General features: G+C 36.9%; 2 protein-coding genes across 2 annotated transcripts; one reads left to right on the top strand and one right to left on the bottom strand.

The window, feature by feature from the left end:
• The first annotated feature begins 32237 nt into the window (after positions 1-32237).
• On the top strand, positions 32238-33927 carry LOC113282930 (isoaspartyl peptidase/L-asparaginase 1-like). The gene is made up of 4 exons (XM_026532039.1): positions 32238-32496; positions 32600-32833; positions 32981-33067; positions 33154-33927. The coding sequence occupies exons 1-4, from the start codon at positions 32335-32337 to the stop codon at positions 33640-33642; spliced, it is 972 nt and encodes a 323-aa protein (XP_026387824.1). The 5' UTR covers positions 32238-32334; the 3' UTR covers positions 33643-33927.
• Positions 33928-34216: 289 nt separating this feature from the next.
• Positions 34217-35392, bottom strand: LOC113279708. Its single transcript, XM_026528378.1, has 3 exons — positions 35229-35392; positions 34571-34664; positions 34217-34456 (listed from the first exon to the last, which is right to left on the bottom strand). Exons 1-3 carry the CDS (start codon positions 35390-35392, stop codon positions 34235-34237), a joined length of 480 nt encoding a protein of 159 aa, XP_026384163.1. The 3' UTR covers positions 34217-34234.
• Positions 35393-63956: the final 28564 nt, after the last annotated feature.

Here is a 63956-nt window from a genome sequence, read left to right as displayed (position 1 = left end):
ACATTCTCCAAGACGTTATCTCTTGATTTTCCTGTTAAAGCACTGGTACTAGTAATTAATTGAAATTTTCAAAATATGTATGTGATCGTGCGAAGCTAATATTATTGTGGAATATTCATTTACGTTAGCTACTGAAATAAATGATGTTGGTTGTTAACCTCTCTATAAAGAAATATTGACATATGTGATTGGTTGACATGTAATCCATATTAGATTAAATTATTATAATTTATCAATTAACACAATTTTGGATCCAAGACTTAACACCTTAAAATTGCCAAGCTTATTACTTGTTGTAATGGTTCAGACAGGGACGAGATTTTTTAATATTGCTCCCGTATGGACGTGCCATTTCATATTGCCCAACTAAAGAACTCTCTACCGTGTTGGGTTAAAAGAAATATTGTAATGACGCGTAGATCCTTTTGTTGTACAGGACTAGAGGAAAACTATCGATGGTGCCATTACGAACCATTACAACTATAGGGGCTTACAACGATAAAGGGAGCAACAAAAGGATCATCATTGATATCGATTCAGATCAGTTTAACCCATATAGCGCGGATCACCGAGATATTGGGGGTTCGTAATGGCATCAGTATCACCGATGATGTTCTGAAGGGGTCATCCGAATCACCATCATAGAATATCCCATCCTAATTATCCTCAGCACAACATAAATATCCATCAACACCATTCTTGTTATCATGTTCATCAAAACCTGAGAGTCTTCATACAACCAACTTCCGTAATTCCAAAGCTTTATAGAACCCCTCTTACACAAGCGGGACCAATTGTATGCACCCCTATAATCTCTATAAGAACAAAAAGTCTATTCTCATTGATCAAAAAGTCCGTTGGGCAATATGAAAGGGATGTTTACTGTCATTAATCAAAATGTCCGTTTGGAATAGAATACGAACAACACTAGTTATCTTGTAAACAGCTGGAGCAAGCATCAAGGTAAAACCTGTTGGGTTGGAATTCCTTGTTATCCGCTACTTCAAAGGGGATAACAACTGATATGGGTTAAACTTTTATTTATAAGTTAAGGATTGTTAATGTAAATCTGGTACATAATATCGTAATATAAGCGATAACAACTGATATCGGTTAAACTTTTCATCGCTCATATTACCGATAAGAAGTTTGTTGATCGGTTATGGACGTTGGTCACGTATTGATTTGTAATGAATTCATATCATCTAACAAAATTCGGGACAACTAGTCCAACGGCGAAAAACAAAAGAAATTTAGGACACGCGCGGTATTAAAAAAATTCCGCGGGAGCGTACTGACCGAAGTCCCTTAGTTCGGAATTTTAATATTTCCGCCCCTTATTTTTTCAATCTCAATATAAGTGTCCCCCATCCAAGTATTTACCCCTATTACTTTCAGGTTGGTGCAGTCATAATGCGTTATAAGAGAAATAACTTCGTCGCATGGTTTCATTTTTTGCTCAGATCCTAGGATTGATCCAATAATTGTTCTCCTTCTATGATACATTTGACGTGGTAGTCCTTTAAGGACTTGTATGTGATCGAATAACACATTCTAATTTGCAATCCTTAGAGGATTTAAATTACATTTAGGCGGCCACTTGATTAGACTATATCAGGTTTAACAATTCTTTATGTGTTTTTAGAATTGGTACAAAACTCCGGATTAATAGTTGATGATATCAGCTTTATAGGTCTCTTGAGGAGTCCTTAAAAACACTAAAATCCACGCTTTAGCAGTATAAAATCTATTTTTTTCTTCTTTCTTAAATTTGTAGTTAGAGTTATAGTAGCTTAAACTCGTCTTTGATACATACTAGAGTTATTATTTTGATGCTTGTTTTCTGTAATACTCATATAGTTGAATTAGCATCCATAAATCGTCAAAATTTGTACTCTTTTCCTTCGTTTTAGGTTTTGTCATATGTGGTTTTCCTGACAAGGTTTTAACGAGGTAACATCTTGCAGACGATGAATTTTTATTCAAAATGTTGATATTGTGCACTTATTTCCTTCGTCCATATATTTTTCCCATTGGGTTTTTACTAGAAAGGTTTTAGTGAGGCAATTTAATTCAACATGATGGTTATACAAGGGGCAGTTGTATCAGTTTTGGTTTATTTGGTGGATTCCCGCCATTAACTAGATCATGTTAGATCAAATCAACAATGCAAGACATTAAGAATTTGGATGTTATTCTGATCCAAATAAGGTATGACTATTGTTGAGGGGTGATTCCAGGTTTGAGGTTCTACCCATCCTTGCTAGCCAAATGACCTCACTTTACCAAGAATAGTCAAAGAGAGAGAGAGTTGTCTTTCCACTGTACCTTGTCCTTTTTATATAGATTTTCCAAAAGCCTCTTCCTTTTATGACATCATGCCATGTGTCCTAAACTTCTTTAATTACTACTAATGCCATTCCTTCTCTAATAAAACCTCCTTCTTTCCTATTAATTCCTCCCTTGTCCTTTCCATCTAATAGACACTTTCTTGGTAGACTTGGGATTTAGTCCCTGAGTCCCCATGTCTCATGTTGGGCTTGCCTCCCATTTGAGGGCACACTAGCCCGGCTAAAGGGGTAATATTTTTCATGTATCAACATCTATAAGTACAGTTGTGTTCACTTATGGTAATATATATTTCCTTTGTCGAAGAAACTATATCAACTACTTTTGTAAATAATCTTCGAGAAGCTAGCTATCCAAGGCACAAATCCTCAATGTAATTAAAGAAGCATGAAGACTCGAGAACACTATAATTCGAAGAAAATATAGCTTGCGCAACACTAAAGAAAACTTCATTTAGTAGCAGATTTCTTCATGAAGTTATCTCCAGCATTCAAGAAATTAGCTTATCGAAATTGGAAATTTTTCACTCAAAAATTTGCAATCCAAGATTAGATTGAAGTACTTATCAAGGGGAGTACCGTCATCAAATTAAGGTGCATTTTACTGGACTTTATCGTGTTGTACTATTTTTCCTTCACCAAGATTTTGTCCCACTGAGTTTTCCTTGTCAAGGTTTTAACGAGGCAACATATGTGTGTCCAGCACTTTCTGAGTCTTTACATGTTTATGCAATTTCAGTTTTTTCTCTATTGAATTCTCCTGGTATGTCTATAATGACTTAGCCATAGTGGTCATCAGGGGAAGTGTCTCGTATTAAGGTTTCCATATACTTGGGAACCAAGTCTGTTATAGACATATAAACTTAAATCCATATAAACATACACGTTAATACTCCCTCCGTCCCCAATATATAGGCGGAGTTTTCATTTCTTTTGTTGTCCCATTAGATAGGCGGAATACCAATTCCAACACGGATTTTTCTTTTATGTGCCCTTATTTATTGTACATTGATAATTGTGTTGGGAGTGAGACAAAGTTTAAAACAGGAAAATAGATGGATATTTAGGGAATCAAGATAATTTCTTAATCTAAGAGATTTTGCAAAATCCGCCTATATAATCGAGACGGAGGGAGAAGATATGGAAGAAGACTCCAACCAACACTTTTCTTTTTAATTTTGTTATAAGAAATAAATCTGTGTAGAACTGTGGAGAACAAGATAGCCTTTTCCTTTGCAATTTTCTTACATGTGGTTTTCATGCTTTTGGGGACACCAAATAGATTGATGTGCGGAGAATATCAAAACTGATCCCTTTTTGTAGATATATTGTGCTGGACTGCTGTGTATCTTTGGTTTGCATCTACTCAAGTGGGTTAAATCCCTTTAAAGGGTTACGACGTCACTTTTATTGGTTTTTTTTTTGTGAAGGAAGTGACCGATTCATTAAACTCAAGTTGTTGTTACTAGTATGGGGATTTTTGTTCCCCTAGAGTCTGCTTGGATAATGTTCAAGATAAAAGGAGGGCAGGCATGTTTCCACGCTTGCATAGTCGGTTAGGTCGGGTTCTGTGCATGAAATTTGACTGCTTGATTCACGAGTTCGTCTGCTGCCTGGTTTGCTTCCCCGTAGGCGTGGTGTATCTTCATTTGTGGTATTTGTTGCATGAGTGTTCGTATTTCTGTTAACATAATTTTGATGTACCAAGGGTGGTTGTTTGGATGTTGTTGTTGTTGTAACCGTATGACAGCCATTGAGTCCATTTCAAACCATAACTTTGGCCATTGTTGTTGAACCGCGATTCTTGTTGCTAATAGTAATCCTCATGTTTCTGCCGCTATCGATGTTGTATTGCCTAGAGGTGCTGTCATTGCCATGAGTATCTCTCCATTGTTGTTCCTGCAAATTACTCCCGCTCCCCGCCGCTCCCGGACATCCTTTAGTCGTTCCATCTGTATTAATCTTAATCCAATCGTCCGTGGGTGCTTCCCAACCTATGATAGTTGTAGTTCTTTTGTGTGCTGAATCATGGTCACATTGCGGAAGGTTCGGGGGTAGTATTGGTAGTAAGTGCGTTTATGCCAAATCGTACTCCTAAAACATTACTTGTATAATCTGAGTTATCTGAGTCGGTGTTTGCCGGTGTTGTTGATAAACCGCCTGATTTCTTGCTAAACATAGGTGCCACATTGTAAAACCATAGAGGATCTTAGTCGAATGTGGTATGTTGCTACCTGGTGATGTTAAGATGCTATTGGGTTTTTGGTTTGTTGGGTTTGATGTTTGGTTTATTGGGTTGATGTTGGTTTTTTGGGTATGTTCGGAAATGATTATTTGCCAAACTTGTGATGCAACTGTGCACTGGAAGAGTATATGTGATGATGTTTCCGGCGCATTGTTGCATTGCGGGCAACTGTTGGTGTTGGTGATATGCCTTTGTGCAAGGGTATTGAAGGTAGGTAATCCTTCAAGAATAGATTTCTATAGGAAAAGCCTAATTTTTGGGGGCATTTTAGTTTCAGATTGTACTGAAGTAGGGTTGTTGGTTGTGGGTGGTGTAGAGATGATAGTGTTGATTGTGGTTTGGTTTGTGTATTGGGTTGTCGGTGTCGAACTTTGGTTATGAGTGGGTGTGTTTGGTTTGTTTGGGGATTTTGGATGTTTCTGTGTTTTGAGGGAATGTGTTTGATGAGAAGATTATATCTTGATTTGCAGGTGTATTCTCCTTTTTTGTGTGGTCAAATAATGGTGTCTTGTACTGGATTTTGGGGTAGGTGGATGTTGGTGATGTGGTGGAATGTGTTGGTATCGAACATGGTACGGAGGAGTGAATGATTCCAAGTTTGTTGTGTCGTCGATGATTGTGGAAACTTGGATATTTGGGTGTGGTGGGTGGATGAGTTGGGTGGTTTGTCGTGGTATCCAGTTTGACAAGATTGATGTATTTTGGCCATTTTTAATTCTTGAGAAACTGTGTTCCTGCAAAAAAAACCAGCTAGGTTAGTTAAATTCTTCCACAAAGGGCTTGCCGATGGGTTTGGTTTGATGATGAGCATGAAGAGTATCGGCTGTCTTATCTCTGCTCATGGTAGCCCATATTGACTTGTCGTCTCCTTGCACTTGCCATACTTTCTTCATAAGAAGTGCTTGATTGTGTTGTTTGCTTGTCCTGATGCCCGTGCCTCCCATGAGCTTTGGTTTTGCGACTCTCCGCCAGCCAATCAGGTGGAGTTTCCTTTCATGTTTGTCATGGCCCAAAACAATTCCTTATGATTTGATCCATCTTCTCGTGCACACTGGCCGGTAACATTTGGGTCTGCATGGCATGGTTTGTTGTAGGTTGTAGCGATGTTGTGATTAAAAGAAATCTACCTGCTTGGTTTACACACTTGATGATCCAACCTCGAGCTTTTCGTTCCATCCTGTTCAACAGATCAGTGAACATGTTGGCTGTAGCTCTCCCTTTTTTGAAACATAATTCCTAAATACGTTGGGGGTCCGGCATAGTTGGTATTTCAAAAAAAACTGTGTAATCCATTGACATCATTTGGTAGAATCTTCGGGTGGTGCACAATGTGGGACTTTTGTTTGTTGATGAGTTTTCCTGCCGATGTTGAGTAACGATGGAGTAGTTCATTTATATTTATGCACGTCTGTGGCTCCGCAACACATGATATGAGTAAATCATCAGCATATAAGTTGGTGGATGGGGTTACCTTTCGCTGCTAGCTTCAAACCTTCAATTTTCCCTTGCTGTTGTTGGATTCCGAGATTAGTGGATAATATTTCTGCGCAGAGGATGAAAATGTAAGGTGAGAGAGGATCAACCTGACGTATGCCCCTTGTTGGTTTAATGTGCCCATAAGATGATCCATTGACCTTAATGGAGTACGTCACCGTATTAATACAGGTCATTACTGATGAGTGCTCAAAAGTGCATATTTCTATATATTTTCTTGGCATTTAACTCATTTTGTGCATTAATTCGACATTTTATCCCATATTCTGTGTTTTCGTTGTTTTCAAGAATATAATATTTTTATTAATTAATTTTGCATTTTTAGGTTATAAATAAAGTTTGGATGGAATTACGGAGGCGAAAATAGCAGAAAAGTGGTGGAAGCCGAGAGGAATCACGCAAGGAAGCTGCGAAGAATGTTGTGCGCAAGACCAAAAGGCTAGAAATGGGCTTAACAAGGAAGAAATTGTTCTTAAAGAAGATACGGTCTTGGCATACCCAAGGCCCAAAACCCTTACCCAAATCCATTTTCATTATCCATACCCACTTCTCCTGTAGCCGTCAGATTGGATCCTCAGCTGAATCCAACGGTCGCTTCATCGCCAATACATCAAATTTGCTACAACCGCTTCACACCACAGCACCTAACTCCATCTTGGACCGTCAGTTTTGATGTATCCATCATCCAACGGTCGCTCCACATCCATCCCCATTGCGCCTTTGGATTATTCCCTCATCTTTCCATCCAACGCCTTTCCCTCACAAAACATCAAATACTGATGCGTCCGCTAACACCCTATATCGAATACCCTATTCCCAAAACAAACAGACCCTTTCCTCTTCCCCATCGGTTCTTTCTTCTTTCCCCAAATTCTCTTTTCCTCTGCAAACCAGCTCCTCCTTCCACCCGACCATGGCATCCTGCAACTGCTGCTCCTCGAGCTTCACTACACCCCTCTCCGCCTCTACCAAAACCCATACGCACCAAAGTTTTCTCTTCCTAGCCTAGTCGTTTCCCCAAACCCACATCTCTCTGACCTAGGTGTGGAGTTGATGAAACAACTCGAGCTAGGGTTGCAGTACATCAATTGGAGCAGGAAGAGCATCAGAGGGACATCAAGAAGCATGGGTCGAAGTCAATTTACACATGGGTATGTCGAATTTTTTTCCCCAAAAGTTAGGGTTTGCAAATTTTAGGGTTTTTAGAAATTAGGAATTTGATGTAAGCTATAAATAGAAACTGATGTAGAATGTTTAAACTGTTGTTGGGTCATCCGAGATACCCCTAATTGGGTTAATTTCATGGTTAATTTCATTTTTCAATCCAATGCATATCTTCTTCTTATCCACTGTTAATGTTTGTTGTGTGAATGTTCAATTGTTTGTTGTCTTGTGAATCTTCTACTATAGTCCTGTAATTCCCCTGTTTACTTATATGTTCTTGTTTTGAGTCTTAATGCTTGACAACATGAAAGCTCCTAACTCCAGCATGTTCTAATCCATCACTAGGGTGAGAAGACCCTTGAGCCAAATGGTTAGCCATTTGAGTTAGTCCCTGTTGAGCTCAAAACAGTTAGGTTAGTGACTTTCCAAGGGTTCACTGGCTTGTGATTAGTGGTGCTTTAAACAGACCATTAATGCTAGGAGTCAGTGATAGTCTGAGGGATTAACAAAGCCATATTAGTTAGAGACCTAGAAACCTAAATGACCTGTGATTGTTTATGCTTTAATCAGATAGGCAATGCTAGGGGTTAATCTAAGGATTTTAGGTTAGATAACTTGCCACATGAATTGCCCTGGCCAAGAGACTAGATTGAACTAGACCCTCTTGTCCATTAGGGACAAGGATTTAACCTAGGTGAACTAGCTAGGTGAAAGGGAAATCTTAACCCTAGAATCACACTTCCATTCACATTGTTTTCATTTTCTTCACTACTTTTTCCACTGTCATTCTTAGTCACTTTCTTTGCTTCCTGCCAACATCTCACAGTTATCTTTTGTTACTGCCTTGCATATAGAATTAGCTTAGGAGGATCTCAACACACACCCAAGTCCTTGTGGATTCGACCCGTACTTGTGCACTCACTGCAACAACACCGTGCACTTGCGGTATCACTGTAGGCATCCATTTATTCATCTTATTTACACATCTATATTCGCCTACCAATTACCCATCGAACGAAAGGTGTCGGGAAGCCAAGTTTTTTCAGTGATTGATCTATGAATGCCCAATCTAGGGAGTCATAAGCTTTTTGTATATCCAGCTTCAGTGCAATTTTTGGGTGTTTGGATGGGGGTGTTGTTCTTATTACATGAAACAGTTCAGAAGCAATTGCAATGTTGTCGTGGATCGATCTTTTGAGTATGAATGCACTCTGATATGGGTTGATGATGAATTGTAAAATGGGTCTAAGTCGGTTCACCAGAATTTTTGTGATGATTTTGTAAACTACGTTACAAAGACCAATGAGCCTGAAGTGGGTAGGGGTTGTTGGGTTTGGAATTTTTGGGATTAGGGTGATATGGGTGTGGTTTATTGGTTCTTGTAGGTAGTTGTGTTGGAAGAAATATCTGACCATGTTAATGATTTGTGGCCCTGTAGTCTCTCAAACAAAGTTAAAGAACTTACTGGTGAAGCCGTCTGGGCTTGGGGCCTTATCCACGCCGATAGAATCTACTGCTTCTTTGATTTCTGGTGTTGAGACAAGTTTAGTTAGACTCTCTATTTGGGCTTCCGTTAAACTTGGATGGATGCAGTCAAATAGACTCGTGTCTATCACTGTGGATGGAGCACAATACTGTTGGGTGGAATTCTTGACAAAATCTTGGCCCATTTCCATTGGTGTGTCTATCCATCGTCCTTCTTCTGTTTGATTTGTCGGATATAGTTGATATGCCTATGGATGGTTGCCTGTGTGTGAGAAAATGTAGTATTCAGATCACCTTCTCTCAACCATTGAACTCTTGATCTCTGCTTCCAGAAAATCTCTTGGAAGTGGACGAATGTGAGGTGAGTATTTCGATCTTGCTGTTAAATGTCTAGCCAGTATGCAAGCGTCAGGCCCGTTGAATAAGCACAATGGGTTTGGGATTTTTTTATTTTTTTCTTAGCTTCTTTGATCAAGCTTGGTAGGTGTCCAAACGTATTCTTACTCCAGATCTGTAGAGTGTCTGATGTGTTGCTCACTCTCATGAGTAAGATCGTTGGAGGATCAGGGTTGCAAAACTGATTCCATGCATTGTTGACTATATCATGGAAATGAGGGTGTAGTATCCAGATATGTTCGATATGGAATGGTATTTGTTGTGGTCCCGGGATGGCATTCTCTTTGAGTAATATGGGTGCATGATCCGACGCAATTCTAGGAAGGTGCTGAATCATTGCATGAGGGTGTAGTTGTAGCCATTGTTGGTTGCTGAGCCAACGATCAATACGTTCCAAAATAAGGTTGGATCCTTGTTGTTTGTTTGACCAAGTGCAGGGTATGCCATAGTAACCCAAGTCGATAAGACCATTAGAGTTGATCACATCTTTGAAGAGTTTTGTTTGGTCATGGTTAACAAGTCTGCCTCCTTTTTTTTCCTCTTGAAAAAACACCTCGTTGAAGTCTCCCATTAGTATCCATGGGAGGTTATGAGGTGTATGATGTTGTTGAAGTCTTTACACAGATCCCATCTCGCCTGAGGTTGTGGAGGTCCATATATTCCGGTGAATAGCCAAGGTTGTTGAGGTGTATGTGCAGTGATATACGCATGGATTACACTTTGATTAACCAAGATAATCTGGACTTGTAGGTGGTTTGACCACTTGAGGCAAACTCCACCTTTTCGTCCATTACAAGAAAGTGTAAAACACTCATCAAACCCTAATCTAGACTTCAAGGACGACATAAGTGAAAAGGCGATGGTACCCAATATACTTCAAGATAAAACTTTTCCTACCTATAAGTCCTTTCTCCGAAAGTGAGTGTCTATGGACTGAGTCGAGACAATACAACTAATCGGTTCACACTTCATGTGATTGTCTATGGATACGAGATCGAGACAATACAACAACGAAGTATGTTTACTTTATATAAAGGTTCATACTTAACCAAACACAATAGGATTGCTTGTCAAGTAAATAAGAATTAACATTTGTGTAGTTTAATTTAATTATAATAAAACAATTATAATGCGTAAAATAAAAGTAAATGACACAACAAGATTTTGTTAACGAGGAAACCGCAAATGCAGAAAAACCTCGGGACCTAGTCCAGAATTGAATACTCTTAGGATTAAGCCGCTTCACAAAATTACACTTAACTTCATATAGTTGAGACCAAGTAACTAACCCTATAGTTCACCTAGTTCCGTCTGTATTCCCACGCCTCCGACTTATGAATAAGTCACGTACTTGGAACAATCCCTTTGGTTCGTATTCCAAACAGTAAAGGAACAAGAAATATGTTTGGTATCAACTCTATTCAACCAAGTGATATGAGTCGGACAAAGGCTCTTCCGTTTATCTCAACATAAAATCCTTCGTCAGGTCTATATATATCTTATGTTCAATACCCAAAGGTAATCGATTAAGATTAAGCAAACAACACCTTTAATACGAAGAACCGTGTTGATGCCGATCTACTCAATTAATCAATCCAATCTACCACAAGGATAAACCGATTATTAATTGGATCCTCTTTTACCCAAACAAGTATTGTGCACACCAAAGATTATAAAACCCAAGTCAGATCTTCAATATCCTTTTTCTTCGAATCTTCAATAAAACTTGCACACAATCACTTGAATCTCTTGTGATCAATCACGCACAGAACAGTCTGTTAACAATGGATTATCACAAGAACGTCTTTAGAACTAACAACATTCTAAAGATCCCTGTCGAAACTCTGAACTAGTTTGAGTGAATCTTATATCAGAAGAGAAGATTCTCAAGAATAAACAAACTAGGTGCAATCAGATTTCAACCACCGTTAGTCAATCAAATCAATCGAAAACAAAGATAAACCGCAATTATCTAGTTTCCCACTGATAGACACATTTTTGTGTCTGATATAATCTCAATTGTATATATTGTTAGTGCTCGATTTTGTATTTATTATGGCTTTTTGTGTCTTTGTAGGTGTTTTTGGAGAAATAAACATGCGTAGAAAAATTGGCTCGAAAAGTGGTATTTGTGCTCGTGGGAGAAAATCACTAAAGGCACCCCTTATTTGGATAAGGGGCACTCAATTACTAATGGGCACCCACTTGTAATTTACAACCAGGACACCACAAGTGTTAAAGACACCCGAAAGTTGGTTAAGGGGCACTCATCCTCTTTGTTTGAAATCCAAATTTTGGCGGAAAATCAAGTGCAGACACTGACAAATTTGGACTTGAGTTTTGGAGCTGTTGTAGAGAGATTCAATCGCCGAGTTGGATTTATTTAGGCATGTTAATGCTAAACAGGTCTTATAAGCCATTACTTCGACTAAATTTGGATAGATATCGGTTGGAAGCAAAACAGGGAAGTAAAGTTACTCGGGTTGTTCGAGTTTTTTTGGGAAGATTTTGTTGGAGAATTTCGAGAGATTTAGATGGAGTTTTTTTCGCAGTTCGATTGGGAATATCCTGTTAGGTTAAAACTGAATAGGTACTTGTCTCGGATTCGGAAAAGAAAGGAAGAAACGTCACTTGGAAGAAAACAGAGGTGGAGAATATCACGGGTTATTCAGCGTATCTTAGGAAGTTATCTGGTGGATTTGGTGAATATCTTCCCTTGGAGATTTAATTCTATCATTAAGAGAGTCGATACCAACTCAGTCGACGCATAAAAAAAGAATAAAAAGGAAAGAAATCCCGGAACTTGCGGTGGAGGAGAAAGAAAGATTTTCTCGGGACATTGTGGATGTTGTGTATAAATAGAAGGATAGAAGACCTAAACATGAGAATAGAGAGTTGGGGGGGTCAATTGGGAGGCCACAGAGGTGAAGGAAAGCAGCAGAGAATTATTGCTGCTGCTGCTGTAGTTAATGACACGAAGAACATTGGACGAACAGAAACAGTCGCAATTCTGCTGCAACATAAAACTATCATTCTTCTACAGTCTTAAAGTTGTAACAGTGGCGTCTGTAACACCCTTACAGCGTTGCAAATCTATGTGTTAAGCAATTTCTTCAATAAAACACCTTTTTGAGCTATGGATTAATTTTGTGCGTGTTTTTGATATGAGAAGATAAAACCCAACACTGGGACGACGGAGGAAGCTATATTTCATGCATGTGGTAATTATATTTAATTCTTTTATGACTACTTGCACTATTATCATCGTTTTATGATTTTTCTTAATTGATTGTGATGTCGTCTGATGATGTATTCTTGGTCTAAGTGCTTTTGATGATGCGTCATGCTAGTGATTTAAAGTCAATATTTTAAAATCTACCTTGGCAAAGAATTAGAGTCAATATTGTTTGAGCTATAATTGTTTGGAATAAATATATGAATCACATGAATGAGTTTATGGTGTAATCCCGAGTCTCAATACCTCTCGTTATTGTGACAAACTTTTGTATATATATATATATTTTTTATTGTTAAGTATGAAATCAAATCTCTACAAATTTTTGAACGAACTTTACTTATCACTTAAAAAACTACATCAGTTTTTGGCGCCGTCGTCGCGGATTTGTATTAGGTTTTAGATTTTTTTTATTATTTAGATTTTTTTTGTTCTCTTTTACGCCTTTGGTGTTTTTCTATTCTTTTTCAGATTTGGAGCAAAGCTATAAAGAAAGAAAAACCGCTATAAAAGGAAAGCATCGCCAAGAAGGAAAGAAAAGAGGAGTCTGAAAAGAGTGAAGAAGATTTTGTATATATTTAGATTTTATTTCTTTTATTTTTGGAAAATTGTATTAGGGTTTGTTTTGTTTTTGTAATTTTCTTTTTATTTTTGGACACTTTTTGGACTTTATTTTTGGGACATTGGACATTACTATTTTTAAAACCTTAAGGAAGGGTTAAAAATTAAATATAAATTGTTTGCAGGGAAGGACGACAGTTACGATACTGTCTCGGCCCCTCGGGTTCATACACTGACATAGGAGTCGGTGTCCTGAGTCGACTTCAACGGTTCATCGCCCGTCTGGTAGGGGATGTAAGACTCTATCCACCCACGAATACCCTGTCATCATTTTATGATTTTTCTTAATTGATTATGATGTCGAATGATGATGTATACTTTGTCTAAGTTCTTTTGATGCGTCATGCTAGTGATTTACAGTCAATCTTTTAAAAATCTACCTTGGCAAAGAATTAGAGTCAATATTGTTTGAGCTATAATTGTTTGGAATAAATATATGAATCGCATGAATGAGTTTATGGTGGAATCCCGAGTCTCAATACCTCTCTTTATTGTGACAAACTTTTGTATATATATATTTTATTATTATTAAGTATGAAATCAAATCTCTACAAGTCTTTGAACGAACTTTACTTATCACTTAAAAAACTACATCACCCACCAACGGGTTGCGCTAGAGCTTCTCAATCCCAAAGAGGACTTTAAAACAAGCGGCCGTAAGAGATTTCACCTAATTGGATTACTCTCCTCTCCGATAGGCGGCTACACCAGTAACAAAGACAAAAGAGGAAGTCTGTTGTTACGAAGGATTAGTTTGCTAGAAAGGAAAACTTCGTGTATTTATAGACAAGCAAGTTTGGACACCAAGGAATTTACAAAACTGAAATATTCTCAAGATATTCATAAATGCACAGATTCGGTTTTCATAATTCCTGGAAATGCTTTGTCCAAAATAACAATCGAAATCCCTCGGAAAATCTAATTAGTAAATGCACATTACTAATTCTGTAATTTCCTACAAAGATAAATTAATAACCTTAATTAAAGATTCTTAACTTACTTATGTTTCGATCTTGGGGTTCTCTTCCCTTAGCCGTTAAGGAATATCTTTGAACAATTACAGAAATAAACATTCACACCACGTGTTCAAAGTTTGTTGACATCTTTACTTTGTAAGTTCTCTTTCACACTAACAACCTTGAAACCGATTTGGCACTCTTCCAAATAAGTTTAGAATTGGTTCATATGACTTTGGAGAACTATGTGATTGATCAAACCAACATTCAATCACAATCATGGGTTTACGGTTCTACCAAAACAAGTTTTGGTTCTACCTCCATGTGAGTACTACGCATAGTCACACTAGCTTCCCAAAGATTCGGTTGACTAGGTACTAGGATCGGTTCCCCACATATATATGGTATCTAACTTATATGTGTTGCACATGTCCATAGGATCGGTTCCCCTTTCTTGTATAAACCTTGTTGCACCCCATACTAGGATCGGTTCCCCTTGATGTACTGCACCCCTTATAAGGATCGGTTCCCTTTTCCTTACTAGTATCAGTTCCCTTTCCCTTATAAGGATTGGTTCCCTTTCCCTTACTAGGATCGGTTCCCTTTCCCCAAGGCAGACATAATCTGATCATACCACAGGTGATTACTTAAGATTGGTTTTCCTAATAAAAGTTGTACCAATACAAAAGTCGGGACTTTGTGAATAGTTCTACCAAGAACACAACAAGTTGTGAGCGGTTATACTCTATCACACATATTGATTTTTCATAAGATACGCAATGAATAACAAAACCAATAACTCCTGGCAATTTCCTTTTCGGTTCAAAAACAAGTTTATGAACTTAGTTCCTTAGAACACATGTAAACATTGTTCCCTAGGATGAAATCCTCACCTCATACCCATACATAATCACAATAGAATTCAAATGATTATGGCGATGTCTTATCTACAAGGTTTAAAGGTTAATAAATAAACCTCGTATTGTATTCCTTAATACTATGTCTATCTAGAGTTCTTATATGCTTCGCAGTTATGTTTTCAATATGCACGAATTGAAAGATACGTTAGGGAATGAAACAGTTCAAGTCAAATATCACTAACCTCAAGTGGAAGGATGATTGTTGTCGTTGTAGCTCCTTGCTTCTTCACATCTTCAAGAATTCGCAATACTTGTAATGTCTCATATCCTAATTCTTTCAGGCTAACCTATACGAAGTTTAACTCTAGTACATAATCAAGCGACTCTTAACATGAGTTTTGATTCACTAAAATATGACAACCAAACTTGACATACCAACACTTGGTGGGTTCAACCGAGCAATGCTCTAACAATCTACCCCTTTTTCAATTTTAGTGACAAAACTCTTACATCATATGGATAAACAAATTACAAGAATTCATTACACTCCGCTTGATTCCCGATTCAACACCACAATAAAACTGCTTACATTCAAACCTTGAAAATGTCATTGTTGACATTATAATAAAAAAGAAAATACTCCCCCTAAGGAAGATAGGTAGATATTCAATTCGCGCGTCTTTGTTATACCAATCTATATGACATGTTACTCCCCCTTAGTCCGTGCTTTCACTCTTTCGTTAGATAAAAAATTCAAGTACCAATGTTCTTTTCCTTAATGATACCAATTAATATAAAATCAATGCCAATATCACTTGTTTACTCCATATATTTCTCCCCCTTTTTGTCACAAAAATGACAAAGAAACGAAAAAATAAAGGACAACAAGAAAAGAATCTTACAAATCTCATAGTAGACTTGCAAACCTGTAGAGTTAGGCACGAGGGTTCCACACATCACGTTCTGATAACCAATATTAAAACCGAAACTACAAGTAGTCTTATTTTGATATATTACCAAGGAAACAATTTTTCCCATTTAGTTTAGCAAACCAAAAACAACTAAACACATTAGTTCCTTTGCTAAACCGATTGTTCAAAAACAACTGCTTAATTCGATAAGACCAAAATAAAGATTAACTCCATTTTTCTCATCAGGTTCTAATTATCCATAAACTTAGACCTTTCAATTTTAAACAAACCAAATATTAGGTTAGTTAACTATCATTTCCTTGTTTAGGCATTCAATTAGACTTGAATAACTAAAACCTCACTTCGATAAGACAAACTAAGATCGGAATTAACTTAGTTTCTTATCCGGAATCGAATTGGACTAAACTACTCATTACGTACACATATTATTTTGTTAATCCATAAATAATTCATACAAACCAACATAAATAAACTTGCATAATTATTCACCTCAATCGGAAGCAATTGAAACAACATAGACATTAAAAGCACCGCAATTGTACCGTAATTTTGTAAGCCTAAACCATTGAAACTATACAAAAGCAAGATAACAATAGTTTTTCTTAACCGGAACCAATTGAATCACACACACATCAATTGTACCAAAATTTTGTATGCCTAAACGATTGATACCACACAATAAAGCAAGATAACAATAGTTTTTCTTAACAGGAACCAATTGAAACACACATCCACACACATCATGGAATAAATATAAAATGAACCTAAATTTTGTTAAGCAAAAGCAACAAATATATATAATATAAACTCATGCTTTTCTTAAACAGGAAAACAATTAACTAGCAAGATTGTTACCTCAAATTTCGCATCCACTTCTCCAATATGATAGCATCTTCGTCCAGGGAGAATTGATATCGAAATATCACCACGTTGTCATCCTTATGCGTAAACAAAAGAATAACAACACACCTCAACCTTTACCAGAGAAAGGTTGAAAACCGGTTTTAACAATTGCAAGCAAAAGTTAAAAACCGTCGAAACACATATGCTTTTATGCTAAACCAAAAACCGATTCAACATATTATGACTTTTTCACATACTGTTTCTATTAGAACCCCTCATAATCCTTTGATAAAGCCTACCTACTAGGGCTAGAACTTAATCCCGCTAAATCAAAAAGTCACCCAAACCATGAGGGTTCACAATATATGAGATTGAATATTAAGGTTGTAAAACCGAAATCAAACATCCGATAAATCAATTTGCAATACACCATAAATATTCAATATAAAATCAAATATTCCAATTACCTCAATCTTATAGGAAATTAAATTACGAAACCAACGCAAAAAGAATGAGGTCATTCCGAGTTCGGACGAAGAAGTTATGCGCAAATAAGTTTTTACACTTCTTTGTAAGGGGACCTCTCACTAGGATCGGTTCCCTCACCATGACATGGTACTAGGATCGGTTGATGTAGTTTTTTAAGTGGTAAATAAAGTTCGTTCAACTCGGACTTGTGTAGACTCAATTTCAGACTTAATAATAGAAAACAATAAAAATGAAGAAAATATATACACAAGGTTTGTCACAATGTCGAGAGATTACTGAGACTCAGGATTCCACCAAACCTCATACCATGTGGTTCAAAAATCAATTCTTAGACAATTATAGCCCTTGTTTATTGACTCTAATTCTTTCCCAGGGTAGATTTTAAAAAGATTAACTATAAATCACTAGCATGATGCATCAAAAGCACTTAGACCAAGCATACATCATCATACGACTTCACAACTAATTAAGAAAAATCATAAAACGATTAAATTAATGCAAAAAGTCATAAAAAGAATTAAATATAATTACCACACGTATGAAAAATGGCTTCCTCCGTCATCCCAGTGTTGGGGTTTAGCTCCTCATATTAATCATGATCTCAAAATATGTGTTTGTTGCTCAAAAGATGATTAAAAGAGTGAAAAGTAATAACACAGACTGTTTGCAATAGTGTATTGGTGTTGCAAAACAGTTGTTATAATGGAACTGTTACAGAAAAACTGTTGCTTTGTCGCTGATTTAAGACTGCCCTGAAATAAGACTGCCCTGAAAAGCTTAATGTTCTTCAGCTGTTAAACAGCGACACATTTCTGCGACTGTCTACCGTGGGTCAATGTTCTTCGCGTTCTTCTTCTTCAACAGCAGCAGCAGCAGAAACAGAGTTTGGTAAAACTCTGATTTCTTCTTCTCTGGCTCTCCTTAGGTTCCCAAACTCTCGACACCTCTTCTATATGACCCAAGACATCTATTTATATCAAAAATACCGATTAAATCTCTCCCAAATCTTCCAAAATCTCTTTCCTTCTCTTCACGGCCAAGTTGCGACAGTTTCTTGTTTTAGGATTTCTACGTGTTTCTGAGCTTTCCTTTTTTATTATAAACTCTTCCTTAGATAGATACAAATCTTTGAGAAGGTTTACAGCATTTTAATCACTCTAAATTCCCTAAAACAGGTCACACACGTGACTTTCCATATTTTCTTGTTGTGAGAAAAATCCGTCGTTTGAGCCCAATCTAATCGATTTAAACACCCATATCAGATTCCTAGACCCATAAGGAGTCTATCCTACGAAAATCAGAGGTTTAATCGACCTCAAACTCCTCCAAATCACGATTTCCAAAACTGCTCTTTAACTACACTTTTTTCCCGCCAAAACCTGATTTTTGAATGTTGAAGATGGTTGCCCCTTATCCAGAGTAGGGGTGCGATTAGAAGATGCCTGAAAATGGGATTCCCCTTAGTAATTAGGTTACCCCTTATCCAAAGTGAGGGTCCGAATATCAAATGTCCTCCCATGAACGCAAAAAACACTTTTCGAGCCAATTTCGCCGCAAAATCTTATTTTTCCAAAAACACCTACAAAGACATAAAAAGCCAAAATAAATACAAAATCGAGAACTAACAATATATACAATTGAGATTATATCAGACACAAAAATGTGTCTATCAAATACCCCCAAACCTATTATTTGCTAGTCCTCGAGCAAAAATAAAATAAAAATAAAATCCTAACTCACTGTCGCAGGCATCGTCGATTGCATTTAGCATATGCAATAAGCCTTTAAACCCCTAGGTGTCCCTAGTGGCGGAGTGTTGTCTCCGGAGGGCATACCATAGGTATACCCACAAAACCTTTTTATTCCAGACCCTAACTATCTACACAGAACCTTGGAAGGCACTAAAGAATCTCCTTGGTTGGCATACTTATTGACTACAAGAGGAAGTACCCTGATACGAAATTCTCATTGTCGTACACGAGTTTGCACTCAAGCATACTAAAATTCATATGAAGTGACAGAGCTCTACTCAGATATTCGCACTATGGACATCGATATCCGGAGTCAAAACTAATCACATGGATAGATCAAGAAGATGGATATAGAAAAACATAGATGGTTTTGATGTTTACTAGGTGAACGGTGTTTCTCATATCTGTCTGAAGGCCTCCGCCAAAATGAACCTATCCTAATGGACTGAGATACTAGTCTGACTAATATCAACACACTGGCATATACAAGGGTACCAGTGGTCGATAATCCTAATTGTAGGTCAACACAACCGGCATATACAAGGGTTCCAGTGGTCGACTTTATTGAATTTATTCCAGTTGGTCTGATGGTCTGGTCTCTTTTTTTTTCAACTCATTTTTTTTCTTTTTCAACATTTTTTTTTTTGTATCTCAATCACTCTAATTCACCCTAGCATTGGTAACAACTTGAATCGTGAGCCCCACCTAATAAGTTAGAGAAACATAGTTTAAAAACAAAAAAAATTAAAAACAGAAGTGAAAAGGACTCAACGAGATATGGTGAAACTATCATGTTATTTCTAACACCTGAGCTCTATGCTTTTATGAATAGACTCTTTAGATGTTTCCATCTAGTCAGATTGGTTCCTCAACTCCTACAACCAAAATGCTTCCATCCACTTAGATTGGTTAGTGTCATCCTTAATAGGGATAAATTTCTAGGCTCTGGAGTTTAATTATTGCAACTAAAAAGTTTCTCCTATACCCCCAAACTTAAATCCAACATCGTCCTCAATGTTCTAAAGATCAAATTAAAATCATGAACAAGGTGAAACTGTTACCATTGGAAGCAAAAGATATAAGGAAAGATATTACCGTGTTGCATGAGAATGGGTTACCTCCCAAGAAGTGCTAAGTTTAATGTCTTCAGCCAGACTAAGAAAGGATTAGTCACCTTATAAAATCAGAAAGTAATAGACGAAACATCCGTGGGTCATCAAAACCAAATAGAGCTATCACAAGTAAAAGGAATCTGCAACATGCCAAGAAAATGAACAAATAAAGCATACCCTTGTCTAGTTTCCTGTTTAAGACAGCTACATCTAGTTGTGGTTCAGGTTCAAGATCTATAACTGGGTCCAAATAAAATATTTTCATGGGTTGCATTTCCTCATAGGTTAGATCCAAATGTTCATGTTCTAGAGTCTGGAAAAACTCAAATAAAAACTTAGAATCACATAATAATAACCTGAATAATTGAGGATCCTCTAAGTCAATCAGATTTGACTTACACAGCTGACCACAATGAGAGTGGTGATCTTCCTTAAACAAGTATGTCGACTCTAATCTCCTAAAGTAATTAGGTTTAGTCTCAAAACTTAATATTCGACACATTTGAAAATCAAACATTCCCACATTTGGAAGAAAAATATTTGGTGGGAAAACAAAGTCAATCTGGGTATCATAGCCTGGGTAAACTACATCAACCAGAGGATGGGTTTCTAATAACTGAAATTTCTTGTGGACATCACTAGGTTCAGGAAAACGTGTATGAAGATAATCTTGTAAAATGGTTGAGGCACATATGTCAAGTCCCAAGTGAGGGACCTTTCTAAGAGTTAAATCACATGGAGAATGATAATCACCCCCAAACTTAGAGTTTTCAGTGTCTCTAGAAAGACTAGTCACAACTTCCCTAATTTCAAGGTCATCTAATTCATGAAAATGGTCAATTGATTCTTATGGGTACATCCTCACTCATCTCGACGAGTTCATTTTCTTTTTCTAAGTCTATTGTTTCTAAATCGCAAGACTCAAAATATACTCGTTCCTCTAAACCATTATTAGCTTCGTAATCAAAAGGAAATACTACATCGTCTAAGACGGGAGTATCTCTAGTCAAATCCTCGTCCTTTTGAATAGGTGAATAATTATTAAAATTATTTGGATTTGAACTAGAAATAATATTATTATTAAGCTCAATTGGAGTAGCAAATTCCTGATCACTATGCCTATTTATTCCAAATTCTTCATCAACACTATCCTCATCATAATCATTATAATAACATGAAAATGGTTGAACCTCATCTAAACAACAAGTAGTGTTACCAATTATATCCCCGTCATCCTGTTTATGCAAATAACTATCCTCATTTTCAAGGGTATTATTGGAGACACTGTATTGAAAATTAAGATTATTTCGAGCAATTCTTTCGTTCGTCTCAGCTATCAGCTTGAGGGATTCCTCTATAGAAAGTTTTCTTTCGTCATAAACTAAGTTATTCATCTCAGCTATCCTACGTGTCGACTCTTCTAATTTCCTGAGAGACTCTTCTAAAGGAGAAATATAAGAATTTTTCTCATATGACCGGTGCATATTTGGATAGTAATTGGGCTCACCATGGTATGGACCATAATCTTCAAAAGGCTGGTGTTCCCAACCACTATTCACACTATGGTCAAAGTAGTAACGTCCATTTTGAAACTCAGTCGGATATTCGTTGTATTGGCTATTGTAATACCAGTTTGACATTCTACTGCAGGGGTGTGAGTTGTCACACAAAATAAAATCCACTGAAAGGGGATTCGTGGGTGGATAGAGTCTTACCTCCCGTACCAGACGGGCGATGAACCGTTGAAGTCGACTCAGGCCACCGACTCCAATGTCAGTGTACGAACCCGAGGGGCCGAGACAGTATCGTAACTGTCGTCCTTCCCTGCGAACAGTTTATATTTAATTTTTAACCCTTCCTTAGGGTTTCAGAATAATAATAATAATGTCCAGTCCAAAAATAAAGTCAAAAATAAAAATGTCCAAAAAGGAAAAGAAAAATTACAAAAACAAAATCCTATTTACAGTTTCTAAAAATAAACAAAATAACTATATACAAAATCTTCTTCTTCACTCCTTTCAGATTCCTCTTTTCTTTCCTTTTTTGGCGATGCTTTCCTTTTATAGTACTTTTCTTTCCTTGTAGCTTCGCTCCAAATATGAAAAGAATCGAAAAATACCAAAACGCGTAAAAAAGAACAAAAAAAATAATAAAAATAAAAATAAACCTAAAACAAATCTAAATACAAATCCGTGTCGGCGACGCCAAAAATTGATGTAGTTTTTTAAGTGGTAAATAAAGTTCGTTCAACTCGAACTTGTGTAGACTCAATTTCAGACTTAATAATAGAAAACAATAAAAATAAAGAAAATATATAATAATAATCTCAGTAATCCTGAGATTACTGAGACTCAGGATTCCACCAAACCTCATACCATGTGGTTCAAAAATCAATTCTTAGATAATTATAGCTCTTGTTTATTGACTCTAATTCTTTGCCAAGGTAGATTTTAAATAGATTAACTGTAAATCACTAGCATGATGCATCAAAAGCACTTAGACCAAGCACACATCATCATACGACTTCACAACTAATTAAAAAAATCATAAAACGATTAAATTAATGCAAAAAATCATAAGAAGAATTAAATATAATTACCAAACGTATGAAATATGGCTTCCTCCGTCATCCCAGTGTTGGGATTTAGCTCCTCATATTAATCATGATCTCAAAATATGTGTTTGTTTCCCAAAAGATGATTAAAAGAGTGAAAAGTAATAACACAGACTGTTTGCAACAATGTATTGGTGTTGAAAAACAGCTGTTACAGAAAAAACTGTTGCTTTGCCGCTGATTTAAGACTGCCCTGAACAGCTTAATGTTCTTCAGCTGTTAAACAACGAAACTTTTCTGTGACTGTCTACCGAGGGTCAATGTTCTTCGCGTTCTTCTTCTTCAACAGCAGCAACAGCAGAAACAGAGTTAGGTAAAGCTCTGATTTCTTCTTCTCTGGCTCTTCTTAGGTTCCCAAACTCTCGACACCTCTTCTATATGACCCAAGACATCTATTTATATCAAAAATACCGATTAAATCTCTCCCAAATCTTTCAAAATCTCTTTCTTTCTCTTCACGGCCAATCTGCGACAATTTCTTGTTTTAGGATTTTTACGCGTTTCTGAGCTTTCCTTTTTATTATAAACTCTTCCTTAGATAGATACAAATCTTTGGGTAGGTTTACAGCGTTTTAATCACTCTAAAATTCCCTAAAACAGGTCACACACGTGACTTTTCATATTTTCTTGTTGTGAGAAAAATTCGTCGTTTGAGCCCAATCTAATCGATTTAAACACCCATATCAAATTCCTAGACCCATAAGGAGTCTATCCTATGAAAATCAGAGGTTTAATCGACCTCAAACTCCTCCAAATCACGATTGCCAAAACTGCTCTTTAACTACACTTTTTCCCGCCAAAACCTGATTTTTGAATGTTGAAGATGGTTGCCCCTTATCCAGAGTAGGGGTACGATTAGCAGATGTCTGGAAATGGGATGCCCCTTAGTAATTAGGTTACCCCTTATCCAAAGTGAGGGTCCGAATATCAAATGTCCTCCCATGAACGCAAAAAACACTTTTCGAGCCAATTTCGCCGCAAAATCTTATTTTTCCAAAAACACCTACAAAGACATAAAAAGCCAAAATAAATACAAAATCGAGCACTAAAAATATATACAATTGAGATTATATCAGACACAAAAATGTGTCTATCAGTTCTCTCACTATGACATGGTACTAGGATCGGTTCCCAAGAGTTACTTGTGACAGATCACAACACTAAACTGTTTTCGACATAACTTTTACATACAATGTCTGAACTCAGTGATTTTTGGCTCGTTCTGACCAAAAAAGAAATAGCTAGACATATATGATCAGTAGATATCAACATCATAAACTCACAATTACCGTTTCTTTCAAAACCCAAATATAGATAAAGAAAGTATGAGTATAGAAGAAAAGAAATCTCCTAAAGAAGTTAATTAGTCATAAAGTAACCGAGAGATCATGTGCTCAGTTTTTCATTTGCTTCCTCACCTTTTAAAAATATTGAGCACTAATAGTAAGCATGCACATTCTAACACAACTAGGTTGTGTTGAGTTGATCATTGTCTTGTTTGTCACGAGTGACTAAGACGAAATCATCATTCTTGACCTCTTGCTTGGTTTGTTTTCTCTTGTTCCATATCTTGTTTTTCTTCTTTGACTTGTGATGTAGAGTGTCATTATCACAACCTTTACTAGTACAAGAGATTTCAGACATAATGTCTTTCTTTAGCCTTTCAAGAAGACTCTTGTAATTATTGTCACCAACAATTAACAGCTGAGAGTCATTCTTGTAACTAACTTTTGGTCCCTTCTTGTCTATGGAGGACTTAGGGACCCATTTAGAGTCGGGTTTTGTAAGAGCAGCTTTCTCCTTCACAATACCATTAGGATCATCGCCGTTTTGAATATTTTGCGAAACACCCTTTCTCCAATTTGGAACATCAGATCTTGTCTTTGCATTTACAAAGTTATCTCTCTTTCTATATTCGAGTCTTTTATGAGATGACCTTGTCGAGTGATATGCAAAATTTGAACTATCATTATAATAATTCTTTTGCCTAAACTTAGGACAATAACGATCTGAGTTCTTATGAGGAGAAAACTTAGCCAATTCGTTTGATACAAAAGAAAATGCATCTTGCATCTTACGAACTTTGCATCCCCATTGCAAGTGTCCTTTATTTCCACAATAATAACAATGCTTAGTATAAATATACGAAGTATGAGTTTTAATGTTACCTTTTTGTGAATCCTCTTGCATTGAAGCTCGACGAGTTTTCTTCTTCATCTTCTTCTTATCCGTGTTCAACGTTGTTGCTTTCTTGACATTAGTGGCAGCCTTTGATTGAGAAGAATTTTTTAGCTTTAACAAATTTTACCTCTTTGTTAATATTTGAAGCATCTATTCCCTTATAGACCAATCCTCGTGTATCACGATGATTTCTACTTGCTTCTAACATTGAGGTTAACTTGTTTGATCTTTCATTGGATTTTTTCAGTTCCAAATTTTCTTCTTCCAACGTCTTGATTTTATCAAGAACACCGGCTAGATCAGCCTCAAGGTGTTTTTCTCGTGAGAGATATACACCTTCTTTATCTTCAAAACTATTTTGTTGAGAGTTAATCCTTGCATCAGATTCAACAAGTTTCTCTTCCAACAAGTGAATTTTTTCTAGAGCAACATCTCGCTCTTTCTCTAACAATTTTGTTTGAGAGAGACTAGAACTGGATTTTTCTTCAAGACCCTGTACTTGTCGAGAATTAAACATTGCTTCCGATTCAGCACGTTTCTTTTCCGACAAAAATAGTTCTCTTTGAAGATTTTCACATTCTAATTTCTTAGAATTTAGATCGTTTGTACGATCTTTAAGAAGATAATCACGGTTTTGGAACCAATATAATAAACTTGAAAAACCTTCTTCAATTTCTTGTTCTCACGACAAAGAGGAGTCATAAAACCAAGAAAATCCGAAGTTCTCAGCTTTTCATTTTTCAAAGGTTCCAACAGTTTAGAGTATTCTAAGATATCCTCTTCTACTTCTTGTTCAAAATATGAGTCATCATCATCAGAAATTTCATCTAACCCTTCTTGTAGACGTATTTTCCAGTCGTCATCGGTTTCTACATTATTAAAAAGATTAACTTGCCTCATAGAATCTCTAGAGATGATTTCTTCAGATATTGAATCGTATATGCCATCATCAAGTGTTAATTCAGAACTCTTGATGTCTTGCTTTACGTTAACTGAATCATTCATTAGATTCAGTTCTTATAGGTTGGATTGCACCAAACACAGATTGTTAGATCCTTTCGTGTTTGCCTGCTCTGATACCAATTGAAAATGCGAGGGTACCCAAATATATCTCAAGCTAAAACTTTTCCTACCTATAAGTCCTTTCTCCGAAAGTGATTGTCTATGGACCGAGTCGAGATAATACAACTAATCGGTTTACACTTCGTGTGATCGTCTATGGATACGATATCGAGACAATACAACAACGAAGTATGTTTACTTGATATAAAGGTTCGGACTTAACCAAACACAATAGGATTTCTTATCAAGTAAATAGGAATTAACGTTTGTGTAATTTACTTTAATTATAATAAAACAACTATAATGCGGAAAATAAAAGTAAATGCCACAACAAGATTTTGTTAACGAGGAAACCGCAAATGTAGAAAAACCCCGGGACCTAGTCCAAAATTGAATACTCTTAGGATTAAGCCACTATACAAAATTACACTTAACTTTGTATAGTTGAGACCAAGTAACTAACCCTATAGTTCACCTAGTTCCGTCTGTATTCCCACGCCTCCGACTTATGAATAAGTCACGTACTTGGAACAATCCCTTTGGTTCGTATTCCAAACAGTAAAGGAACAAGAAATATGTTTGGTATCAACTCTATTCAACCAATTGATATGAGTCGGACAAAGGCTCTTCCGTTTATCTCAACATAAACTCCTTCGTCAGGTCTATATATATCTTATGTTCAATGACCCAAAGGTAATCGATTAAGATTAAGCAAACAACACCTTTAATACGAAGAACCATGTTGATGCCGATCTACTCAATTAATCAATCCAATCTACCACAAGGATAAACCGATTATTAATTGGATCCTCTTTTACCCAAACAAGTATTGTGCACACCAAAGATTATAAAACCCAAGTCAGATCTTCAATATCTTCTTTTTCTTCGAATCATCAATAAAAACCTGCACACAATCACTTGAATCTCTTGTGATCAATCACGCACAGAACGGAGTCTGTTAACAATGGATTATCACAAGATTGTCTTTAGAACTAACAACAGTCTAAAGATCCCTGTCGAAACTCTGAACTAGTTTGAGTGAATCTTATATCAGAAGAGAAGATTTTCAAGAATAAGCAAACTAGGTGCAATCAGATTTCAACCACCGTTAGTCAATCAAATCAATCGAAAACAAAGATAAACCGCAATTATCTAGTTTCCCACCAACGGGTCGCGCTAGAGCTTCTCAATCCCAAAGAAGACTTTAAAACAAGCGGCCGTAAGAGATTTCACCTAATTATATTACTCTCCTCTCCGATAGGCGGCTACACCAGTAACGAAGACAAAATAGAAAGTCTGTTGTTATGAAGGATTAGTTTGCTAGAAAGGCAAACTTCGTGTATTTATAGACAAGGAAGTTTGGACACCAAGGAATTTTCAAAACCGAAAATATTCTCAAGATATTCATAAATGCACAGATTCGGTTTTCATAACTCCTGGAAATACTCTGTCCAAAAATAACAATCGAAATCTCTCGGAAAATCGAATTAGTAAATGCACATTGCTAATTCTGTAATTTCCCTACAAAGATAAATTAATAACCTTAATTAAAATATTATTAACTTACTTATGTTTCGATCCTGGGATTCTCTTCCCTTAGCCGTTAAGGAATATCTTTGAACAATTATAGAAATAAACATTCACACCACGTGTTCAAAGTTTGTTGACATCTTTACTTTGTAAGTTCTCTTTCAAACTTACAACCTTGAAACCGATTTTCCAAACTTCCAAACAAGTTTAGAATTGGTTCATCTGACTTTCAAGAACTATGTGATTGATCAAACCAACATTCAATCACAATCATGGGTTTACGGTTCTACCAAAACAAGTTTCGGTTCTACCTCCATGTGAGTACTACGCATAGTCGCACTAGATTCCCAAAGATTCAGTTGACTAGGTACTAGGATCGGTTCCCCACATATATATGGTATCTAACTTATATGTGTTGCACATGTCCATAGGATCGATTCCCCTTTCTACTATAAACCTTGTTGCACCCCATACAAGCATCGGTTCCACTTGATGTACCGCACCCCTTACAAGGATCGGCTCCTTTTCCCTTACTAGGATCGGTTACCTTTCCCTTACAAGGATCGGTTCCCTTTACCTTAATAGGATCGGTTCCCTTTCCCCAAGGCAGAAATAATCCGATCATACCACAGGTGATTACTTAAGATTGGTTTTACTAATAAAAGTTATACCAATACAAAAATCAGGACTTTTTGAATAGTTCTACCAAGAGCACAACAAGTTGTAAGCGGTTATACACTATCACACATATTGGTTGTTCATATGATATGCAATGAATAACAAAACCAATAACTCCTGGCAATTTCCTATTCGGTTCACAAACAAGTTTATGAACTTACTTCCTTAGAACACATGTAAACATTGTTCTTTAGGATGAAATCCTCACCTCATACCTATACATAATCACAAAAACATTAAAATGATTATGGCGATGTCTTATCTACAAAGTTTAATGGTTAAGAAATAAACCTCGTATTGTAATCCTTAATATTATGTCTATCTAGAGTTCATATATGCTTCGCAGTTATGTTTTCAATATGCACGACTTGAAAGATACGTTAGGGAATGAAACAATTCAAGTATATCACTAACCTCAAGTGGAAGGATGATTGTTATCGTTGTATCTCCTTGCTCCTTCACATCTTCAATACTTCGCAATACTTGTAATGTCTCATATCCTAATGCTTTCAAGATAACATATACGAAGTTTAGCTCTAGTACATAATCAAGCGACTCTTAACATGAGTTTTGATTCACTAAAATATGATAACCAAACTTGACATACCAACGCTTGGTGGGTTCAACCGAGCAATGCTCTAACAATAAATACAGCATCAGAAAGAGTTTCAGATAAAAACAGTAAACTAAGTTTGTGAATCCGATTGAATTCACAAAGTTTTTGAACTGTTAAAGGATCATGCATCCCCCTACAGTTCCATGCTAAATAACTCATTGTTGTTTCGAGCTCTGGCTCTTTACAGCAGCTCGCTTGATGTTACTTGAAGCTTCCACATCAGTCTCTTCGTCATCCAGAGATAGTTGCCAAACTGGTGATGTTCTGTGTAGTTTGTTTGTGCCTTCCTCCCTTGCCATAGTCGATTTGCCTTTCTCTTCCTTGTAGGTGTGTTGTTGTGTAGTTGCTAGTTCTCTTGCTTTTCTGCTTCTAGTTATATGAACTTTATACTGTTGTTGGAAGGATCTAGTCGACTGTGGTTGTAGGGTGGAGAGGGAGAGGAATTTTCTTGCCTTTGGTTGTGGTGGTGGTGCTGCAAAGTCTGGTGTGGGTGGGATGTTAAGGTGCTTTGGTGTTCTTTTCCTTTGATGTGGATCCCTTCTCTTATATGTTTGCAGTTTAGGGCTTGGGAGATCCTCTGGTGTCGGTTCTGCAGTGTGTATCTGATTGTGGGTCACCTTCACATGTGGAACCCCGTTCACTTTTGTGACTACCAAGCTGACAATGGTGTGCGGAATGTCCAGCGCATATAGTGGGTTGAAGTAATTGTGCAGTTGGCTTGTCCGTATGTCAGTGAAAGTTGGACCTGATTGGTAGTGGGCTCTGTTCAGACCGTCTCTGAAGTGCTGGTTTCCTTTCAATGTGAAGGATAATATTCCCACACTGTTAATATCCCTTTAAATAGGCCAAGACTCATCTGATTCCGATCTATCCAGGACAACAACCTCAAGAATCCAACAATAGAAAATACAAGGAGGTAATAATCCGAGTCATCTGGCAAGCTCCACAACAACAATGGATCAAGATAAACACCGATGGAGCGGCACGTGGAAATTCAGGACCAGCGGGAGCAAGATGCATAGAAAGAACACATTCAGGACAAGTGATTATGACAATGGCAACACCATTCAACATCACAACGACAGTAGCGGCAGAAACATGGGGATTCCTATTAGCAACAAAAATAACAATAAGGCACCAATGGCCTAGGATATGGTTTGAAGCAGATTCACAGGCATTAGTACAAATGACCACAAACAACAACACCACCTTCCATTGGTACCTATCAGGAATTATCCAGGAAATCAGGCAACTAATAGAGAATATCCCACAGGTACAAATCACACATGCATACCGAGAGGCAAACCAGGCAGCAGATAAACTGGCGAATGATGCGGTCGACCAACAACAACAAAACCCGACTACATCAACAACAAGAATTTGGCCAACATTTATTGTTGCCACGACCAGAGTTAAACTTTCTACGGGTTGTTAGCTTTTGTTAAAAATCCTTAAGGGAATGACATACTCCCTCCGTTGGGCTGGCAACGGATAGCCGATGTCCGAGATCCGTTTTCGAAAATCCGGCATCCTATAGGATTTAATCCGACATATCGGATAAAAGACATTGGAATCGGAGATTCTATCGGATCTTACCTCTTAACCCTTTCGGAATCGGAATAGGCTGCTTATATCTGGCATTCGATAATTTAGGGGTGTACTTGTAATTTCCTACCCCTAGGTATTATCTGTAGGGAGAATAACCCCCTAAACCAAAGTCTTTTAGCGTTAGGAGAGGTTGGTTGAATTGGAGGTGGGTTCTTAGGGTTTGCTGGTGAAGAAGAAATGGCACCAAGGAAGATAATATTAGTCTTTGGGGAAGATCCTAGAAATGAAGAAACAACAGTTCTTGGTGATAAAGAAACGATTGACTTGATGAATTCAAATTAGAGTTAACTAAAGATGACGATGAAGGAATAGAAATTGGCTTAACTTCATCTTCTTCTTGTATGCAGGAACTGAAATCGAACTTAACTTCATCTTCTTCTTGTTTCTTATTAGTTCTTGATCATTAGGGTTCTCTAAACAAGATGAAGATAATGGTCTCTTCATGGTACTACTACCACATTTCGAACATCGATTTGTTGTTAAATTTACAGACCCATTATTATTATTGTTCCCTAGATTAAGATCTGCTAAACGATTATTATTTTTGGATCGAGTTGATCCACTTTTAATACCTTCTCCATTCTCTCTTTCATGGAACCAATAGGGATTATGGGCTAGGGCAACCTTGCCAAACTCTAATCCAGAGAAAGAGAGCCAAGGGTTTTAGTCAAGACAAGGCTACAAGCTGAGAATTCCACGGGACTGCAATTTTAAGGCTAATTGAAGGTCAGGTCATACAAACAAGTTGAGCATATTTTATGTTGATTCATTCATTAAAGAGCAGTAATTCCGTTCCCACAAAACCGGATTTTATCGGATAAAAATCCGATATCCGATAGCTACCTTAGCCTTATCAGATTGGAATTTTTGGGTTCCGCCGGATGTTATTAGATATCTAATATCCGCTAACCCTTAACCTTAACCTTATCAGTATGACCAATATCCGGCATATATTTATCTATTGCCAGCCCTATCCTCCGTCCTATTTTACTTGCTTAAAATGATTTTTGCACACAAATTAAGGAAAGTGGAGAGAGGAAAATTTCTTCCAAAATTACCCCAAACTAATATTTAAGATGCATCTAGTTTTTTGGTCTAGTATTTAAGAATTCAAAACAAAACAAAATAAATTTGTGTCAAAAACCGCACCTGCCCCGTTAATTTGTTTTGTCCTTCAACTCCCTCCATATACGTGACTATCAGAATTCCATTTGTTTCCTCATTCATTTACTGATTCCAATATAGGAGTAAACTAGGCTAAAACAGGGAAAACTATGAAACTTAGCAAGTAAACTAGGACATAAAAATGCTCAATTTAAACAAATAAAATAGGACGGAGGGAGTATCTTATTTTCCGGATAGCTAACGCATATAAATACACTCTGCTTCTTTCGTCGGCCTCCACTAGTGCAACAGTCATCTAGTAAGGACAGACGGAGTGGAACTTTTCACTCTCATCTTTCCCTTTTGTCTTTTCTTCTCTTTCTCTATTTCACAACATTTGTGACTTCTATAAGGAGATAATTGTGACTAAGCAGATAATATGTTAAAATAAAATGATTGACCCGCTAAATTAGGCATGATATGGAAATTTCTTTTTCTTTTTTGAAGCATATATGGAAATTTCTTGTAGTATTAACTACTAATTTATTTTGATACTAAATTACTTTAAGTAAGAGTGAATTTAACAAAATAAAAATATTATTGCAGTAGACCTTTGGAAGACTGCATGATGAGTGGGAGAAGGTACCAACCAACCAGGCTCCACACCATCACAACCACTCAGCTAGTGGGATCGAATCTTGATACCAACAGCAGAAACACCTATTAAAAATACCAATTGGGACTTGTGATCACCACACCACATCTTCTAGGTTGGTGTTAGTCACCATCAAAGCTGGTTTGGACTTGGAAGACTTGGAATTTGGAGTGCAGACAAATTAGAGATGTCACGGATAAAATATGATATAAGTGGTCCAGTAATGCAACAAGTAAATAAATTTCTGTCATTTCCAAGAAGAAGACTGACTATTGCATTACATAGGATTCGTCTCCGTTTCTTTGTGCTATAAATGCAAAGAGGGGGAAGTAGTTGGATTTAGAGTGTTCTAGTGATGGGTTGGGCGATCGCACTCCATGGAGGTGCTGGACCTATCCCAAACAGTCTTCCTAAAGAGCGCAGAGAGCCACGAGAAGCAGCACTTCGTCACTGTCTAGCTATTGGTGTTGAAGCTCTCAAAGCCAATTTGCCAGCCTTGGATGTTGTTGAACTTGTGGTAATTTCATCTTATTTCTCCTCAATTATGATTCTGAATCTTATAATTAAATTAGAGGAAAATCATCAATTTTTTCATAGCTGCTTTCTGTTTCTTGATCCAGGTACGTGAACTTGAAAACAAACCCTTTTTCAATGCGGGTAAAGGATCTGTTTTGACTGCCAATGGAACAGTTGAAATGGAAGCTTCCATAATGGATGGTAAAACAAAAGCCTGTGGAGCTGTTTCTGGCTTGTCCACCGTTGTCAATGCCGTGTCTCTTGCGAGACTCGTCATGGAGAAAACTCCTCATGTTTATCTTGGATTTGATGGTGCAGAGGCTTTTGCAAGAGAACAAGTGAGTGGAAAAATCTGTACTGTTAAATTTTCTACACTTTCTGCATTTAAAATACTTGTTGAATTGTCAAGCTAGCTGCAATGAATTCTCTGAAACTGCAGTAATATGTACAAATGTCTAGTTATTAAACACTCTCTTTTACTGCAGGGTGTTGAAACTGTAGATGCAAGTCATTTTGTTACTCCGGAGAATATTGAAAGGTTAAATCTAGCAAAAGAAGCTGACAGAGTTCAGGTAGTTTCGTATGAAGTTATTCGGTGATGGAAATCGTCTTGTGATTAGTTTTGCACTTTTCTAAGTGTGCTATGTATAAATTGCAGGTCGATTATACACCAGCAGTTCAGAAAGAAATTCTAGTAGAAACACACACAGCTGATGGAGATAGTCAAATTGGGACTGTTGGATGTGTTGCAGTCGATAGCAGTGGGAACTTAGCCACCGCAACTTCAACTGGAGGATTGGTGAACAAAATGGCAGGAAGGATTGGAGACACGCCTATCATAGGTGCAGGGACTTACGCGAATTCTCTCTGTGCGGTGTCTGCTACGGGAGTAGGTGAAGCCATTATTAAAGCTACAGTTGCTCGAGATGTAGCTGCGCTTATGGAGTACAAAGGACTGTCTCTCGAAGAAGCTGCAAAATATGTGATCCATGAGAGTGTTCCTGAAGGTAATGCAGGCCTTGTTGCCGTTTCTGCCAAAGGAGAAGTAGCCATGGAATTTAACACGTTTGGGATGTTTAGGGCTTGTGCAACTGAGGATGGGTATTCTGAAATCGCAATATGGCCTTCTTCATCTGTGCTAGAGTGATGTATTGTGATCAAGAGCTTCATATGAATCCTGGCAGAACTGATGCACTAATAATTGATGTATGAACGTGCATTATATGAAAAAACCTTGAAGATGGCATGCCTTAGCAAAACCAGCATGCATCCTGAGAAATTTACCCTTTTTGTTTCAGCCATTTTTCTTTTTCGCAATATCAGCAATGCTCAAGTTTTCTGCACTGTATGCTACTCCAATTCTTAAGAGAAGCAGCTTTGAAATGGGGTTAACTATCCATATCAATTTTTCTAAAGAAGCATTTTCCTTTTATTTTGCCACATTTTGGACAAAAAAAAAACACTTTCAAGAGCCCAGGAAGCATTACCAGACAGAGTTTGGCCAAACGGAAAACAAAATGGCCAACTGGAGCATCTTTAAAGATGCACAATATTTGTTTTGGCCTTCTTGCTTGGCTTCAGTTTCAACTTCAAGCTGTTCACATGAACTAGAGGAGAGACATGACGATTATTGATTGAGAGAATGAACTTTTTTTATATCATTCAATATCAACTACTGAATTCTGAACGATCCACAATAGTAATCAAAAAAAAATGAACAGTGTGTGCAGTAGCCAACTTTACAACGAAACAGCTTTTCTTAGAGCTAATAGGAACACAATAAACAGTGGAGCTAGAAGAAATATGACATATGGAATAGTTTGTTTGAGCGCAACGTTATCTTCTTCTTCATCGGCTGCTCTTACAGACCCAGTTTTTTCTTCTACAAAAGCGTCAAAGTAATTTTGATAACCTGAATTTATGGGGAGGGATGTGCTCTTAAACTTGATCATTTCCATGGCCTGTGCTCAACAAAGGTGTTGTTGTCATCAGTGTATATTTTGCTGACAAGCTTAAAAGAACAAGGGGTAGATGGAAATATGAGTCTAGCTGTAGACTAAAATAATCAGATGTACCTCGAACCCGAAGTTGAGCTGCTTGGCTTTCTTTCTTACGTCAACAGTTGGATGAGACTGCAGTTTCTCGTACATAACTCGAGCCTCAGCTGACCTGTTATTGTCTCCACAAATGCAATAAAAATATTACAAAAGCAATGGGTATGCTAGAGGTCTTCGTGTTCAAGAGTCACAATCTATCAAGAGGATGTAACAGAGCTGTATGTCATTTCATTGATTTTACTTTAGATGCATGCACATTGGTGTATGCATGCTACAAACACAACTAGTTGTTTACTACACGAGGGTCAAAAAAAGAATTCCTGAAAGAATAACAGGTCTGGGAGTTTGGTGGGATGTCTCTAGCCTACAAGATTTTAAAATTCTACAACATTAGAGTAGTTAAAAATGACTTCCAATCTTTTAACATGCTATTTCTAATGCCCAACTTTTTACACGATTAACTGGAAGTTTACGCCTGAGTTCCTGCTTCCCTTCCCTTTCATGCCACAAAATTCAGTCATTCTTTACAATCTAGAAATAACTCAGCTGAAATTTTGTTCATCAACTACCATTTCACAGATGTTACGCCTGAGTCCTTGACCACATACCATCCTTGTTCATCGTAGAATTCCACCAAAGACAAAGAAAACCTTTAAAATCAGACGTGTTACCATACCTGTTAAGTGAATCTTGACAAATAGACCACTGCAAAGCAGCTCGCCCATGAAGCTCATTCTGCAAATAAATACTGTAGAAGATTAAGAAATGTACATCAGAAAACTGATAATATTCAAATTCCCTAAGGTTATGAAGAATTAAACTAACAGTGTAGTATTCCATTTATCAATAGACATAATCCTAAGGTTATGAAGATTAAGAAATGGATCAGGGAAGATCAATACTGCGGAATAAACAAGGATTCATTCTATTTTCCATCACTATTTGCACAATTACATACAATAGACATAATCCTCGTAAACAAAAGATTTTAACCTATTTTCCATCAATAAATGACATAATAGGCTTAAATTTTGTAATTTCAAAAGTCCATTCATTCTTTTATCAATACATGCATATTGACTTACGGAAGACTTAACTTTTGACAAGGTATGAGACAATCATAGTTCACGGACGCAAACACACATATCCCATAAAGATTAATACTGCAAAAATCATCTCCCAAACAATTTTTTAGAATTTAACAAATAAACCTAAAAACATGAAGATGAAAACGTTGGACATAGCTATGTGTAATCACAATAATGGCTATTCCAAACTCTAGTTATTCTTCTAAACAAAACAATAAAAGAAGATTTACTAGGCATATAAAAATCAAAGTTCATTGAGAACCTCATACCGTTCAATGAATCCATCAAAGAAGGTATCACTGATTTCCTTTACTCTCTTGACCGTAGACACTCCATGTTCGTGAGTTAGAACACCAACTTTATGATCAACAACCCGAGCAAGCTGTCTATCCTTGACGCAGTCCATGATGAGCTTCTTTTGATTCCGTATCAGAATATTCTGATTAGCAAGGATTCTGGCCTGACCATCTAAGAGTTGGTTTATTTGCAGTTGAAGATTTGCAAACTCGACCTTTGAATCATTCTGAAAACGTATTAAATCCTTTACAGAATCATAAATCCAGGAGTTGTGATCCTTTCTTTCAAGCATCTACTTTAGAACCAGCTCTTGAATTAATTCATGTTCTTGAGTGTCGTCCTCCATATCAAGATGCATAATCTCTTGAGATTTTGCATAATTCTCCATGTAACTTTTGTTAGGGATGGAAAAACACCATATAAAGTGAAATATATATATATGTGTTTTGTAAACAGGAGAAGGAAACTCTTATTATGGAAACCCTATGAACTCACAAGAGGAGGACGTGAACGTTTGTGGACCGCCAGCACAAAAACTCAACAGAAAAATAATATACAACATACTTGAGCATTTCTCAATAATTTTCCTTGCACCTCTCAAGTTAGAAACAAGGAAAAGAATATTTAGAATCAGGTGGTAGAGTGATAAATAATCCCACTATGATCATTGAGAAAGGAGTTGTACATATCATCTGACAGTTTGATCTTTGTGTTCTTCGCCTTTCTTTGGTTTTCTTTCATCCCAGAAGAGTAAGACACGGCTTGTTTAACATATCCATCAAAAGGCTTTCTCTGGGGACTAAATCTAGGACCTCTTGCGATTGGTTTAAGAGGATCAGGATAGAGAGGGATCCATTTTCTAGACTTAGATTTACCAGAATTATTCTTATAAACACAGGGAATGTGTTCATTAGTGGCACAAGAGTTTGTACTATTGGGATGTAATTGTACCATGTGATGATTTCTAGAAAAGAGATCATTTTTATAAGATTTCTGGTTTTCTGTGGGTACGAGATTCACTGCAGAAGTCGACAGACTATTTACTCCATTGATAGTAGAAAGAAGAAAATTATGAAGATTAAAGATTTGTTTCCTCCTGGCAAAATAATGAATAACATAGTGATTCTTTTTCCCACAGAAAGTACAGGTTCGTGGAGGAGAAGCAATAACTGGCACATGTTTTAATTTCATAGCCATATAAGAAGATTGTAAGTCATATAAACCTTTCTTGACACAACCTTCTTCTAGAGGACATCTCTTCATGTGCTATAATTCATGAGAATTAGTTGGTACAGAAGAATTTCTCCGTAAGACAGAGTTTTCCTTTTCCAAGGATCTCCACTGTTCATGGGCTAGAATAAGAGATGCGCCAAGTTTCTATTTTTCGATACGAAGTCTGTTTAGATCCGATGAATGCGTCTCGATCAAACGTTTTTCTCTAATTGAGTCTTCCTTGACAATATTCTCAAGACTACTAATCTTTTCACACTGTAGAGTAGTTTCTTGGAGAAGTTTTTCAATATTGTTAGAGAAGGACTCAATGATATTATAGAGTTCACATTCTCGATCAAATGACTTCTCAAATTCATCAATAAGCTGAGCATGATCATGAAAATCAGTGGCCTCAGTAGAATTTTTTGAGATTCTCGTGAGCTCCATATCAGCTTTTGCCATATTGTCAACTGTCTCATTGGAGGGAGAGATGTTAACAATTGATGAAACAACCTTCCTACCTCGGGATTCGGAATAATCAACTAAGGAGTAATCCTTTGAGGTATTTCCAAGACATTTGGCATAGTTAAAAGCTTTAGGAGACATCTTGGTACGCGTATATGCCAAAGAAGAGATTATGTCCTTAGACTCAGAATGCCACAAACACAGACTTGTAAGGTCTTTAAACGTGTTTGCCTGTTATGATACCAATTGAAAAGCGGGGGTACAACAACCACACCCAATATTTCGCTTAGCAATCTCTATGGACTAACTCTAATATACTTTCAAGAGAATCATCTAGACTTAATTTTAATAAAGTATATCAAAGAGTTATATCTCTCTTTCCCGATTCAATTCTTACTCAAGCAAATAGAAATTTGCGAGTCTATTTGAATACAAGAGAAATCACTTGAACGGTACCAAAGACCAATGTTCAAGTATCAATCAATGTAAATCAACAACCAACGGTTGGATATTCTAATTGATTGATTCAAACGCACAACCTGTGATATTTCAATTATATAACAAAATATAATGTGGAATATAAATAACACAGACACCAGAATTTTGTTAACGAGGAAACCGCAAATGCAGAAAAACCCCGGGACCTAGTACAGATTGAACACACACTGTATTGAGCAGCTACAGACACTAGCCTACTACAAACTAACTTCAGTCTGGACTGTAGTTGAAACCCAATCAATCTCAGACTGATCCAAGGTACAATTATGCTCCTTACGTCTCTGATCCCAGCAGGATACTATGCACTTGATTCCCTTAGCTGATCTCACCCACAACTGAGAGTTGCTACGACCCAAAGTCGAAGACTTTAATAAACAAATCTGTATCACACGGAAAAGTCTATTGGTTCGCGGACTGAGTTCACAACTCTTGTTCCAGTTTTCCTGATCAATAAAGTACGCATACTTTGGTTCAAGGAATAAGGACTTATACATATATGTGTTGCCATACAATGCTTATATCCAACATTGATTATATATTCTAAACTCTCATTTCAATCATTGAAACATTCTTAGAGGACGTTATATATATGTTATTCACAAACCATTTTTCGTCAAAGCCATTTTCAAAGTGATTGAAACATAACATGACTTTCGTCACTTGGTAAAGATGAACTTGGCCAAAGTGAAATCTTACCAACACATATTTCGAGAAATAGATAGGCGAGATAAACTCGAATCGAAATAGCAAATGTGTATAATCAAAGTCTATATAGCAAAACGACTTTTGTCTCAAGATAGGAGATAGAGTAGATAGACTTTTGAGTGATAGATAAGTTGAAGTATCCACATACCTTTTAGTCGATGAAGTTCCACCAGTTCCTTGAGTAGTTCTTCGTTTTGTATGATGATCTCCGTGGAGTTCTTGAGCTCAACTACACTTTATATCCTATTCCGAGACTTAGCTATAGTAGACTAGAAATCAAGACTTATAGTTTTGATCACTAACACTGACAAAAATGTTTGAGATAGAAACTCATGCGAGTTCGACCGAGCAGTGCTCTAACACTATATAAAGGAGAACTCTAGCAACTGGGAAACCTAATCCCCACACCTCTTGTGTGTTACTAGTTGCATAAGCTAGAGTCGGTTCTCCTTTAACCTTAGGTTTCTATCGAAACCCTATAGGTTAACGATTCAAAGACTTCATTGGGATTGTGAATCCAGACCCACCTATTTTCTTTGTAGTTGCGTGTTCTGATTTTTCCTGATTCTATCGTTTGAGTACTATTTTCTCTAAGATTTGCTCGAGATTAATTTCTCTAATAGGCAAGATAAAAAGTAATCACAAACACCTTCGTCTCATCGTTTGTGATTCCAAAATATCTAGTTTTGTCGTCATATGATTTAGATTATTGTAAGGCGATTGATAATCTTGGTTGTTCTTCGGGAATATAAGTCCGGTTTATCAATTGGTTCCTGTTCACCTTGATTTATCAAAAGATGGAATAAAAACTCATAGGTATTTCTGTGGGAAACATATTTATCTATTCCGATAGACTTTTCTGTGTGAGACAGATTTGTCTATCAAATCTTCGACTTTGGGTCGTAGCAAATCTTAGTTGTGGGTGAGATCAGCTAAGCGAATCAAGTGCATAGTATCCTGCTGGGATCAGAGACGTAAGGAGTGCAACTGTACCTTGAATCAGTGTGAGATTAATTAGGGTTCAACTACAGTCCAATCTGAAGTCATTGGTAGTAGGCTAGTGTCTGTAGCGGCTTAATACAGTGTGGTGTTCAATCTGGACTAGTTCCCGAGGTTTTTCTGCATTTACGATTTCTTCGTTAACAAAATTCTGGTGTCTGTGTTATTTCTTTTCCGCATTATATTTTGTTATATAATTTAAACATCACAGGTTGTGCATCGAATCGATCAATTGGGAAATCCAACGGTTGGTTGTTGATTGGAATTGATTGATCCTTGAACATTGGTCTTTGGTACCGTTCAAGTTACTCCTCTTATATTCAATTGGGCTCTCATATTTCTATTTGTTGATTGCGGATTGAATTAAGAGTTAGAGATATAAAACTCTTGTATATATTTTTCTCTAGATCGAGTCTGACTGTCTAGTTGATTCTCTAGAAAGTATATTAGAGTAAGTCTTCTCAGATTGACGAATTGTTGGGTGTGGTTGTTAGACCCCCGCATTTTCAGATGCCTTTTCAGCACAATTGGCTCTAGAGTTGGCAGAAAACTCTGCAGTTAAGCGTGCTCGGACGAGAATAATCCAGGGATGTCTGACCTACCTGGAAGTTTTTGCTGGTTACCACAGAGATGCCCGTTAAATACCCCATACTGCTGGATGACCACAATGGCTAAGTGGAGACAATATCAGTGGCGGGTCGGGTCATTACATACAAACCCTTGATTTTCAGTTCATATCATGTGGGTTATGTCATATCAAACAAACCTACCGTCATTGACTCATTTTCATACTATTTGTTCTAGCTACCTTTCATCTATACCAAGTTGCCTATGTAAATATCACAGGTACTTGGTCATACCTCGAGTTAGAATTAAAATAGAAGAAAAAAGAAATATCTGACATTTGATACGGCACGGGTCAGATAAAAAGTCAAGTGTTAGTTTTACTTTCGTGCGTTGACCTATATGGTGCTCCAACCCAGAGGGAGGGAAGGTCTTTGATAAGGTTTTGGTGCAATTTGCGCACGCATTTCTGATGACATGTATTTTTTCCGTACCGCAAATTGCCAACTAGGATTTAGATATTTCGACTTAATTAATTCGACTATACGGAAGATAATTTAGGACAAAAATTTGAGAATGACTTCTGCTACATATTTTTTTTTTAAAAAACTTTTGATGAAGTAAATTATTTTTGGTTATAAGTTTTGAGATTGTGTACTTCAACACCCTCGAAATTTTAATATGATTTCCTAAATAAAAAAATGAATCTTTCATTAGGAAGTAAATTTTAAATTTAACTCAAATCCTGGCTATCAAACATTCTATTAACATGACACTCAGGGAAGATCAGTTATTTTGCATTTTTTTAACATAGAAGACAAATAAAACCATTGAACCGGTGGCACACGGATTACTCATCAAGTAATTTACGGATTCAGTCACATCTAACAAAAATGTAGCTTTTTAGTGCATGCTACAGATAATATTCTAATTGAGTATATCAAAACAAGATCTACATTCTCCAAGACGTTATCTCTTGATTTTCCTGTTAAAGCACTGGTACTAGTAATTAATTGAAATTTTCAAAATATGTATGTGATCGTGCGAAGCTAATATTATTGTGGAATATTCATTTACGTTAGCTACTGAAATAAATGATGCTGGTTGTTAACCTCTCTATAAAGAAATATTGACATATGTGATTGGTTGACATGTAATCCATATTAGATTAAATTATTATAATTTATCAATTAACACAATTTTGGATCCAAGACTTAACACCTTAAAATTGCCAAGCTTATTACTTGTTGTAATGGTTCAGACAGGGACGAGATTTTTTAATATTGCTCCCGTATGGACGTGCCATTTCATATTGCCCAACTAAAGAACTCTCTACCGTGTTGGGTTAAAAGAAATATTGTAATGACGCGTAGATCCTTTTGTTGTACAGGACTAGAGGAAAACTATCGATGGTGCCATTACGAACCATTACAACTATAGGGGCTTACAACGATAAAGGGAGCAACAAAAGGATCATCATTGATATCGATTCAGATCAGTTTAACCCATATAGCGCGGATCACCGAGATATTGGGGGTTCGTAATGGCATCAGTATCACCGATGATGTTCTGAAGGGGTCATCCGAATCACCATCATAGAATATCCCATCCTAATTATCCTCAGCACATAAATATCCATCAACACCATTCTTGTTATCATGTTCATCAAAACCTGAGAGTCTTCATACAACCAACTTCCGTAATTCCAAAGCTTTATAGAACCCCCTTACACAAGCGGGACCAATTGTATGCACCCCTATAACCTCTATAAGAACAAAAAGTCTATTCTCATTGATTGATCAAAAAGTCCGTTGGGCAATATGAAAGGGATGTTTACTGTCATTAATCAAAATGTCCGTTTGGAAGTAGAATACGAACAACACTAGTTATCTTGTAAACAGCTGGAGCAAGCATCAAGGTAAAACCTGTTGGGTTGGAATTCCTTGCATTATCCGCTACTTCAAAGGGGATAACAACTGATATGGGTTAAACTTTTATTTATAAGTTAAGGATTTTAATGTAAATCTGGTACATAATATCGTAATATAAGCGATAACAACTGATATCGGTTAAACTTTTCATCGCTCATATTACCGATAAGAAGTTTGTTGATCGGTTATGGACGTTGGTCACGTATTGATTTGTAATGAATTCATATCATCTAACAAAATTCGGGACAACTAGTCCAACGGCGAAAAACAAAAGAAATTTAGGACACGCGCGGTATTAAAAAAATTCCGCGGGAGCGTACTGACCGAAGTCCCTTAGTTCGGAATTTTAATATTTCCGCCCCTTATTTTTTCAATCTCAATATAAGTGTCCCCCATCCAAGTATTTCCCCTATTACTTTCAGGTTGGTGCAGTCATAATGCGTTATAAGAGAAATAACTTCGTCGCATGGTTTCATTTTTTGCTCAGATCCTAGGATTGATCCAATAATTGTTCTCCTTCTATGATACATTTGACGTGGTAGTCCTTTAAGGACTTGTATGTGATCGAATAACACATTCTAATTTGCAATCCTTAGAGGATTTAAATTACATTTAGGCGGCCACTTGATTAGACTATATCAGGTTTAACAATTCTTTATGTGTTTTTAGAATTGGTACAAAACTCCGGATTAATAGTTGATGATATCAGCTTTATAGGTCTCTTGAGGAGTCCTTAAAAACACTAAAATCCACGCTTTAGCAGTATAAAATCTATTTTTTTCTTCTTTCTTAAATTTGTAGTTAGAGTTATAGTAGCTTAAACTCGTCTTTGATACATACTAGAGTTATTATTTTGATGCTTGTTTTCTGTAATACTCATATAGTTGAATTAGCATCCATAAATCGTCAAAATTTGTACTCTTTTCCTTCGTTTTAGGTTTTGTCATATGTGGTTTTCCTGACAAGGTTTTAACGAGGTAACATCTTGCAGACGATGAATTTTTATTCAAAATGTTGATATTGTGCACTTATTTCCTTCGTCCATATATATTTTTCCCATTGGGTTTTTACTAGAAAGGTTTTAGTGAGGCAATTTAATTCAACATGATGGTTATACAAGGGGCAGTTGTATCAGTTTTGGTTTATTTGGTGGATTCCCGCCATTAACTAGATCATGTTAGATCAAATCAACAATGCAAGACATTAAGAATTTGGATGTTATTCTGATCCAAATAAGGTATGACTATTGTTGAGGGGTGATTCCAGGTTTGAGGTTCTACCCATCCTTGCTAGCCAAATGACCTCACTTTACCAAGAATAGTCAAAGAGAGAGAGAGTTGTCTTTCCACTGTACCTTGTCCTTATTTATATAGATTTTCCAAAAGCCTCTTCCTTTTATGACATCATGCCATGTGTCCTAAACTTCTTTAATTACTACTAATGCCATTCCTTCTCTAATAAAACCTCCTTCTTTCCTATTAATTCCTCCCTTGTCCTTTCCATCTAATAGACACTTTCTTGGTAGACTTGGGATTTAGTCCCTGAGTCCCCATGTCTCATGTTGGGCTTGCCTCCCATTTGAGGGCACACTAGCCCGGCTAAAGGGGTAATATTTTTCATGTATCAACATCTATAAGTACAGTTGTGTTCACTTATGGTAATGTATATATTTCCTTTGTCGAAGAAACTATATCAACTACTTTTGTAAATAATCTTCGAGAAGCTAGCTATCCAAGGCACAAATCCTCAATGTAATTAAAGAAGCATGAAGACTCGAGAACACTATAATTCGAAGAAAATATAGCTTGCGCAACACTAAAGAAAACTTCATTTAGTAGCAGATTTCTTCATGAAGTTATCTCCAGCATTCAAGAAATTAGCTTATCGAAATTGGAAAGTTTTCACTCAAAAATTTGCAATCCAAGATTAGATTGAAGTACTTATCAAGGGGAGTACCGTCATCAAATTAAGGTGCATTTTACTGGACTTTATCGTGTTGTACTATTTTTCCTTCACCAAGATTTTGTCCCACTGAGTTTTCCTTGTCAAGGTTTTAACGAGGCAACATATGTGTGTCCAGCACTTTCTGAGTCTTTACATGTTTATGCAATTTCAGTTTTTTCTCTATTGAATTCTCCTGGTATGTCTATAATGACTTAGCCATAGTGGTCATCAGGGGAAGTGTCTCGTATTAAGGTTTCCATATACTTGGGAACCAAGTCTGTTATTATAGACATATAAACTTAAATCCATATAAACATACACGTTAATACTCCCTCCGTCCCCAATATATAGGCGGAGTTTTCATTTCTTTTGTTGTCCCATTAGATAGGCGGAATACCAATTCCAACACGGATTTTTCTTTTATATGCCCTTATTTATTGTACATTGATAATTGTGTTGGGAGTGAGACAAAGTTTAAAACAGGAAAATAGATGGATATTTAGGGAATCAAGATAATTTCTTAATCTAAGAGATTTTGCAAAATCCGCCTATATAATCGAGACGGAGGGAGAAGATATGGAAGAAGACTCCAACCAACACTTTTCTTTTTAATTTTGTTATAAGAAATAAATCTGTGTAGAACTGTGGAGAACAAGATAGCCTTTTCCTTTGCAATTTTCTTACATGTGGTTTTCATGCTTTTGGGGACACCAAATAGATTGATGTGCGGAGAATATCAAAACTGATCCCTTTTTGTAGATATATTGTGCTGGACTGCTGTGTATCTTTGGTTTGCATCTACTCAAGTGGGTTAAATCCCTTTAAAGGGTTACGACGTCACTTTTATTGGTTTTTTTTTTTGTGAAGGAAGTGACCGATTCATTAAACTCAAGTTGTTGTTACTAGTATGGGGATTTTTGTTCCCCTAGAGTCTGCTTGGATAATGTTCAAGATAAAAGGAGGGCAGGCATGTTTCCACGCTTGCATAGTCGGTTAGGTCGGGTTCTGTGCATGAAATTTGACTGCTTGATTCACGAGTTCGTCTGCTGCCTGGTTTGCTTCCCCGTAGGCGTGGTGTATCTTCATTTGTGGTATTTGTTGCATGAGTGTTCGTATTTCTGTTAACATAATTTTGATGTACCAAGGGTGGTTGTTTGGATGTTGTTGTTGTTGTAACCGTATGACAGCCATTGAGTCCATTTCAAACCATAACTTTGGCCATTGTTGTTGAACCGCGATTCTTGTTGCTAATAGTAATCCTCATGTTTCTGCCGCTATCGATGTTGTATTGCCTAGAGGTGCTGTCATTGCCATGAGTATCTCTCCATTGTTGTTCCTGCAAATTACTCCCGCTCCCGCCGCTCCCGGACATCCTTTAGTCGTTCCATCTGTATTAATCTTAATCCAATCGTCCGTGGGTGCTTCCCAACCTATCATGATAGTTGTAGTTCTTTTGTGTGCTGAATCATGGTCACATTGCGGAAGGTTCGGGTAGTATTGGTAGTAAGTGCGTTTATGCCAAATCGTACTCCTAAAACATTACTTGTATAATCTGAGTTATCTGAGTCGGTGTTTGCCGGTGTTGTTGATAAACCGCCTGATTTCTTGCTAAACATAGGTGCCACATTGTAAAACCATAGAGGATCTTAGTCGAATGTGGTATGTTGCTACCTGGTGATGTTAAGATGCTATTGGGTTTTTGGTTTGTTGGGTTTGATGTTTGGTTTATTGGGTTGATGTTGGTTTTTTGGGTATGTTCGGAAATGATTATTTGCCAAACTTGTGATGCAACTGTGCACTGGAAGAGTATATGTGATGATGTTTCCGGCGCATTGTTGCATTGCGGGCAACTGTTGGTGTTGGTGATATGCCTTTGTGCAAGGGTATTGAAGGTAGGTAATCCTTCAAGAATAGATTTCTATAGGAAAAGCCTAATTTTTGGGGGCATTTTAGTTTCAGATTGTACTGAAGTAGGGTTGTTGGTTGTGGATGGGTGGTGTAGAGATGATAGTGTTGATTGTGGTTTGGTTTGTGTATTGGGTTGTCGGTGTCGAACTTTGGTTATGAGTGGGTGTTTGGTTTGTTTGGGGATTTTGGATGTTTCTGTGTTTTGAGGGAATGTGTTTGATGAGAATATTATATCTTGATTTGCAGGTGTATTCTCCGTTTTTTGTGTGGTCAAATAATGGTGTCTTGTACTGGATTTTGGGGTAGGTGGATGTTGGTGATGTGGTGGAATGTGTTGGTATCGAACATGGTACGGAGGAGTGAATGATTCCAAGTATTTGTTGTGTCGTCGATGATTGTGGAAACTTGGATATTTGGGTGTGGTGGGTGGATGAGTTGGGTGGTTTGTCGTGGTATCCAGTTTGACAAGATTGATGTATTTTGGCCATTTTTAATTCTTGAGAAACTGTGTTCCTGCAAAAAAAACCAGCTAGGTTAGTTAAATTCTTCCACAAAGGGCTTGCCGATGGGTTTGGTTTGATGATGAGCATGGAGAGTATCGGCTGTCTTATCTCTGCTCATGGTAGCCCATATTGACTTGTCGTCTCCTTGCACTTGCCATACTTTCTTCATAAGAAGTGCTTGATTGTGTTGTTTGCTTGTCCTGATGCCCGTGCCTCCCATGAGCTTTGGTTTTGCGACTCTCCGCCAGCCAATCAGGTGGAGTTTCCTTTCATGTTTGTCATGGCCCAAAAAAATTCCTTATGATTTGATCCATCTTCTCGTGCACACTGGCCGGTAACATTTGGGTCTGCATGGCATGGTTTGTTGTAGGTTGTAGCGATGTTGTGATTAAAAGAAATCTACCTGCTTGGTTTACACACTTGATGATCCAACCTCGAGCTTTTCGTTCCATCCTGTTCAACAGATCAGTGAACATGTTGGCTGTAGCTCTCCCTTTTTTGAAACATAATTCCTAAATACGTTGGTGGGTCCGGCATAGTTGGTATTTCAAAAAAAAACTGTGTAATCCATTGACATCATTTGGTAGAATCTTCGGGTGGTGCACAATGTGGGACTTTTGTTTGTTGATGAGTTTTCCTGCCGATGTTGAGTAACGATGGAGTAGTTCATTTATATTTATGCACGTCTGTGGCTCCGCAACACATGATATGAGTAAATCATCAGCATATAAAGTTGGTGGATGGGGTTACCTTTCGCTGCTAGCTTCAAACCTTCAATTTTCCCTTGCTGTTGTTGGATTCCGAGATTAGTGGATAATATTTCTGCGCAGAGGATGAAAATGTAAGGTGAGAGAGGATCAACCTGACGTATGCCCCTTGTTGGTTTAATGTGCCCATAAGATGATCCATTGACCTTAATGGAGTACGTCACCGTATTAATACAGGTCATTACTGATGAGTGCTCAAAAGTGCATATTTCTATATATTTTTCTTGGCATTTAACTCATCTTTTGTGCATTAATTCGACATTTTATCCCATATTCTGTGTTTTCGTTGTTTTCAAGAATAAATATTTTTATTAATTAATTTTGCATTTTTAGGTTATAAATAAAGTTTGGATGGAATTACGGAGCGAAAATAGCAGAAAAGTGGTGGAAGCCGAGAGGAATCACGCAAGGAAGCTGCGAAGAATGTTGTGCGCAAGACCAAAAGGCTAGAAATGGGCTTAACAAGGAAGAAATTGTTCTTAAAGAAGATACGGTCTTGGCATACCCAAGGCCCAAAACCCTTACCCAAATCCATTTTCATTATCCATACCCACTTCTCCTGTAGCCGTCAGATTGGATCCTCAGCTGAATCCAACGGTCGCTTCATCGCCAATACATCAAATTTGCTACAACCGCTTCACACCACAGCACCTAACTCCATCTTGGACCGTCAGTTTTGATGTATCCATCATCCAACGGTCGCTCCACATCCATCCCCATTGCGCCTTTGGATTATTCCCTCATCTTTCCATCCAACGCCTTTCCCTCACAAAACATCAAATACTGATGCGTCCGCTAACACCCTATATCGAATACCCTATTCCCAAAACAAACAGACCCTTTCCTCTTCCCCATCGGTTCTTTCTTCTTTCCCCAAATTCTCTTTTCCTCTGCAAACCAGCTCCTCCTTCCACCCGACCATGGCATCCTGCAACTGCTGCTCCTCGAGCTTCACTACACCCCTCTCCGCCTCTACCAAAACCCATACGCACCAAAGTTTTCTCTTCCTAGCCTAGTCGTTTCCCCAAACCCACATCTCTCTGACCTAGGTGTGGAGTTGATGAAACAACTCGAGCTAGGGTTGCAGTACATCAATTGGAGCAGGAAGAGCATCAGAGGGACATCAAGAAGCATGGGTCGAAGTCAATTTACACATGGGTATGTCGAATTTGATTTTCCCCAAAAGTTAGGGTTTGCAAATTTTAGGGTTTTTAGAAATTAGGAATTTGATGTAAGCTATAAATAGAAACTGATGTAGAATGTTTAAACTGTTGTTGGGTCATCCGAGATACCCCCTAATTGGGTTAATTTCATGGTTAATTTCATTTTTCAATCCAATGCATATCTTCTTCTTATCCACTGTTAATGTTTGTTGTGTGAATGTTCAATTGTTTGTTGTCTTGTGAATCTTCTACTATAGTCCTGTAATTCCCCTGTTTACTTATATGTTCTTGTTTTGAGTCTTAATGCTTGACAACATGAAAGCTCCTAACTCCAGCATGTTCTAATCCATCACTAGGGTGAGAAGACCCTTGAGCCAAATGGTTAGCCATTTGAGTTAGTCCCTGTTGAGCTCAAAACAGTTAGGTTAGTGACTTTCCAAGGGTTCACTGGCTTGTGATTAGTGGTGCTTTAAACAGACCATTAATGCTAGGAGTCAGTGATAGTCTGAGGGATTAACAAAGCCATATTAGTTAGAGACCTAGAAACCTAAATGACCTGTGATTGTTTATGCTTTAATCAGATAGGCAATGCTAGGGGTTAATCTAAGGATTTTAGGTTAGATAACTTGCCACATGAATTGCCCTGGCCAAGAGACTAGATTGAACTAGACCCTCTTGTCCATTAGGGACAAGGATTTAACCTAGGTGAACTAGCTAGGTGAAAGGGAAATCTTAACCCTAGAATCACACTTCCATTCCCATTGTTTTCATTTTCTTCACTACTTTTTCCACTGTCATTCTTAGTCACTTTCTTTGCTTCCTGCCAACATCTCACAGTTATCTTTTGTCACTGCCTTGCATATAGAATTAGCTTAGGAGGATCTCAACACACACCCAAGTCCCTGTGGATTCGACCCGTACTTGTGCACTCACTGCAACAACACCGTGCACTTGCGGTATCACTGTAGGCATCCATTTATTCATCTTATTTACACATCTATATTCGCCTACCAATTACCCATTGAACGAAAGGTGTCGGGAAGCCAAGTTTTTTCAGTGATTGATCTATGAATGCCCAATCTAGGGAGTCATAAGCTTTTTGTATATCCAGCTTCAGTGCAATTTTTGGGTGTTTGGATGGGGGTGTTGTTCTTATTACATGAAACAGTTCAGAAGCAATTGCAATGTTGTCGTGGATCGATCTTTTGAGTATGAATGCACTCTGATATGGGTTGATGATGAATTGTAAAATGGGTCTAAGTCGGTTCACCAGAATTTTTGTGATGATTTTGTAAACTACGTTACAAAGACCAATGAGCCTGAAGTGGGTAGGGGTTGTTGGGTTTGGAATTTTTGGGATTAGGGTGATATGGGTGTGGTTTATTGGTTCTTGTAGGTAGTTGTGTTGGAAGAAATATCTGACCATGTTAATGATTTGTGGCCCTGTAGTCTCTCAAACAAAGTTAAAGAACTTACTGGTGAAGCCGTCTGGGCTTGGGGCCTTATCCACGCCGATAGAATCTACTGCTTCTTTGATTTCTGGTGTTGAGACAAGTTTAGTTAGACTCTCTATTTGGGCTTCCGTTAAACTTGGATGGATGCAGTCAAATAGACTCGTGTCTATCACTGTGGATGGAGCACAATACTGTTGGGTGGAATTCTTGACAAAATCTTGGCCCATTTCCATTGGTGTGTCTATCCATCGTCCTTCTTCTGTTTGATTTGTCGGATATAGTTGATATGCCTATGGATGGTTGCCTGTGTGTGAGAAAATGTAGTATTCAGATCACCTTCTCTCAACCATTGAACTCTTGATCTCTGCTTCCAGAAAATCTCTTGGAAGTGGACGAATGTGAGGTGAGTATTTCGATCTTGCTGTTAAATGTCTAGCCAGTATGCAAGCGTCAGGCCCGTTGAATAAGCACAATGGGTTTGGGATTTTTTTATTTTTTTCTTAGCTTCTTTGATCAAGCTTGGTAGGTGTCCAAACGTATTCTTACTCCAGATCTGTAGAGTGTCTGATGTGTTGCTCACTCTCATGAGTAAGATCGTTGGAGGATCAGGGTTGCAAAACTGATTCCATGCATTGTTGACTATATCATGGAAATGAGGGTGTAGTATCCAGATATGTTCGATATGGAATGGTATTTGTTGTGGTCCCGGATGGCATTCTCTTTGAGTAATATGGGTGCATGATCCGACGCAATTCTAGGAAGGTGCTGAATCATTGCATGAGGGTGTAGTTGTAGCCATTGTTGGTTGCTGAGCCAACGATCAATACGTTCCAAAATAAGGTTGGATCCTTGTTGTTTGTTTGACCAAGTGCAGGGTATGCCATAGTAACCCAAGTCGATAAGACCATTAGAGTTGATCACATCTTTGAAGAGTTTTGTTTGGTCATGGTTAACAAGTCTGCCTCCTTTTTTTTCCTCTGAAAAAACACCTCGTTGAAGTCTCCCATTAGTATCCATGGGAGGTTATGAGGTGTATGATGTTGTTGAAGTCTTTACACAGATCCCATCTCGCCTGAGGTTGTGGAGGTCCATATATTCCGGTGAATAGCCAAGGTTGTTGAGGTGTATGTGCAGTGATATACGCATGGATTACACTTTGATTAACCAAGATAATCTGGACTTGTAGGTGGTTTGACCACTTGAGGCAAACTCCACCTTTTCGTCCATTACAAGAAAGTGTAAAACACTCATCAAACCCTAATCTAGACTTCAAGGACGACATAAGTGAAAAGGCGATGGTACCCAATATACTTCAAGATAAAACTTTTCCTACCTATAAGTCCTTTCTCCGAAAGTGAGTGTCTATGGACTGAGTCGAGACAATACAACTAATCGGTTCACACTTCATGTGATTGTCTATGGATACGAGATCGAGACAATACAACAACGAAGTATGTTTACTTTATAAAGGTTCATACTTAACCAAACACAATAGGATTGCTTGTCAAGTAAATAAGAATTAACATTTGTGTAGTTTAATTTAATTATAATAAAACAATTATAATGCGTAAAATAAAAGTAAATGACACAACAAGATTTTGTTAACGAGGAAACCGCAAATGCAGAAAAACCTCGGGACCTAGTCCAGAATTGAATACTCTTAGGATTAAGCCGCTTCACAAAATTACACTTAACTTCATATAGTTGAGACCAAGTAACTAACCCTATAGTTCACCTAGTTCCGTCTGTATTCCCACGCCTCCGACTTATGAATAAGTCACGTACTTGGAACAATCCCTTTGGTTCGTATTCCAAACAGTAAAGGAACAAGAAATATGTTTGGTATCAACTCTATTCAACCAAGTGATATGAGTCGGACAAAGGCTCTTCCGTTTATCTCAACATAAAATCCTTCGTCAGGTCTATATATATCTTATGTTCAATTACCCAAAGGTAATCGATTAAGATTAAGCAAACAACACCTTTAATACGAAGAACCGTGTTGATGCCGATCTACTCAATTAATCAATCCAATCTACCACAAGGATAAACCGATTATTAATTGGATCCTCTTTTACCCAAACAAGTATTGTGCACACCAAAGATTATAAAACCCAAGTCAGATCTTCAATATCTTCTTTGTCTTCGAATCTTCTTAAATCTTCAATAAAACTTGCACACAATCACTTGAATCTCTTGTGATCAATCACGCACAGAACAGATTCTGTTAACAATGGATTATCACAAGAACGTCTTTAGAACTAACAACATTCTAAAGATCCCTGTCGAAACTCTGAACTAGTTTGAGTGAATCTTATATCAGAAGAGAAGATTCTCAAGAATAAACAAACTAGGTGCAATCAGATTTCAACCACCGTTAGTCAATCAAATCAATCGAAAACAAAGATAAACCGCAATTATCTAGTTTCCCACTGATAGACACATTTTTGTGTCTGATATAATCTCAATTGTATATATTGTTAGTGCTCGATTTTGTATTTATTATGGCTTTTTGTGTCTTTGTAGGTGTTTTTGGAGAAATAAACATGCGTAGAAAAATTGGCTCGAAAAGTGGTATTTGTGCTCGTGGGAGAAAATCACTAAAGGCACCCCTTATTTGGATAAGGGGCACTCAATTACTAATGGGCACCCACTTGTAATTTACAACCAGGACACCACAAGTGTTAAAGACACCCGAAAGTTGGTTAAGGGGCACTCATCCTCTTTGTTTGAAATCCAAATTTTGGCGGAAAATCAAGTGCAGACACTGACAAATTTGGACTTGAGTTTTGGAGCTGTTGTAGAGAGATTCAATCGCCGAGTTGGATTTATTTAGGCATGTTAATGCTAAACAGGTCTTATAAGCCATTACTTCGACTAAATTTGGATAGATATCGGTTGGAAGCAAAACAGGGAAGTAAAGTTACTCGGGTTGTTCGAGTTATTTTTGGGAAGATTTTGTTGGAGAATTTCGAGAGATTTAGATGGAGTTTTTTTCGCAGTTCGATTGGGAATATCCTGTTAGGTTAAAACTGAATAGGTACTTGTCTCGGATTCGGAAAAGAAAGGAAGAAACGTCACTTGGAAGAAAACAGAGGTGGAGAATATCACGGGTTATTCAGCGTATCTTAGGAAGTTATCTGGTGGATTTGGTGAATATCTTCCCTTGGAGATTTAATTCTATCATTAAGAGAGTCGATACCAACTCAGTCGACGCATAAAAAAAGAATAAAAAGGAAAGAAATCCCGGAACTTGCGGTGGAGGAGAAAGAAAGATTTTCTCGGGACATTGTGGATGTTGTGTATAAATAGAAGGATAGAAGACCTAAACATGAGAATAGAGAGTTGGGGGGGTCAATTGGGAGGCCACAGAGGTGAAGGAAAGCAGTGCAGAGAATTATTGCTGCTGCTGCTGTAGTTAATGACACGAAGAACATTGGACGAACAGAAACAGTCGCAATTCTGCTGCAACATAAAACTATCATTCTTCTACAGTCTTAGAACGTTGTAACAGTGGCGTCTGTAACACCCTTACAGCGTTGCAAATCTATGTGTTAAGCAATTTCTTCAATAAAACACCTTTTTGAGCTATGGATTATTATTTTGTGCGTGTTTTTGATATGAGAAGATAAAACCCAACACTGGGACGACGGAGGAAGCTATATTTCATGCATGTGGTAATTATATTTAATTCTTTTATGACTACTTGCACTATTATCATCGTTTTATGATTTTTCTTAATTGATTGTGATGTCGTCTGATGATGTATTCTTGGTCTAAGTGCTTTTGATGCGTCATGCTAGTGATTTAAAGTCAATATTTTAAAATCTACCTTGGCAAAGAATTAGAGTCAATATTGTTTGAGCTATAATTGTTTGGAATAAATATATGAATCACATGAATGAGTTTATGGTGTAATCCCGAGTCTCAATACCTCTCGTTATTGTGACAAACTTTTGTATATATATATATATATATTTTTATTGTTAAGTATGAAATCAAATCTCTACAAATTTTTGAACGAACTTTACTTATCACTTAAAAAACTACATCAGTTTTTGGCGCCGTCGTCGCGGATTTGTATTAGGTTTTAGATTTTTTTTATTATTTAGATTTTTTTTTGTTCTCTTTTACGCCTTTGGTGTTTTTCTATTCTTTTTCAGATTTGGAGCAAAGCTATAAAGAAAGAAAAACCGCTATAAAAGGAAAGCATCGCCAAAGAAGGAAAGAAAAGAGGAGTCTGAAAAGAGTGAAGAAGATTTTGTATATATTTAGATTTTATTTCTTTTATTTTTGGAAAATTGTATTAGGGTTTGTTTTGTTTTTGTAATTTTCTTTTTATTTTTGGACACTTTTTGGACTTTATTTTTGGGACATTGGACATTACTATTTTTAAAACCTTAAGGAAGGGTTAAAAATTAAATATAAATTGTTTGCAGGGAAGGACGACAGTTACGATACTGTCTCGGCCCCTCGGGTTCATACACTGACATAGGAGTCGGTGTCCTGAGTCGACTTCAACGGTTCATCGCCCGTCTGGTAGGGGATGTAAGACTCTATCCACCCACGAATACCCTGTCATCATTTTATGATTTTTCTTAATTGATTATGATGTCGAATGATGATGTATACTTTGTCTAAGTTCTTTTGATGCGTCATGCTAGTGATTTACAGTCAATCTTTTAAAAATCTACCTTGGCAAAGAATTAGAGTCAATATTGTTTGAGCTATAATTGTTTGGAATAAATATATGAATCGCATGAATGAGTTTATGGTGGAATCCCGAGTCTCAATACCTCTCTTTATTGTGACAAACTTTTGTATATATATATTTTATTATTATTAAGTATGAAATCAAATCTCTACAAGTCTTTGAACGAACTTTACTTATCACTTAAAAAACTACATCACCCACCAACGGGTTGCGCTAGAGCTTCTCAATCCCAAAGAGGACTTTAAAACAAGCGGCCGTAAGAGATTTCACCTAATTGGATTACTCTCCTCTCCGATAGGCGGCTACACCAGTAACAAAGACAAAAGAGGAAGTCTGTTGTTACGAAGGATTAGTTTGCTAGAAAGGAAAACTTCGTGTATTTATAGACAAGCAAGTTTGGACACCAAGGAATTTACAAAACTGAAATATTCTCAAGATATTCATAAATGCACAGATTCGGTTTTCATAATTCCTGGAAATGCTTTGTCCAAAATAACAATCGAAATCCCTCGGAAAATCTAATTAGTAAATGCACATTACTAATTCTGTAATTTCCTACAAAGATAAATTAATAACCTTAATTAAAGATTCTTAACTTACTTATGTTTCGATCTTGGGATTCTCTTCCCTTAGCCGTTAAGGAATATCTTTGAACAATTACAGAAATAAACATTCACACCACGTGTTCAAAGTTTGTTGACATCTTTACTTTGTAAGTTCTCTTTCACACTAACAACCTTGAAACCGATTTGGCACTCTTCCAAATAAGTTTAGAATTGGTTCATATGACTTTGGAGAACTATGTGATTGATCAAACCAACATTCAATCACAATCATGGGTTTACGGTTCTACCAAAACAAGTTTTGGTTCTACCTCCATGTGAGTACTACGCATAGTCACACTAGCTTCCCAAAGATTCGGTTGACTAGGTACTAGGATCGGTTCCCCACATATATATGGTATCTAACTTATATGTGTTGCACATGTCCATAGGATCGGTTCCCCTTTCTTGTATAAACCTTGTTGCACCCTATACTAGGATCGGTTCCCCTTGATGTACTGCACCCCTTATAAGGATCGGTTCCCTTTTCCTTACTAGGATCAGTTCCCTTTCCCTTATAAGGATCGGTTCCCTTTCCCTTACTAGGATCGGTTCCCTTTCCCCAAGGCAGACATAATCTGATCATACCACAGGTGATTACTTAAGATTGGTTTTCCTAATAAAATTTGTACCAATACAAAAGTCGGGACTTTGTGAATAGTTCTACCAAGAACACAACAAGTTGTGAGCGGTTATACTCTATCACACATATTGATTTTTCATAAGATACGCAATGAATAAAAAAACCAATAACTCCTGGCAATTTCCTTTTCGGTTCAAAAACAAGTTTATGAACTTAGTTCCTTAGAACACATGTAAACATTGTTCCCTAGGATGAAATCCTCACCTCATACCCATACATAATCACAATAGAATTCAAATGATTATGGCGATGTCTTATCTACAAGGTTTAAAGGTTAATAAATAAACCTCGTATTGTATTCCTTAATACTATGTCTATCTAGAGTTCTTATATGCTTCGCAGTTATGTTTTCAATATGCACGAATTGAAAGATACTTTAGGGAATGAAACAGTTCAAGTCAAATATCACTAACCTCAAGTGGAAGGATGATTGTTGTCGTTGTAGCTCCTTGCTTCTTCACATCTTCAAGACTTCGCAATACTTGTAATGTCTCATATCATAATTCTTTCAGGCTAACCTATACGAAGTTTAACTCTAGTACATAATCAAGCGACTCTTAACATGAGTTTTGATTCACTAAAATATGACAACCAAACTTGACATACCAACACTTGGTGGGTTCAACCGAGCAATGCTCTAACAATCTACCCCTTTTTCAATTTTAGTGACAAAACTCTTACATCATATGGATAAACAAATTACAAGAATTCATTACACTCCGCTTGATTCCCGATTCAACACCACAATAAAACTGCTTACATTCAAACCTTGAAAATGTCATTGTTGACATTATAATAAAAAAGAAAATACTCCCCCTAAGGAAGATAGGTAGATATTCAATTCGCGCGTCTTTGTTATACCAATCTATATGACATGTTACTCCCCCTTAGTCCGTGCTTTCACTCTTTCGTTAGATAAAACATTCAAGTACCAATGTTCTTTTCCTTAATGATACCAATTAATATAAAATCAATGCCAATATCACTTGTTTACTCCATATATTTCTCCCCCTTTTTGTCACAAAAATGACAAAGAAACGAAAAAATAAAGGACAACAAGAAAAGAATCTTACAAATCTCATAGTAGACTTGCAAACCTGTAGAGTTAGGCACGAGGGTTCCACACATCACGTTCTGATAACCAATATTAAAACCGAAACTACAAGTAGTCTTATTTTGATATATTACCAAGGAAACAATTTTTCCCATTTAGTTTAGCAAACCAAAAACAACTAAACACATTAGTTCCTTTGCTAAACCGATTGTTCAAAAACAACTGCTTAATTCGATAAGACCAAAATAAAGATTAACTCCATTTTTCTCATCAGGTTCTAATTATCCATAAACTTAGACCTTTCAATTTTAAACAAACCAAATACTAGGTTAGTTAACTATCATTTCCTTGTTTAGGCATTCAATTAGACTTGAATAACTAAAACCTCACTTCGATAAGACAAACTAAGATCGGAATTAACTTAGTTTCTTATCCGGAATCGAATTGGACTAAGCTACTCATTCCGTACACATATTATTTCGTTAATCCATAAATAATTCATACAAACCAACATAAATAAACTTGCATAATTATTCACCTCAATCGGAAGCAATTGAAACAACATAGACATTAAAAGCACCGCAATTGTACCGTAATTTTGTAAGCCTAAACCATTGAAACTATACAAAAGAAAGATAACAATAGTTTTTCTTAACCGGAACCAATTGAATCACACACACATCAATTGTACCAAAATTTTGTATGCCTAAACGATTGATACCACACAATAAAGCAAGATAACAATAGTTTTTCTTAACAGGAACCAATTGAAACACACATCCACACACATCATGGAATAAATATAAAATGAACCTAAATTTTGTTAAGCAAAAGCAACAAATATATATAATATAAACTCATGCTTTTCTTAAACAGGAAAACAATTAACTAGCAAGATTGTTACCTCAAATTTCGCATCCATTTCTCCAATATGATAGCATCTTCGTCCAGGGAGAATTGATATCGAAATATCACCACGTTGTCATCCTTATGCGTAAACAAAAGAATAACAACACACCTCAACCTTTACCAGAGAAAGGTTGAAAACCGGTTTTAACAATTGCAAGCAAAAGTTAAAAACCGTCGAAACACATATGCTTTTATGCTAAACCAAAAACCGATTCAACATATTATGACTTTTTCACATACTGTTTCTATTAGAACCCCTCATAATCCTTTGATAAAGCCTACCTACTAGGGCTAGAACTTAATCCCGCTAAATCAAAAATTCACCCAAACCATGAGGGTTCACAATATATGAGATTGAATATTAAGGTTGTAAAACCGAAATCAAACATCCGATAAATCAATTTGCAATACACCATAAATATTCAATATAAAATCAAATATTCCAATTACCTCAATCTTATAGGAAATTAAATTACGAAACCAACGCAAAAAGAATGAGGTCATTCCGAGTTCGGACGAAGAAGTTATGCGCAAATAAGTTTTTACACTTCTTTGTAAGGGGACCTCTCACTAGGATCGGTTCCCTCACCATGACATGGTACTAGGATCGGTTGATGTAGTTTTTTAAGTGGTAAATAAAGTTCGTTCAACTCGGACTTGTGTAGACTCAATTTCAGACTTAATAATAGAAAACAATAAAAATGAAGAAAATATATACACAAGGTTTGTCACAATGTCGAGAGATTACTGAGACTCAGGATTCCACCAAACCTCATACCATGTGGTTCAAAAATCAATTCTTAGACAATTATAGCCCTTGTTTATTGACTCTAATTCTTTCCCAGGGTAGATTTTAAAAAGATTAACTATAAATCACTAGCATGATGCATCAAAAGAACTTAGACCAAGCATACATCATCATACGACTTCACAACTAATTAAGAAAAATCATAAAACGATTAAATTAATGCAAAAAGTCATAAAAAGAATTAAATATAATTACCACACGTATGAAAAATGGCTTCCTCCGTCATCCCAGTGTTGGGGTTTAGCTCCTCATATTAATCATGATCTCAAAATATGTGTTTGTTGCTCAAAAGATGATTAAAAGAGTGAAAAGTAATAACACAGACTGTTTGCAACAGTGTATTGGTGTTGCAAAACAGTTGTTATAATGGAACTGTTACAGAAAAACTGTTGCTTTGTCGCTGATTTAAGACTGCCCTGAAATAAGACTGCCCTGAAAAGCTTAATGTTCTTCAGCTGTTAAACAGCGACACATTTCTGCGACTGTCTACCGTGGGTCAATGTTCTTCGCGTTCTTCTTCTTCAACAGCAGCAGCAGCAGAAACAGAGTTTGGTAAAACTCTGATTTCTTCTTCTCTGGCTCTCCTTAGGTTCCCAAACTCTCGACACCTCTTCTATATGACCCAAGACATCTATTTATATCAAAAATACCGATTAAATCTCTCCCAAATCTTCCAAAATCTCTTTCCTTCTCTTCACGGCCAAGTTGCGACAGTTTCTTGTTTTAGGATTTCTACGTGTTTCTGAGCTTTCCTTTTTTATTATAAACTCTTCCTTAGATAGATACAAATCTTTGAGAAGGTTTACAGCATTTTAATCACTCTAAATTCCCTAAAACAGGTCACACATGTGACTTTCCATATTTTCTTGTTGTGAGAAAAATCCGTCGTTTGAGCCCAATCTAATCGATTTAAACACCCATATCAGATTCCTAGACCCATAAGGAGTCTATCCTATGAAAATCAGAGGTTTAATCGACCTCAAACTCCTCCAAATCACGATTTCCAAAACTGCTCTTTAACTACACTTTTTTCCCGCCAAAACCTGATTTTTGAATGTTGAAGATGGTTGCCCCTTATCCAGAGTAGGGGTGCGATTAGAAGATGCCTGAAAATGGGATTCCCCTTAGTAATTAGGTTACCCCTTATCCAAAGTGAGGGTCCGAATATCAAATGTCCTCCCATGAACGCAAAAAACACTTTTCGAGCCAATTTCGCCGCAAAATCTTATTTTTCCAAAAACACCTACAAAGACATAAAAAGCCAAAATAAATACAAAATCGAGAACTAACAATATATACAATTGAGATTATATCAGACACAAAAATGTGTCTATCAAATACCCCCAAACCTATTATTTGCTAGTCCTCGAGCAAAAATAAAATAAAAATAAAATCCTAACTCACTGTCGCAGGCATCGTCGATTGCATTTAGCATATGCAATAAGCCTTTAAACCCCTAGGTGTCCCTAGTGGCGGAGTGTTGTCTCCGGAGGGCATACCATAGGTATACCCACAAAACCTTTTTATTCCAGACCCTAACTATCTACACAGAACCTTGGAAGGCACTAAAGAATCTCCTTGGTTGGCATACTTATTGACTACAAGAGGAAGTACCCTGATACGAAATTCTCATTGTCGTACACGAGTTTGCACTCAAGCATACTAAAATTCATATGAAGTGACAGAGCTCTACTCAGATATTCGCACTATGGACATCGATATCCGGAGTCAAAACTAATCACATGGATAGATCAAGAAGATGGATATAGAAAAACATAGATGGTTTTGATGTTTACTAGGTGAACGGTGTTTCTCATATCTGTCTGAAGGCCTCCGCCAAAATGAACCTATCCTAATGGACTGAGATACTAGTCTGACTAATATCAACACACTGGCATATACAAGGGTACCAGTGGTCGATAATCCTAATTGTAGGTCAACACAACCGGCATATACAAGGGTTCCAGTGGTCGACTTTATTGAATTTATTCCAGTTGGTTTGATGGTCTGGTCTCTTTTTTTTTCAACTCATTTTTTTTCTTTTTCAACATTTTTTTTTTTTGTATCTCAATCACTCTAATTCACCCTAGCATTGGTAACAACTTGAATCGTGAGCCCCACCTAATAAGTTAGAGAAACATAGTTTAAAAACAAAAAAAATTAAAAACAGAAGTGAAAAGGACTCAACGAGATATGGTGAAACTATCATGTTATTTCTAACACCTGAGCTCTATGCTTTTATGAATAGACTCTTTAGATGTTTCCATCTAGTCAGATTGGTTCCTCAACTCCTACAACCAAAATGCTTCCATCCACTTAGATTGGTTAGTGTCATCCTTAATAGGGATAAATTTCTAGGCTCTGGAGTTTAATTATTGCAACTAAAAAGTTTCTCCTATACCCCCAAACTTAAATCCAACATCGTCCTCAATGTTCTAAAGATCAAATTAAAATCATGAACAAGGAGAAACTGTTACCATTGGAAGCAAAAGATATAAGGAAAGATATTACCGTGTTGCATGAGAATGGGTTACCTCCCAAGAAGTGCTAAGTTTAATGTCTTCAGCCAGACTAAGAAAGGATTAGTCACCTTATAAAATCAGAAAGTAATAGACGAAACATCCGTGGGTCATCAAAACCAAATAGAGCTATCACAAGTAAAAGGAATCTGCAACATGCCAAGAAAATGAACAAATAAAGCATACCCTTGTCTAGTTTCCTGTTTAAGACAACTACATCTAGTTGTGGTTCAGGTTCAAGATCTATAACTGGGTCCAAATAAAATATTTTCATGGGTTGCATTTCCTCATAGGTTAGATCCAAATGTTCATGTTCTAGAGTCTGGAAAAACTCAAATAAAAACTTAGAATCACATAATAATAACCTGAATAATTGAGGATCCTCTAAGTCAATCAGATTTGACTTACACAGCTGACCACAATGAGAGTGGTGATCTTCCTTAAACAAGTATGTCGACTCTAATCTCCTAAAGTAATTAGGTTTAGTCTCAAAACTTAATATTCGACACATTTGAAAATCAAACATTCCCACATTTGGAAGAAAAATATTTGGTGGGAAAACAAAGTCAATCTGGGTATCATAGCCTGGGTAAACTACATCAACCAGAGGATGGGTTTCTAATAACTGAAATTTCTTGTGGACATCACTAGGTTCAGGAAAACGTGTATGAAGATAATCTTGTAAAATGGTTGAGGCACATATGTCAAGTCCCAAGTGAGGGACCTTTCTAAGAGTTAAATCACATGGAGAATGATAATCACCCCCAAACTTAGAGTTTTCAGTGTCTCTAGAAAGACTAGTCACAACTTCCCTAATTTCAAGGTCATCTAATTCATGAAAATGGTCAATTGATTCTTATGGGTACATCCTCACTCATCTCGACGAGTTCATTTTCTTTTTCTAAGTCTATTGTTTCTAAATCGCAAGACTCAAAATATACTCGTTCCTCTAAACCATTATTAGCTTCGTAATCAAAAGGAAATACTACATCGTCTAAGACGGGAGTATCTCTAGTCAAATCCTCGTCCTTTTGAATAGGTGAATAATTATTAAAATTATTTGGATTTGAACTAGAAATAATATTATTATTAAGCTCAATTGGAGTAGCAAATTCCTGATCACTATGCCTATTTATTCCAAATTCTTCATCAACACTATCCTCATCATAATCATTATAATAACATGAAAATGGTTGAACCTCATCTAAACAACAAGTAGTGTTACCAATTATATCCCCGTCATCCTGTTTATGCAAATAACTATCCTCATTTTCAAGGGTATTATTGGAGACACTGTATTGAAAATTAAGATTATTTCGAGCAATTCTTTCGTTCGTCTCAGCTATCAGCTTGAGGGATTCCTCTATAGAAAGTTTTCTTTCGTCATAAACTAAGTTATTCATCTCAGCTATCCTACGTGTCGACTCTTCTAATTTCCTGAGAGACTCTTCTAAAGGAGAAATATAAGAATTTTTCTCATATGACCGGTGCATATTTGGATAGTAATTGGGCTCACCATGGTATGGACCATAATCTTCAAAAGGCTGGTGTTCCCAACCACTATTCACACTATGGTCAAAGTAGTAACGTCCATTTTGAAACTCAGTCGGATATTCGTTGTATTGGCTATTGTAATACCAGTTTGACATTCTACTGCAGGGGTGTGAGTTGTCACACAAAATAAAATCCACTGAAAGGGGATTCGTGGGTGGATAGAGTCTTACCTCCCGTACCAGACGGGCGATGAACCGTTGAAGTCGACTCAGGCCACCGACTCCAATGTCAGTGTACGAACCCGAGGGGCCGAGACAGTATCGTAACTGTCGTCCTTCCCTGCGAACAGTTTATATTTAATTTTTAACCCTTCCTTAGGGTTTCAGAATAATAATAATAATGTCCAGTCCAAAAATAAAGTCAAAAATAAAAATGTCCAAAAAGGAAAAGAAAAATTACAAAAACAAAATCCTATTTACAGTTTCTAAAAATAAACAAAATAACTATATACAAAATCTTCTTCTTCACTCCTTTCAGATTCCTCTTTTCTTTCCTTTTTTGGCGATGCTTTCCTTTTATAGTACTTTTCTTTCCTTGTAGCTTCGCTCCAAATATGAAAAGAATCGAAAAATACCAAAACGCGTAAAAAAGAACAAAAAAAATAATAAAAATAAAAATAAACCTAAAACAAATCTAAATACAAATCCGTGTCGGCGGCGCCAAAAATTGATGTAGTTTTTTAAGTGGTAAATAAAGTTCGTTCAACTCGAACTTGTGTAGACTCAATTTCAGACTTAATAATAGAAAACAATAAAAATAAAGAAAATATATAATAATAATCTCAGTAATCCTGAGATTACTGAGACTCAGGATTCCACCAAACCTCATACCATGTGGTTCAAAAATCAATTCTTAGACAATTATAGCTCTTGTTTATTGACTCTAATTCTTTGCCAAGGTAGATTTTAAATAGATTAACTGTAAATCACTAGCATGATGCATCAAAAGCACTTAGACCAAGCACACATCATCATACGACTTCACAACTAATTAAAAAAATCATAAAACGATTAAATTAATGCAAAAAATCATAAGAAGAATTAAATATAATTACCAAACGTATGAAATATGGCTTCCTCCGTCATCCCAGTGTTGGGATTTAG

The sequence above is a fragment of the Papaver somniferum genome, chromosome 5 (genome assembly GCF_003573695.1).
Source record: "Papaver somniferum cultivar HN1 chromosome 5, ASM357369v1, whole genome shotgun sequence".
NCBI lineage: Eukaryota > Viridiplantae > Streptophyta > Magnoliopsida > Ranunculales > Papaveraceae > Papaver > Papaver somniferum.
This window is presented reverse-complemented; position numbering and strand designations above follow the sequence as displayed.

What these genes read in the sequence shown, in the direction of transcription:
- LOC113279708 (XM_026528378.1), bottom strand. Translation starts at nt 35,392, where the DNA reads ATGGAATACTACACTGTTAGTTTAATTCTTCATAACCTTAGGGAATTT. An exon ending in TGTCAAGATTCACTTAACAG is followed by an intron (nt 34,665 to 35,228) that starts GTATGGTAACAC and finishes AGACAATAACAG; the next exon opens with GTCAGCTGAGGCTCGAGTTA. An exon ending in AGCTCAACTTCGGGTTCGAG is followed by an intron (nt 34,457 to 34,570) that starts GTACATCTGATT and finishes TGTTGAGCACAG; the next exon opens with GCCATGGAAATGATCAAGTT.
- LOC113282930 (XM_026532039.1), top strand. Translation starts at nt 32,335, where the DNA reads ATGGGTTGGGCGATCGCACTCCATGGAGGTGCTGGACCTATCCCAAAC. An exon ending in AGGCTTTTGCAAGAGAACAA is followed by an intron (nt 32,834 to 32,980) that starts GTGAGTGGAAAA and finishes CTTTTACTGCAG; the next exon opens with GGTGTTGAAACTGTAGATGC. An exon ending in AAGAAGCTGACAGAGTTCAG is followed by an intron (nt 33,068 to 33,153) that starts GTAGTTTCGTAT and finishes TATAAATTGCAG; the next exon opens with GTCGATTATACACCAGCAGT.